Below are 72,089 nucleotides of genomic sequence, written 5' to 3'. Positions count from 1 at the left end.
TGGATGTCAAGACAGCATTCCTTAATGGAAGTCTTGAAGAAAGCATCCATATAAAGCAACCAGAAGGGTTCATTGCAAAGGGCTAAGAGCATCTTGTGTAAAGCTCAATCAGTCTATGGACTGAGGCAAAGCTTCAAGGTCTTGGAACATCCGGTTTATCAAAGTAATTCAGACCTATGGATTTATTTAATAACCGGATAAGTCTTGTGTATACAAAAGGTGTGATGGAAGCGTGGTGGTATTTCTTGTACTATACGTAGATAACATTTTTGGTAGTTGGAAACAATATCAAAAAGTTGTTAGAAGTAAGGGTATGGTTGTCCAAACAATTAGATATAAAGGACTTGGGAGAATGTATATATTCTTGAGATCAAAGTAATAAGGGATCACAAGAAAAAATATATTTATTCCAAGCTTGATACATCGAAAAAATCCTTGCTCGTTTTAAGCATGCAAAACTCCTCAAAAGGATTCTTACCTTTTAAGCATGGAGTGTCTTTATCTAAAGAGATGTCTCCGATGACATTAAAGGAGATTGAGGACATGTAGGCAGTTCTTTATGCTTCGGCAGTTAGACAACCTAATGTATGACTATGCACGAGATCAGAAATCTGTTTTGCTAAGAGCATAGTTAGCAGATATCAAAGTAACCCTAGACAAGGACATTGGACTGCAGTAAAGTATATATTAAAGTACCTTAGAGGCACTAAAGATTATATACAAGGCAGTTAATTTGGTTCCTATGGGTTGTATGGATTTTGACCTCCAATCGGATAGGGACAATAATAAGTCAACCTCAGGGTTTTTGTGTTTATTTTAGGAGGTAAAGTCATAACTATGGAAGAGTGATAAGCATAGGTGTTTTTCTGGACTTCACCATAGAAGCTTAGTATATGGCAAGCCTCTGAGGTAGCCATTAAAAGCTGTATGACTCAATAACCTCAAGATAGACTTAGATATGATTTCTGGTTTGTCCAAAGATTATTACAATTTATTGTAATAATGTTGGTGCAGTAGCAAACTCGAAGAAACCATAAGTCTATAAGGCAAGTAAACACAATAGAGCGCAAGTACCACCCAATACGAGAAATCGTATAAACGAGGAGAAGTTGTTGCCGCCTAGATTGCATCAGGTGATGACCTATTGATCCTTCCACTGAGGTCCTTAAGGCAAGAGCTTTTGATGGGCATGTTGAAGGGTTAGGAATCAGATGTATGGCAGAATATAGCAGCTTAGTCTTTTAGTATAAGTGGGAGATTGTTGGAGTGCATACTAAAAGCCTAGCTTTTGGTATAAACATTTATCTAGAAAAAAGAATCACATTGGTCGAATGTCTACATTTATGATAAATGTAGTTGTTCAATTAATTTATATTGTAGATGACATGGTGTGTGGTGTCACACACAGAAGATCATGTTATCAGTAGCTTATAAATTATAAACAGTAGCTCACGACCATGATGGAAAGGAACAAACCATTGGAAGGTCGTAGTGTAATTAGGTATTAGTTTATCTTGACTATATAATTACACTAGTACACTCAGAGTGTATTGAGTAGGACCATTTGAGGTCGTTTCTTTTATATTGACTTTATAAAGAAACAAAGTTATTATGGAAGTGTGTGCTCTTAATCCTAATGTAATAACAAGCACATATATTTGATATTTATTTCTTTAATTTATCAATGGGTGAGATTTAGTTCGTTGAATCAATAAACCCGATAAGTTGGGAAATGATATCACTTATAGTGTGTGTTGTTGATTATAGAAGGAAGCTGTGTCCTAGAGATACTAGGTTGATAATGTCCTCAAGAGGAGCTCATAAAGATTGTCATGTTAAACCCTGCAGTGGACTTAGTCCGACATGATAATAAGGTTGAGTGGTACTACTCTTGGACTTAGATATTAATTAAATGAGTTGTCGATAATTCACTTAATTAGTGGACATTTGATATCTTAAACACAGGAGACTAACACACCATAATAAGAAGGAGCCCAAAATGTAATTTGGGATTGGTGCGGTAGTTCAATGATAATTCTCTAGTGGAATGAATTATCATTGATAAATTAAGTTGTGTGTTCGGGGCGAACACGGGATGCTTAATTTTATCGGGAGACCAAACCAATTCCTCCTCTCGGTCCCTATCGTAGCCTCTTATTTGTAGAAGTTTTATACCCACCTATACCCACCTTCTATACCCACTAATAAGGGGTCGGCCAAGCTAGCTTGGGAACCAAGCTAGGGCCGGCCTAGGAATATTATTGGCCGGCCCTAGCTTGAACCCAAGCTAGTGGGGTCGGCCAAATTAAATTAAAAAGGGATTTTAATTTTAGTTTTTATTATGTGGAAGAAATAATTTTTTAAAGAGAATTAAAATTAAAATATCTCTCTTGTAAAAGATCTACAAAAGATTAAAGAAAGAGATTAGATCTCTTTCCTTATTTGTAGATTGATGAGTTATTTTATTTTATCTTTAAAAATTATCCACATGTTGATAAAATTAAAATTATAGAAATTTCCTTTATCAACCATGAAGAGATTTTTAAAGAGAAATTTTATTTTTAAAATTTCCGGAAACAAATTAGGAAGTTTTAATTTGTTGATTAAAACTTGTCTAATTTATTTCCTCTAGAAGTGGCCGGCCATTAGAGATTAAATTGGGAAATTTTATTTAATTTTTCTCAATTAAATCATGTCAAGGAAATTAAGGAAATTTTATTGTAATTAAATTTCCTAATTTGCCTAGGCCAAGGAATATAAAAGAATGGGTGAGGGTGCCTTCACAAGATACAACATCTATTATTCCTCTCCCTCTTTTGTTCCTTGGTGTGGCCGGCCATCATCTCCTTCTCTTCCTCTTGTGGTGGCCGAACCTCTCCCTCTCCCTTGGAGTTCTTGTGGTGGCCGGATACTACTCGGAGAAGAAGAAGAAGAAGGAGAGAAAGCTAGCATCTCTTGGAGCTTGGTTAGTATTTTGGTTTTTCTCCTTGGTGAAGCTTTTCTTTTGTGGCCGAACCTTGCTTGGAGGAGAAGAAGGTGGTTGGTGGTTTTTCATCTTGGAAGATCGTTGCCCACACAACGTCCGAGGTTAGAAGAGGAATACGGTAGAAGATCAAGAGGTTTTTTCTACAAGGTATAACTAGTAATTTCTATTTCCGCATCATGCTAGTTATTTATGGAAATAATACCAAATACAAGAGGCTTACGTTCTAGTATTTCGAATATGTTTTTTCGAAGTTGTGTTCTTTTGTTTCTTTCTTTTCCTTGTGATTTGATTGTTCTCTTTGGTTAACCTAAAGTTATTTTAGGAAATTAAATATTAGCTTTCTATTAAAGGTTTTGTCTAGTCGGTGGTGGTTGCTCCCATATCCAAGAAGGTCATGTGCCTCGCCACGTCAGTACTGGGAACCTTTTATGGAAATTAATATTTAATGGAATTAATAACTTAAGGAGACTTGGGTCGAACGTGTTAAGTTCCGCAGGAGATCCAAGTCAAAACCTAAAAGAACAAATAGATTAAGTTTTGGATCAAACGTGTTAAGTTCCGCAGGCGATCCAAAATTTAATTTAAAAGAACACATGGTAGCTAGGAAAAGGTTCAGACCTTTGTACAAAATTTTTGTACAGTGGAACCTATAGGCTTTCCGAGTAGCAACCAACACCGGAAACATGAGGCCTTCCATCCGGTCAACGTGTGCCACCAAAGATACTTGTTCAATTGGCCTCGGTACAATGACCGGCGTTATAGAACTTGCTAGTTTGGCCAACTCATCGGCGGCTTGGTTCTCCGTTCGGGGAATCTTCCGAATAAGAACCTCTCGGAAAGTAGCTTTGAGTTTTTCAAAGGCCTCAGCATAGAGTCTAAGCCGAACGCTGTTGATTTCAAAGGTGCCAGAAAGTTGCTGAGCGGCCAACTGTGAATCCGAATAAAGCGTCACCCGATCGGCTCCTACATGCCGTGCTGCCTGCAATCCAGCTATGAGGGCCTCATACTCCGCTTCATTGTTGGTTGCTTTGTAATCCAGTCGGACGGATAGGTGCATCTTTTCTTCTTGAGGTGAGAACAGCAATATTCCAATCCCACTTCCGAGCCGAGTGGAAGACCCATCCACATATATTCTCCACATAGCTTCCGGCTCTGGCCTTTGCACTTCGGTCACAAAATCAGCCAAGGATTGCGTTTTGATCGCCAAGCGGGGCTGGTATTGGATGTCAAATTCACTTAGTTCTGTCGTCCACTTGATGAGCCGTCCGGACGCTTCTGGATTCAACAGTACTCTTCCTAGTGGACTGTTCGTCCGGACAATGATGGTGTGAGCCAAGAAATATGGTCGAAGGCGCCGAGCGGCTAGAACCAAAGCAAAGGCCAACTTCTCGAGCCCGATGTAACGAGATTCAACATCTTTTAAAATGTGGCTCAGAAAATACACCGGCTGCTCTTCGCCGCTCGCCCTCACAAGTGCTGAGCCTACAGCATGGTCAGTTGACGACAGATAAATATAAAGTGACTCACCCCCGATCGGCTTGGCAAGTACAGGCAAAGAGTTAAGATATGTTTTCAATTCTCCGAATGCTCGGTCACATTCTTCATCCCACTGGAACTTAGTAGCCTTGCGCAGGATCTTGAAGAATGGTAGGCTTCGATCGGCGGTTTTGGAGATGAATCTGGACAAAGCAGTTATCCGACCGGTCAACCGCTGCACTTCCCTTGTATTTCTGGGAGGCGGCATGTCTTGTAGAGCTTTCACCTTGCTGGGATTTGCCTCGATTCCCCGCTTGGTCACTATGTACCCCAAGAAACGCCCTCCTTTTGCTCCGAACAGGCACTTCTGGGGATTTAGCTTGACTCCATATTTGCGTAGCGTTCGGAAGGTTTCTTCCATGTCCTTGAAGAGATCGGCCGCTCGGACGGATTTGATAAGAATGTCGTCCACATAGACTTCCAAATTCCGCCCGATCTGCTCCCTGAACACCTTGTTCATCAAGCGTTGATAGGTGGCCCCGACATTCTTCAATCCGAACGGCATCACATTATAGCAATATGTGCCGTCGGCAGTCACGAAGCTGACTTTTTCTTGATCTTCACGGGCGAGCGGCACTTGATGATAGCCTTGGTAGGCGTCGAGCATACATATTAACTCGCAGCCGGCCGTAGAGTCCACCAGCTGATCTATCCGGGGCAGGGGATAAAAATCTTTGGGGCATGCTTTGTTTAAGTCCCTAAAGTCGATGCAGACTCTCCACTTGCCGCCCGGCTTGGAGACTAATACTACGTTAGCCAGCCAGCTCGGGAACTGCACCTCGCGTATGTGGCCGGCCTCCAGAAGTTTCTCTACTTCCGCCCGGATGATGGCATTCTGCTCGGCACTGAAATCTCTTTTTCTCTGCTTTATCGGCCGAGCGTCCGATCGGACATGCAACTCATGCTGCGCTATGCTCGGCGAGATTCCGGGCAACTCATGTGTCGACCAGACGAAGACATCATGATTTCGTTGGAGGCATTGGATCAGCTCTGCCTTCTGCTCCTCCTCCAGATCAGAGGCGATAAAAGTCGTGGCCTCCGATCGGGTTGGATGGATCTGAACCTCCTCCTTTTCATCATAAATTAAAGCAGGAGGTTTCTCGGTTATGGCGTGTACCTCGATCCGGGGCGCCTTCCGAGCGGAACAGGCTTCTGCTCGGATCATCTCTATATAGCACCGCCGAGCTGCTAGCTGATCTCCCCGTACTTCTCCCACTTTGTCCTCCACGGGGAACTTGATCTTCTGATGGAAGGTTGAGACGACTGCTCGGAATTCGCTGAGCGCCGGTCGTCCCAAAATGACGTTGTAGGACGAAGGAGAGTCGACCACCACGAAGTTTATTGTCCTAGTCCTCCTGAGCGGCTCTTCTCCCAGCGAGGTAGCCAATCGGATCTGTCCGACCGGCTGCACTTCGTTACCCGTAAACCCGTAGAGCGGCGTTGTCATGGGCAGCAGCTCGGCTCGATCAATTTACAGCTGATCGAACGCCTTCTTTGTTGGTGCAACATCCCTCAGGTCAAGGTTGACCTGGTTGACCAAGCTGAGTCTTGGTTTGAGTTTAGATGTTTGACAATAAGAAATTGATTGAAGAAGAGTCAAGTAGGTCAAGGTTGACCGGATACTTGACTGGGAAGTCCTAACTGGGATGTTATGTAGAATGGAAGTCCTGGTGAGTGAAGCCAGGCAGATTGGAAAACCCTAGTGAGTGAAGCTAGGTGAAAGTCCTGGTGAGTGAAGCCAGGCAAGGGAAAATCCAGATGGATCAAGGACGATCGGACATCTGGTGTTGGGAAGTCCAAGTAGGTCAAAGGATTGACTGGATACTTGGCACGAGGAAATACGGATAGGTCAAAGGGATTGACCGGACATCTGGTAAAAGTCCAAGTGGGTCAAAGGGATTGACCAGACACTTGGTGGGAAGTCCTAGCAGGTCAAAGGAGTGACCAGATGCTAGGCATGATTTACCAACAGGTCAAGGTTGACCGGATGTTGGTTTGAGAGGCTTGGAACTTGGTTTTGGGCAAAAACCAAGTGTTGGATCGATCGATGAGATCGATCCTGGATCGATCGGTGGATCGATCCGAGCCTTCTAGCGAGCAGAGCCTGCGGATCGATCCGTGGATCGATCCGGATGTCCCAATCGATCGGAGATCGGGACGATGGCTTCGCGCGATAAGCGCCGGATCGATCCGTGGATCGATCCAGCGTTATCTGAGCAGAGGCGCTCTGGATCGATCCGTGGATCGATCCAAAGCCTCCCCGATTGATTGGGAACATTCGAATCGATCGGGATCCGACCGTTAGCGTCGATAAAGGCCGCAGGCGCACGATTCCTTCGACATCTCTTCACCGATTCACTCCAGATCTCTCGCCAGCTCCTCCACAACATTCACAAAGCTCAGATCGCCAGTTCTTGAAGGATCTTGGAAGTTCTCCAAGTCAAGAGGCGGATCAAAGCCAAGAAGAGAAGCTAGGGTTAGGGTTTATACTCATTGTAAGCTTGTATTTCTTGTATCCTTTCCCTCTCTTCTTGTATTGAGTTGTGTAGGGCTTCTCCGCCCTTGGTAGTTACCATAAAGGAGAGTTTTACTTAGTGGAGGGTGTGTGTGTTGGTGTGGATCATTGGATTAGTCACCTCTTGTGAGGTGGATACCAAGTAAACCAACCGTGTTAGCATTGCATGATTGTTTCTTTGTATTTCCGCTGCACATCTTTGAAGAAACAAGCAACGCCGAGCAACGAGCGAAAGCGACGAGCTATTCACCCCCCCCCCCCCTAGCTACTTTTGGTCCTAACAAGTGGTATCAGAGCGAGGCCGCTCTTCACCGGAATCATCGCCGGAAGGGTCAAGCATAACAAGAAAAGCTAGAGGGTGAAGAAGTTGGAGCAAATTCTTCAAGTTCAAGACTTTATCAAGCTCAACTTCAAGATGCAATTCCAAGATGGACTTGGATTTGACACAAGGGTGGCTCCACCATACACTTCCACGAGCTTCGATTCTTGGAAATCAAGAATCGAAAACTTTCTTATGATGGAGATAGAGCAATGGTTTGCTCTAATGGAAGGATTTGAAGCTCCAACAAACTCGAAGGGCAAGCTTCTCAAGAAAAGCAAATGGAGCTCGGAGCAAGTCCAAAGGTGCGATGCAAATGACAAAATGACCAAGCTTTTGGTCAATTTATTGCCAAGCACCATCCTTTGCAAAATTGGAGAATTTGAAGATGCAAAGGAATTATGGAGCAAATTGGCCAAGCTTCATGAAGAGATCCCCTCCACTGTACAAGAGCAAGAAGTATCCAGAAAGGGTGACTCTTTGGAGCAAGACCAAGAGGAGGACTCCGAGGTTGAGAGATGCTCAACCTCCGAAGAAGAGGAAATCCAAGAAGCTTCATCCTCAAGGGAATGCAACGAAGGGAACAAGGAGGGAGCATACTCCTTGTTTCATATTCAAGATGATGAAGCCTCCACCTCTAGGATTGAGGGGGAGCAATCCTTGGTGACGCCGGATCAAGAAGAAGGAGAAGCTTCTACATCCGGGTCAAGAGACAAAGAGGAGGAAGAAGATTCTACCTCCACAAGTCAAGAAAAATCAAATGGAGGAGAATCAAGGTCCGATCAAGAGGAAGCTTCTACCTCCGGATCCAAAGAAAATGCCACCCCTACAAGCAAAGGTATAAATATTTCAATTAATAATAAAAATCATATTATATGCTTTGAGTGTAGGGAACATGGGCACTACAAGAGCAAGTGCCCTAAATTGGCCAAGAAGAAGGGCCAAGTGGCACAAAAAGGCAAGGTGAAGCCCAAGGAGATCATCCCCAACACAAAGAAGAGCAAGGAGCATATTATATGCTTCTCTTGCAATCAAAAGGGGCATTACCGAAGTTAATGCCCCAAGGGGAAGAAGGTGATCAAGGCTCAAGGAGGCACTAGTCAAGGGGGAGCCTCCAAGGTAAAGAAGAAGGTATCTTTTATTGAGCCTACCCCTTTACATTATGGTAAAAAACATGATAGTTCTAATTTTTATCATTTTAATGCGATTTACCATAAGAATAGGAAGCATGAGGGATTTAAGGAAAAGCATGTGGCCCTACATGCCAAAACTACCCAACCTAAGGTTAGGAAGGTAGATAGACACTTGGGCGGGAACACTAAGGAAAATAGATACATGCCCAAGATCAAAAAGGCTCATGGACCAAAACCTAAGGATTTAATGATAGAAAATCAAGTCTTGAGGTCAAGACTTGATAAAATGGAAAAGACCCTAAAAAGGATGGAAAATATCCTAAAAGGGCAAAATGAGCAATACCTAGGGCTAGGAGCACAAAGGTCATCAAATGGCCATAGAGGTTTGGGATACAAACCAAAGGCTAAGAAGGATGCTCCCTCTTACCATAGAGTTCCATACAGTTATGGAACAAACCCTAGGTCTAGTGGTCAAGTCAAAAATACTAGGGAGGTCATCCCTAAGAGTGTTTTTGCAATAAAAATGACTAAGGCTTCTAAGAAGTCTAAGAAAGTCACCAACAAGGTCACAAGGGAGGATATCCCTAGAAATGACCTAGAAAATGTGACCAAGGCTTTTAAGAAGCCCAACAAAGTCACTAGGAAGGTATCTAGGGAAGTAATCCCTAGTGAATACCTAGAGTATCCAAGGAGCACCAATAGGTGTTGGGTTCCTAGGAGCATTTTCTCTACCCCATAGATGGGTTAGAGAGTGTCAACTCCGATTAGAAGGGTAGTTAACCCAACTTTGAGGAAATTGACACTCAAGGAGCATTTTCAAGGTTTTGTTAACCTTTGAAAATGAAATGGAATTATTATTTACTCCTTGAAAGAGTAAAATGTGCCTAATAGTGGAAGAATTGATTTTAATCTTAAATGGCACATATTGGGAAATTCATAAGAACTACCAAGTTGGGATTTTAGTATGTTCTTAGAAAATTTAAGGCAATCCGGGCCTTAATTTAAAAGTGCTACTTTTGTGAAAAATGAAATATGCCAACATTTGAGGATATGCTTAATTTCGACTGGCATAAATTAATCAAGGGAATTAGAAATGCCAATTTAGGCTTTGGCATTTTCTTGAAGCACTTTAGGGCAATCTAGGTTTAAGTTGTAAGTTTAGCTAAGGTTTTAAGGATACTTAGATAGTTAATCTAGATATATTTTATTTATGCTAAATCTTGCCATGATTGTTTGCCCATCATATGCCATGACATCATGTCTATTTTTGCATTCGTGTTTTATTATGAAAAATCCAAAAATACCATGTCATGACATTCATACATCATGTAGTTATAGGATATTTTCTTTTGAAAAATTATTTCTTTTTGATGTATGCCATAACATTATCATGCATTAAGTTTAATTCCTTGTAATTAAGGACAAAAAGCATTTAACAACACTTATTAATAAGTGACATCCTAGGTGGGTGTCTAATATCTCCAAAATGCCTAGATAGATATGCATGATCCCTAGATTAAGGGCAAAACCAAAATCTACATCTCACAAAGACCTATAAGATGACTTGTATGTGTTTTTAGTACACATTAGATACAAGTGAGATGTTAGGATGATGAATAAAGCTCAAGATGTTGATTTAGTGCACTCTTTTGAGTTTTAGGTTCATCAAAACACATAGTTATGTGTTTTCCCATCATTGGGAAAGCTAATGTACAAGTCATGTGCATTATGCCCAAGGAACATGATGGGATATTGATTTTGAAAATGTTTTTAAAATGCTTTTGGAAAACCATGGTGAAGGCTATCTTTTGATAGTAATCACCATTGAATAGTTAGACACAAACTTGAAGAAAACGCTAAAGTTTTAGCAAGTTTTCAAGCTTGTGTCAATCTTTGAAAATATGATGTATTTTCATAGAAAACTATTTTTCCATGATTAAGTATGCCCTAAATAATGTCTACACGAAATTTTATGATTTTTGGATTTTTGTAGAATTTTCTAGGGGTTTCTGAAGTTGACTGAAATGGAATTTCAGCAACTATCAGAGCTTCGATCGATCCATGGATCGATTGGAGTGCCTGAATCGATCCGTGGATCGATTCAGAAGGAAAGTCTCCCGCGAGCAGAAGCTCGCTGGATCGATCAGCCGATCGATCCAGGTAGTCTGAATCGATCAGTGGATCGATTCAGAAAGGTTCAATCGATTGGAACCCAACTCCAATCGATCCAAATTGCTGATTTTGGCTGGGAAGACCTGATTTCAGCATCTTTGAACCTCTTTGAGTCTAGGTAACCAAATTCAAAACCCCAAAATACATTTGTATACATACAAAGGGTGTTTTCATGAGAAAACAAGGATGGATTGGTTAAGGAAGGCTTTATTGAAGTTTAGGTTGAGGTTTGTTTCAAATTTTGAGTATTTGAACCTCAAAACTTCTAAATCTGGGTTTCCTAAAGGTTTAGGGATTCCAAGTCATTGTTGGTGCAATGACAGAAGTTTACCACCATGTCTTTAGGGGGAGGGACTCTTTAAAGACATGAAAAATTTATTTTTCATGAACCTTGGAAGGTGGTTAACATTCTTTAAAGAAAATGCTCATGTATGAGCTTTTGACCTTGAAATGGGGAGTGGATATCCTCATTATTTCAAGTGGGAACTCAAGTGGTTAGAAAATACTCAAGGTTGGGTATTTGTCTACATTGAGGGAGAAGTTAAGGATAAATGAAGGGTATGAGACCTTCATTATCATGTTGATCACAACGAGTGATGTTGTGAACAACGATGAGCAACTCTTCAGGGGGAGAGTCGTCAACAAATGGATTTGTTGATGCGTACCCAAAATTGGGGAAAGGGTTGATGTGTGCCCAAAGATGGGTTGATGTGTGCCAATAGGGGGAGAATGAAAGGACCTATGAATGGGTGTAAGTTAGGCTTTCATTACCTAGAGGGAGTGTGCCCTCTTAGGGGGAAAATGAAGAGCTTAATTTATGTGTTCATTACCTGGTGGCATGAAGATTGAGGCTATAGGATTAGCCTAACTTACATGTGGTATTGTACGTGTTATTGTGGTATTATCAAACATCAAAAAGGGGGAGATTGTTGGTGCAACATCCCTCAGGTCAAGGTTGACCTGGTTGACCAAGCTGAGTCTTGGTTTGAGTTTAGATGTTTGACAATAAGAAATTGATTGAAGAAGAGTCAAGTAGGTCAAGGTTGACCGGATACTTGACTGGGAAGTCCTAACTGGGATGTTAGGTAGAATGGAAGTCCTGGTGAGTGAAGCCAGGCAGATTGGAAAACCCTAGTGAGTGAAGCTAGGTGAAAGTCCTGGTGAGTGAAGCCAGGCAAGGGAAAATCCAGATGGATCAAGGACGATCGGACATCTGGTGTTGGGAAGTCCAAGTAGGTCAAAGGATTGACTGGATACTTGGCACGAGGAAATACGGATAGGTCAAAGGGATTGACCGGACATCTGGTATAAGCCCAAGTGGGTCAAAGGGATTGACCAGACACTTGGTGGGAAGTCCTAGCAGGTCAAAGGAGTGACCATATGCTAGGCATGATTTACCAACAGGTCAAGATTGACCGGATGTTGGTTTGAGAGGCTTGGAACTTGGTTTTGGGCAAAAACCAAGTGTTGGATCGATCAGTAGATCGATCCAGGAGCTGGATCGATCAGTGGATCGATCCAGGCCTTTTCTAGTGAACAGAGAGCCTCTGGATCGATCCGTGGATCGATCCAGATGTCCCAATCGATCAGTGAATCGATCGGGACGATGCTGCTTCGCGCGATAAGCGCTGGATCGATCCGTGGATCGATCCAGGCGTTACTCCAGAGCACAGAGGCGCTCTGGATCGATCCGTGGATCGATCCAAAGCCTCCCCGATCGATTGGGAATATTCGAATCGATCGGGATCCGACCGTTAGCGTCGATAAAGGCCGCAGGCGCACGATTCCTTCGGCATCTCTTCACCGATTCACTCCAGATCTCTCGCCAGCTCCTCCACAGCATTCACAAAGCTCAAATCGCCAGTTCTTGAAGGATCTTGGAAGTTCTCCAAGTCAAGAGGCGGATCAAAGCCAAGAAGAGAAGCTAGGGTTAGGGTTTATACTCATTGTAAGCTTGTAAGCTTGTATTTCTTGTATCCTTTCCCTCTCTTCTTGTATTGAGTTGTGTAGAGCTTCTCCGCCCTTGGTAGTTACCATAAAGGAGAGTTTTACTTAGTGGAGGGTGTGTGTGTTGGTGTGGATCCTTGGATTAGTCACCTCTTGTGAGGTGGATACCAAGTAAACCAACCGTGTTAGCATTGCATGATTGTTTCTTTGTATTTCCGCTGCACATCTTTGAAGAAACAAGCAACGCCGAGCAACGAGCGAAAGCGACGAGCTATTCACCCCCCCCCCCTCTAGCTACTTTTGGTCCTAACATTCTTGAATATAATGTTGACCGAGCTCCCTGTGTCAACAAATATGCGGTGAATAGTGTAATTTGCTATTACCGCTTTAACGAGCAGAGCGTCGTCGTGGGGCACTTCAACTCCTTCTAAGTCCCCAGGCCCGAAAGTGATTTCCGGTCCACTTGCCCGCTCTTGGCTGCAACCGACTGCGTGGATCTGGAGCTGCCGGACACCTGCCTTTCTGGCTCGGTTGGAGTCTCCGCCGGTCGGCCCACCAGCAATAACGTTGATCTCGTCCCGAGAAGTATTGCTCCTATTTTTCTCTTCCCGAGTGGACGGTCGGGACCGTTCTCTGGACGCTCGACGACTCTCCTGTCTTGGAGAGCGGTGCCGATCGAGCGTCTGCTGATGTCGTCTCTCGGTGCGGGTCCGGTCGGCTTCATGGGTCCTTTGTCTCCTGTCGATGGAAGGAGACCGTCGTTCGGCATTCCTGGGAACGGGATTAGCCACGAAGGGAAGACTTCGACAATCCCTAGTGTTGTGCGTATCCGTCCGGTGGAAGGAGCAGAACATAGGGGTCCATTTCTTCTTGGGCTTGCTCCGAGCGACAGCTACTTCTTGCACTTGGGACCTCATACGAGGGGAGCGGATTGCTTCAGCTCTTGGTCCTTTCGGCGGTTGATGAGCGGCGAAGGGTCTCCGCTCGGCAGGAGGAGCCCGTTCGGTTGGTATTTCTTTTTTCCTGGCCGCTTGCGCTTCCTCCACGTTGATGTATTCATTGGCTCGGTATAGCATATGATCGTAATCTCGGGGCGGTTTCCGAATGAGTGATCGGAAAAAATCCCCATCCACTAGACCCTGTGTGAAGGCATTCATCATGGTCTCCGAGGTGGCTGTTGGAATGTCCATGGCCACAGTGTTGAATCGCTGAATGTAGGCTCGGAGAGATTCGCGGGCTTCCTGTTTGATGGCGAACAAGCTGACACTTGTCTTCTGATAACGCCGACTGCTGGCGAAGTGGTGGAGGAATGCCGTTCGGAAGTCCTTGAAGCTTGTGATGTATCCGTCCGGCAGCCTCCGAAACCACCGTTGAGCCGATCCAGAAAGAGTGGTAAGAAAGACTCGGCACTTTACGCCATCTGTATATTGATGGAGCGTAGCTGTGTTATCAAATTTACCCAGATGATCATCCGGGTCCGTTGTTCCGTTGTACTCGCCGATCGTCGGGGGCACGTAGTGCTTGGGTAGAGGGTCTCGTAGAATAGCCTCCGAGAATTGGCGATTGATCCGCTCGGGAAGCTTTCCCTTTTCTGTCATCTCGCCTTGGCATTTCGTCTGAAGAAGATCCTCTATCTCTTCGAGCTGGTACAGCTTCAGGGGTGCGAAATAAGGCCCGATGGAATGCAACGGTGGCTTGAGGTGCTTCTGCTCGGCCACTCGACGCAGATGTTGCTTGTTGCTCTGGCCGCTCGGCTGCTGCTTTCTGTTTTTGCTCCACAAGTTTGGCGGCCCTTATCTCGACCAGAGCCTCGAGTTCTTCCGTAGAAAGCGTCACCGTGTGTTGTCGTCCGACCTCATCCATTGTTTCCAGTCGGATGCAGGAGCGTTCCCACAGACGACGCCAAATTGATCCTGTCCGAACCAGGAGTCAACGGAAGCTGGGGGTGTGGCGCTTCTTGCTGGATCCTCGAGTGCTCCGGTGAACCTGCAACAAAACCGAGCCGGGGGGGGTGTCCCGGCGACGGCCCTCCGACGCTTAAGTTAGGCAAGGGAATAGAGGAAGAAGGTGGCTGCAGAATGAAGACTCGCGTACCTCCGGTGAAGAAATGGAGACCTTATATAGACCTCTCGAAGGAGCCTGGGCGCGCCAATCAAAGCAATCACCTGCTTTCGACCATGCCCAGGTATGGGTCTGTCAGAAGGACCATGCTCAGGTATGGGGCTGTCAGAAAGACGTCCATAAGGCCATACCGCTACTATGTCAACCTCTCCAGGATGTGACGGCGAGATCCTCCCTCGTGCAAACTTGTGTACGGCCTAATCATCAGACACGCCTTTGCTGACATCCCATATCCCGAGCCGAACGAATAGGTCGCTCGGCTAATCTTCGTACCCTCGCCCTTATCCTGGCCGAACGGACCACCCGCTCGGCCCTTCGGTCCCAGCCGGGAAGACGCCCCGCTCGGCCATTCGGTTCTCTCGCCTTGGCGTCGGAAACCCAAGCCCATGGCTGGGTTATCTTTGGTTCCGCTCGGACCTACTCAGCTGCTCGGCGCGGCCATTAACCGCTTAGTCAGCCCTCCATCTGTCCTCAAGCTGAGACCCTTCAGGAAGTGGATCCCCCATTCTTACCGCCGGATCAAGAACTAATCTAATTGAACAGAGATTTTTGCACCTATTTTCTGTTACCGTTTAATGTAAGTCAATTTATACCAATTTCAGATTTATTGATAAAACTCAAGTCCGTTTGATCAAGCCGATATCCATTGGTTTAAGTCTGATCGATTAGAATAAATCTAATCATTTGATCAAATCTAACCTAATAGAATAAATCTAATTATTTGATCATATTTAATTAAGTCCAATTAATCAATCCAAATTTAAACTTTTTTACTTAAAACTAGACCAATTAACAGAAGGATAAAATTTCCTTTATGTTCATTCACGTGAAGCTAAATGCTCAGGTTTTACCCTTTTTTATATCTATATATAAAAACTTTACATGCAAAGAAAAAAAACGTTATTTTGTTTTTTTATTAAACCTACTATTTTGCAAATAATTAAATATTTGTATGCATGGAACGTGAGAACTTATCTGTTCACGTTTTTTTTTCTGCCGCTTGTTTCTCCACCACAAACCCACGCCACACACAGCCTCACAGCAATGAACGCTGGTCACCGCCCATCGCCTCCCCTCTGCAGCCAGCCTCACAGCAACGAACGCTGTGTAAAAACTACAAGAGACCACCTCGAGCACGTTGCCGACCAACATAAATGTCATCGTCGACCATGGATCGTTGCCACCAACGTCTTCTAATGATGCAAGGCCTATGCAGGAGGCGGCCATGAACACAGTCACCGCCCAAAATCGGATACAAATTCTATGGGTGTTCTTTGAGGCCTATGGTGTCGGCAATTGAAGTAGATCGCGACATGGACACGATTTTGCCATCGTGTTAACGGCAGACAACAAAATAAATCGGAGTGATAGCAAATAAGAGGACATCAATTTTAAACGGGAGATCGTACATGCATTTAGAACTAACTTGGACTCTGATACCATTGTTGATTATTCTAAATGTATGGATATGAATTAAATTGATAAACAGTAAATGCTTACATTGATCTCCCGCAGATCTGCAATCGGAGTCGGCAAGACTCACTGTCGGAAGAGCGATCACAGGATCAGAAAGTCTTCCTCAATTCCACGAACCAATCCCACCTCAGATATTCTCCTTCCTCTCTCTACGTTGCACCCCTCATGATCCTTGGACGTACTATTTATAAAGGGAAATGACCTAGGGGTATGATGGTCTTTTTTCATCAAGAGTAATGAGGAACATGGACATGTTCCCACGTCCCCACTTCCTCCATTTCCTACTATCACTGCATTTTTTTAATTTGAGATACATTTTTCTTTCACCAAGTGATTCTATACAATTGCAAACACCACCAAAATTGAGGAATAAGAATCATAAAGGATTTTCCAACAAATTATTAAGCCTGCCTCATTTTTCTGATTCACATTCTAAGGGATCTGTGTTGTCCACAAACTGCACCCACAGTAACCATTTGATTTTCTTTTAGTATCATATAATTTTTCTATTATTTGTCCTTGCAATATTCTCTCTATAGATACCATCATTTTGTTATCTTAAAGTTTCCAAACGTCTAATATATCATCACATTGAGTAAACTAGAAATAACAACACTTACATCATCAGATAACTTCATGTTCATAGTATCTAGATCAATTTAAATAAAATACAACATTTAAATATATTAATGATTATTATGTCACCGGTGTGGTAAGAAGATGAGTCCATTATAATGTTTCAGATTTCTGATAAAAATATATAAGTTAAATAAATAAAATTTATAATTATAAATAAAAATCTAATTATATTTTTTAAAAGAGGAAAATTTACCGTTTTCAAGTTTTTGCATATCCTCTAAAATTCTTTAATGTTGAGTGATTTCAAACTTAAGCGAAGCCAATCTTGAGTACAAATAAGACTTTCTACAACCTTAAGAGTCAATGAATTCCTAAAACAATCAAGTATCCAACCACCAGTACTAAAAGCAGATTCTGAAGTAATTGTTGATATCGAAATAGCTAATACATCACGAACAATAGGAGTAAGTATAGAAAATCTGTGACAATTTTGCTTTCACCATCCCAAAATATCAAAAGTATCAAAATACTCTTCAACTATTTCATTAAGATAATTATCTAATTCTAATATATTACCATCACTAAAAACTTGTGTCTTTTATTTCTTATACTTAGTTACGATTGATTGAGTTTTCAAATCACTCATATTTGTTGAAGTATTATCATTGTCAATTGATTTTAAAATAGATGGAACTATTGAAGTATTACATTGAGACTCCATTTTTTCCTTATAATTCTTGTACAAAGCAAATAAAGTGTCCTTTATTATTTTTTCCTACTCTTGCACCATTCTCATCTCCATATAATTCAATCGACATAAATTCTACAAAATCCAATTTATATCTCGGATCAAGTACCACCGCAATAGGAACCAATTTATTCATTTTCTCGGGATCTCCCCAATATTTGTCATTTTTTTCATTCTAATTCCCATCAAATACTCATCAATATCATCACTTTCTTGCCACTCCTTCAAGCTAGCATGGATATAACTAATTTCGTGTGCAAAAGTATTGGATGCGACATACAAAAATCCTGATTCTTTTAATGTTAGCTCATAAAAAACTTGCAGTAGATATACAAAAAGTCTAACATTATTCCAATCTACACTTGTTGGCTTCCCATCAAAAGTCTTCAATTCTCTTTTAGGTTTATCATCTGATTCAAGTATCATCTCTTCATTCTCATTCAAAACATGGTATTCTGTATATTGAAAATCTAATTTAAAACATGAATCTTGTTCATTAAACCTATCAAAAGCTCTTTCAAATTTTTGAGTTGTATTCAACATCAAGAAAGTTGAGTTCCATCTAGTTGGTACCTCTAAACATAATGAGTTCTTACTTTCAATTTTTTTCAATCTCTACACATTCTTTGAACTTGCTTAATCTAGAGGGGAATTGCTTAGTATATTTGATTGCATTACTGACCTATCTCATATGAACATATTCTCCCTTCAAAATAGTGAAATCCCAATTAGTCATCTTTTTTCTACAACTATTGATAGCAACATCATTTGAACTTGCATTATCAACTGAAATAATGAAAATTTTGTTAATTCCCCAACCCCTCGAGCAATATTCAATAGCTAAACTAATAGCCTCGCCTTTATGACTTGTAATTGGACAAAAATTAATAATTCTTTTCTACAAATTCTAATTTGTATCAATAAAATGAGTTGTAGACACATATAGTTAATTTTCTGAATCGATATCCATGTATCAATGGTTAAATAATCTCTTTGTTCTGAGTCATGCAACAATTTTTTTAATTTTTCCCTTTCAATTGTATATAATTTAATATAATCACGTGCAACCGTCTATCTTGAAGGAATTCAAAACTTTGGACATACCATAGCCATCAATGTTTTAAATCCTTCTCTTTCTACAAATTTGAAAGGGAGTTCATCCATTATGATCATTCTAGCTAATGCTTTTTTAGATGCATCTTGATTAAATTTCCAAGTTAGACACATCTCACCCTCTTTTAAACTTTGTTGTAAACTTAACTGTATTTGAGTTGTTTCAATAACATTAGTGTATTTTTTACATGAGGTAATATGAGATCTCAAGCTTATTGTCTCATTCCTATATGGATCACAAATCACAATATTTGAATTTGGCTTTCATATCTAATGCATCATTAGTAAACTTTATGAAATGACCCCATACTTCATTTCTTGGTTTCATTGCTTTTCTCTTGGTTACCTTTCCTTTAAAATCTATAATAGTTTTTGTTCCCACTGAAGGGTCAATTTCATATTCTGATCTCAAACAATTATTATTAATATCCATATTTGATAAATCTCCTTGCATTAATCTCAAACAAATACTGATCACAGATCACAAACACTGTTCAAAATTACAAGGTGTGATAACATTGTTTAAAATATAATTAACTAAACTAAAAGACAAATATGAAACTTAACTATAACTAGGCATGATAATACTTATCAGGATATCTAGACACTGTTGTCTACTTGAGTTTAATAAAAAATGCATGTCATAACAAGATCAATGCAAAAATTACTAACTAAAGTTGCCAATATGTGGTTGGGAATGAAAAAGAAAAGAGAAGAATTAAAACTAATATTTTGTGTATTGTGAAAAACAAGAAGAAAAAATAGGAAGCTAAAATCTAGGAACGAAAGCCCTTAAAATATAGTAACTATCCAATCAATAGAACACAAACTAATTGCGCCTTAATGAATTTCCTGCAAATACCTCCAATTTATCCATAGAGGCAGTCCTAGCACGAGGACAAGGGGGCTCCCTTCGGGAGCAATGAGCTTGCTCGAGGAACAAGGAGGATCAGATTCGACGGAGATGCTGAGTCACAGCCTCACAGGTGCTCAACGATGGGAGGACCAACAGAGAGATGCGAAGACATGACGAAAGGAGAGAGGGTTGAGCAAGGTTGACCGGCGGAGTCACAACCTCGCAGGTGATCAACGGCGAGAGTCGGAGAGGAGTCAGAGGGGATCGAGCAACGGGGTGGGAAGGGGATACGCGAGTGGTGAGCGAATGAAATGAGGAGATTTAGGGATTTAGGATTTAAAACTTTAAAACCCTAGCCGAACAACCCCCACATTGAAGTTACATCATTATCCCAAGTTTTAAATCCGGTTCAAGTTAAAATTTAATTTTTTCGATTTAACCGAATAGATAATTTTTAAACTGGACCCAAACTGAGAAAATCCAAAATAATCGGTTTATTTAACCGAATTAACCAAAATTCTGAAATAATCAAACCAAATTTTAAAAAATCCATCGATTCAGACGATTTAATCGAAATTTTACTCACCCCTATACAGAACTCAAAAACATATATAATTTGCATATGATTAATGATGAAACAAATATTCACAAAATTTACAAACTGTAGTGTGTATCCTTATCCTTAACAAGCAAATGAACTATTTCTACCATTACACTTGTAGGGCATAGCAATATCTAAATTTGACAAATTACAAGAATATTGTCCCTTGTACTGCTTAATTGATCTATAGAGTCAATCACATCAAATAGAGGCAAGATCAAAATGATGCAAAGCAGAAGTATCTTTTCCCTATCTTTGTGATCTTCCTAACTGAATTCGAGCCACCCCCATTTGAAATATGAATGCCCTTTGAAGTCCTGCGACTATGTGAGGTATCAGCAGTTTGATCGTCCTCTTTGCCACTATATTTGCTAGATGTAGAAGCATTGACATTTTGTTGTTGGTCACTTGGTGAGGGTAATGGCTGGTTTGAAGTCAGTTCATTTCTATCCAGACAACTGGATGGACTGTTCTCTTCAATAACAAGATCACCAACTGTCAATACAAAATAATAGCTTAAATCTGTATATGTCAGCCTTAGCATACATAAAGATAGATCTAGATGGATAAAATGTAAACTTAGGTTCCAACATATGAAAAAAAAAAAGATGAAAACCATAACTTGAGATGTAGGTAACAAAGGTATGGAGTTGAGACGTAGAATGTAGATCTACTTCAGACAACCGTCTAATATATAGGGAGAATAAATTTTAAATCCTATTTTAAATTGCTGAACTGTCTAAATCAATTAAACTTTTGTAATTTATTATATTTTTATACAGAGAAATTTGAGATTGTTTAAATTTTTTTGGTCTATAAAAGGTGAGTCTATGAAAAGGATTAGAATCCCTTGTATTTTATCATCTTTCAATTAATAATATTTTCCTTCGGCATTCTCTGTTACCTTGCCATTGTACAACAACCTCTAATTCACGGAGTTATTATTTCCCTGCACCAAATCCCTCCACAAGTAATTTTCCCCAGGCACTTCTCACCTGTGTTGCTCACAAACTTGCTCTCCATCTTCTTTCTTGTCTTGCTACACCACCAAGCCTAAAAGGGTACCAATGTCGGGCACAAACCTTGGTCACCTCCACCAAAACCCACCTCTATTGATTAGAATACTTTGTATTGATCTTTTAGTTAATAATATTTTTTACTTATTCAAGTTTTTTTTCCTGTAATTTTTCATGTAGGATTAGGAATCCTAAAAGTTCACACGAAGTTGATTGCTAAGACTTCAAATATGTTTGATCCGATATAATAGTAATTGGTACTTAAGCATACGTCAGACATGACACTTACAGCTCAAATGATAAACATGTAACAATGTAAATCATGATCCTAGTAAAAATAAAACTAATAATTATTTGAATAAAGAACTCACACAAAGTCCATCAAACCAATAATGATGCAACATAAAATATTGTGAAATCATGTTTAATATCCAGTAGGAAGTGAACAAGAATAGAACTGTTCAATGAAAAAAATACGATGCGATCATGATAAGTTTTGCTGAATAAGCACCTGAAAACAAAGTGCTAATGCTAACCTAAAAGTGAACATGAAAGCTGGGATTAGCTTTTCTATTGAAGCATATGTGAACAAGGTTATGCAGAAATTTGCTATCAGTAAACATGAAATGTAGAAAAACTGATCCTTAGGATGCCATAACATCCTATTAATAAAGTTGAAATGTAGAAAAACTGATCCTTAGGATTACTAAAGATGGAATGTAGCAAAACTGATCTTTAGGCTGTGATATCAACTAAAAGTTGTCAGAAATAAATGATAAAGGTTGACAGGGGCTGAAACAATAGTTGGTATTGCTAGATTATATATATCTCAAAGAAGATGTACAAGCAAATATAAGCAAGTTCCTTGCAGATTACAGGACCAATACCAAGACCCATGAATGCCATGGATTTTCTCTTAAAAATAATAGATAATTAACCACATAAAATTGATATACCTGGTGGAGATGGCTCGATGAACACCTGATGGGATCTGACTGGTACAGAAATATCAAAGCCATATTTTGTGCGTTCTGTTTGTTTTCCTAATCCATGATCATTCTCAATATCTATTAAAAATGCAACAGGATCGAAGAATTCATCAGAATTTTCTGACATAATGCTGGAATCATCTGAACTAGCATGTGTGTCTGAACTATAGAAATCATTCAGTTCCAAGTATTCTCCATTTGAAAAATCACAAATATCAAGCATATTTTCAGAAAAAATCACGGATGCAAGTTCATTAGGCCTTCTTCTAGACGGCGCTGATTCCCCTTGATCTTTATCAGCGACAATCTGCATCAGGACAAATGGAAGAAAGTAAGTATTCACATCAAGTTAAAAATAAATCTCTCACAATTTTGTAATAATGTCTTCCGTTTTGTGGCAAGCTTGGATCATGGTATGCTAGCACAACATACAGGCAGGCATCACCATTAAGATTGAATAACTAGTTATCTTCATTGAAATACAGGAACAAAGCTACTGGTGGTGGATATTAGGATCCAACACACTAAGCTGCTTAACCAGCCCATCGAGCCTGGAAGAGCAAGAAAAGGAAACCATTAATTATACTAAAAAAATCTACATTTGTACTAAATGTTTAAAACCAGATCAAGCCCAAATGCATAAAATCCTTTCTGATTCAACTGCTATCAGGCAATTCATACACCATATTTGTCTTTTCCTTCTCCTGTCTTATTGAATAATCTCTCTTAGAGGCCGATCTATGTCAGTATTTGACATCTTCAGACACAATTTATGATGTGGTAAGCATACAATGGGTGAAGAGACAATCTGGATGTGGAATATTTCTTGTCCAAGTTGTTTCTCTCACTTGTTCAATCTAACATCTCTAAATCTCATTTTTCTCAGTCCTGACATACATATGATATTTGTAATGTTTTTTATGATTCATCCTTCTTTCTAAACATAAGAAGTCTATCTTGAGGTTCAAAAAGCTGGATACAGTAGTCATTCATGTAAGTGCACTGATCGTATGCTAAAGTGGTGATTGCACTGATCCTTCCCTGTCATCTTGTGTGTTAAGATATTAAATAAAGACATAGGCAAGGATCAATTGTAATTGTCATTGTTATTGTATAGACCGGACTCAGTAACAATGACCTGGTCTATACAATAACAATGACAAGTCCTTGCGAAGTTGCGAGGTTAGGTCTATGCAACAAAAATGATTGTATCCTTGAACATATAACGATCTATCAAAGTTACAATTATTATTCTTAGCTTTGATACCCATACTCATGGGTTGCCCCTTCCCCTACCTATGTTGACACAACACAACATGAGATTAATATTTATCTTTAGATTTTTAAGATTAATTGTGTCTCCATACTTGTACCCTAAATTAAACCATTTTTTGAGTTCCCATGTCTTCATTTTTGTAAATTCATATGCACAATTAACTAGACTATTTGACATGGGTATGAATACTAGTAACATAAATTCTTGGATAGTAAAATTTAAAATTATCTTTATTGAAAACGCCAAAACCTTGTTAATCATGTTGATTTGTTTAACTACAAATCTATTGGCCCTCCATGAAGTTGAATATGTTCATCATTTTAATATCATAATGTATCTTCTTTCATTTTATCATTTATTAAAGCAATTATATTATTCCTGGATGGTATTACTTTTTTCAAATTATATTATCTAGTAATCATGCACAACTTAGTACTGTCATCTAGTACACTATTTTTTTGTGTTGTTTAGTAACTCGCAATCGTATAGTTGGTTGAGTTTTATAGAACTTATATTTTAGCCTAAGGAGGATTGATAATTACGCAAGACAAAATAGAAGCTCTCTTCAATTTAATCATTGTTTCTTTATTTTCTCAATATCTTCTAGTTGAATAACAAATCTAAAATATTTAAAATTCTTATTTGTAAGAATTCTCTCTCCCTTCATCTTTAATTATTTGCTTGCTTCTTCAACAAAAACATTAGGCTTATACAATCAAGGTCCAAAACACTTTTAAAAATTGTTTGGATTAGATAGACAAAGTATGAAAACTAATTGAATTAGAGTTTCCAAACTATGATCAGACCCCTAGGTCAGAGAGAAAAGGAATTGTTACCGAGTGCCATTTAGAAAGGAAATCAATGAAAACTAACAAGGCACTTACAGCTCTGTTACTAAGAAAGAAAGCATAACTAGGGGAATGTAATCAACCCTACCTGAGAATTGTGGGGCAAATCCTCGAAGTCAATTCTCTCTCTTCTTGTTCTAAAAGGTGATATGTAGTCTACATCCTCACGAACTAACTTATCTGCATATGCAGAATACTTTTCTTTGCAGTCAATTGCACATTTAGCACTTTGACGGAAGACTCTATACAAGGAACTATGATCCTGAAAAATATAATTTGGAATGATAAATTCTAAAATATTAATGAGGTTATTCAGATTAAATTTTTAGGAAAAGGGTGGTATGGGTATGACTTCTTGAGTACCTTTGAGCAATTATGCACGTTCAATGAATTTGATTCTACATGATATTCATGCATCACCCACCCAGTTCTTTCTCCAATGGGTGATTTACCTTTATAAAATTCCAATGTTCTTTTCCAACTAAAATTGCATCCACTTGTGAATATCCTGCAATCACCTGTTTGCCTCCAATATCCAGATCTAGTTGCCTTTGATTCACAGTTCCCTTTGGGAGATATTCTGCCTCCTGGATTGTACAAGAACCATATGTTTTCTGCATATCATATCAACCATACAGTTCTTTAGTCCAGTTAAATATCTAGAGAGGATAAAGTAAAGGAAAGCAGAGGGAAATTTAGATACAGAAGATGCTTGTTGTTCAGGCATAACCTTGACTCAGAAAATAACAATATATGGTTCTTTGGTAAATTCAACAACTCACTTTTAAATTTCAATTGATGTAACAATTTGACTTCAAGGATGCCTTTTCTAACAAATACCAAAAACATTTTTATTATACTTTAGTATGTACGCTTTGAGAAATTTTGTAAACTTGGATCCACAAACTGCCACTTGGTTTCTCTCTAATCTCTATTGGTATGAAAATTGATGAACCACATTAAAAAAACCCAGTAAAGTCAATTTCTGATTAAGTCATGATAATTTTGCTTTCTTATCATTCCTTTCAAACTTATAAATTCTTGCCACATGATCTTTCTGGATAAATTTCCATTGCACTAGCAAAATCATCTATGGAAGATGTATGCATTGCCCGAGAAACACCAACTTAGGATGCAGTCTCAAGCAAGTAAACCCCAACTACATCATTCTTCTTATATGAGTGATCGAGCAAGGGGAAAAAAATATTGTTTTATTAGATAAAGACAATGATATTTGATACCTAAAACCTCTTAAGAACAAAAATTAGGAATCATCTAAACAAGCTAATATATGCCACCTACTTATTTTGCCCAACTTTGAACTAAAAGTTGAGTCATTATTTTTCAAGTTTTACGACATGGACGACTAACATAAGTTTGCATTGCCTAAAAAGCAATCCTCAAGTTCCTTGGCAGTTGGTCATTTTTTTATTCCCAAATATTCATAGCTGAGAAAACTGTGAATTTTAAAAGCTAGTCTAATATTTCTAACATTGGTTATATGGGGCAAAAAAGTTATCTTATTAACCCAAACACACTAATTCCCATGACCTCCAAGATATCATCCAAGTCACTAACTCTTGCATGATATTTAGATTTGAAGGAAAAATTAAATGCTATGTGGGAATCTGAAATTGAAAACAAAGAAGACAAACCATTTCATAAGACAAATTTTACAAATTTAAGGAAAATTCGTACGGTTACTGAATATTTTTCTTTAGTTTAGATCATAGAGGAGCTTGACATCTGATGTGAACAAGATTTGCTAACCACAGTCTACATAATCATTGTATAGAAGATAATTTGGAGCATTCCTAAGTCACTGCAACCAGCGATCATCTACGACTATTTTAATTGATAGTTGAAACAAGTAACTCATCTCATATAAAACACAGAGAACAAGCAATCGATAGCCCCAATTGGCAAGAAAATATCCACGTGCAACAGCATTAGATAACAAATATTAGATCTAATATATTCTTTATCACGTTAGAGTTTTGCAGAAGAATATATATTCGGTAACCTAAAATCTCCACACCAAGTAGTTATAGAAGGCTATATAAATATACATATTCTAATTATTAAACAACCAAATTTATAACCATGAAATAAGAGCCATTGAGAGTCTTAATTTCTAGTGCAAGAAAGACTGGCTTTTTGCAGACCAAAATTTATAATTTGATACCTTGACTGTAAAAGCAACTATGACAATGATATAAAATAGGTAGCTCAGGGATAATCCAAAGCTAACCAGGAAAATTCCATGGTTCATCATTGAATGGATTAACATCAGCGATGACATTTTCCAGAGTGGGATCTCCAGCTCGCCTTCCTAGCAAGAATCGTATGACTTCTTCGTCCATTGAATTGATGTTAGTGCCCACTAGAACAGAGCCGGGCACTAAAGGACCCAAGTTAGCCCTGATTCAGCAAAGGTAAGATCGAGTAAGGCTATATGTAGAATGAAATAAATCCTTTGCTCAAGGAAACAAATAAGTGCAATGGAAACAAATTTCAGGACGCTGATTGACTGACAAGCAAATGATCTACAGATAACACAATAATGAACGTCGATGACAACACATAAATATCAACGTCTAGTCTTCTCCTACTTGCCAGGCATAACAGAGTATCAATAGAGACCAAAATAGAGGAAACAAGAGAACGCCATCAATACTTGTTTGCGAAATCTGGGCAGTAATTGAAGAAGAAAGCTAAATATTTGGGTTAAGTTTGTTCGCCTTTATCCTTTTTCTAAAGAAAAAGTAAATGACGGAGTTGGCATGATCCACTGTACAAAATTCATTCAAAAACAAAGAGCGATACAGAATCACGGAACCACAACGCACCCATCCTCGCACCCACAACCCCACAGATACACCCAGACACGGACGCGCGCGCGCAGATATGTTTGTTGGGGAAAAAAACATAATCTGTTGAAAATACGATGAACGAGCCGCTTCGTTCAGCGATGTCTGGAGTATGAAATAAAACTCCAACAGATTTTTTTTTTTTTTGGAAAATTGCGCCCAAACCACAAATATCAACACTTCCCTATTAATTTCGATTCCGAACCAAGATCCACAATTAAACAAAGCTCACAAAACCAGCTGCAGGATTCTGTGGAATTGCTTCATTCTCATGAACCTCTACGAACGATTCGGTGAACAACGCTGTCGAACCAAAAACTACCAAAATCCCAAAGTCCTAATGAGTGACAAAGGATTTGGTCGAAATAAGAGCGAATAAATTCCCGTCAAGGTGACACGACAGTAAAGAAAAGACATAATTTTTACACCAAGGCAAGAGGATAGCTGAAAGAGGGGAAGAAGACATTGAAAGATGAGCAGAACCGCAAGGAATCGCGAAATCTAACCTGGCAGAGCCCCGCATCGCTCGATCCAAATTCCAATCGACGAAACGAACGAAAAGCGAGAAGGCGCAGGGGGATATTTATAGGCGGAGGGTGAGAGGTGATGAACTACTACTACTACTAACCCCAAGGTTAATTAAATCTCACTCAGGTTGCAGTAGTCCCTTGTCATCGACGTGGCGTGCGGCTTTTGCCCTTCAAAAATGGTGACGTCGCCAGAGATACGTTGCCGTTATTGTGTCACGGAAACTTAACGCCGTTATAGAGGCCGCCCATCAGGTCAATTTGTTTGAGGTTTTATTTTCTGATTTATCTCCCCCAAAACATTTTTTTGATTTAAGCAACATTTTTTTGATTTAAGCAACATTTTTTTTTCTCTCAGTAAAAGAATAACTAAAAAAAGCTTTAAAAACCTTTCGACCATTTATTATTTACAAAATCAATTATACGTAAAAATATTTTATACATTCGTTAAATACAAATATCCTTTGTGAAAATCTAGAATGTTTCATTTATCTCGACAATAATAATTTCTGCCAAAAGAAAATAATCTCAGTCCGGCTAAATTGTATTATTTATTTATTTATTTGAAGGGCGAAAATACAGCAGGTAAGAATTAAGATCGTTTTCACAGAAAACCGTGGGCGGCGTCAAAACCATGGGAAAGCTTGAGAAAAACGGTACACGCCCACCATGGGGCTCGAACCCACGACCACAAGGTTAAGAGCCTTGCGCTCTACCAACTGAGCTAGACGGGCTTATACTGTACTTGATCTTTTAAATTATACATAACTCTGTTCCTAATCTTTACTGTCCCAGCTCCACGCCTTCACTCTACGCTTCCAGTGGGCAGACTGCGACGTCATATGACAATTTTAGCCTCGTAAGTCAATAAACTTCTGGTGGTCCCGTCTCGAGCAAGTGGGGCCTCCGCCTCTCTGGGCGGTGGAATCGGCATGGGCCTTGCCCACTGTGTCGGACACAAAGTCAAAAGTTCGCTTTTAAACCATTAAAAAAAAAAATGCTTGCTAGTTTGCTTGATTTTGATATTTGGAATCAACAAGTCATTATATTTATACCTCTACGATAAATTTGGATTCTTTCTAATTTTACAGCATTTTGATATAATAAGACGTGGCCGTTGCTTCGCCACTGAACAGGGGTACAAGACCATGCATTTGACTTTGACTAAATCAAATCATATAATATTAATATTTTACCAATTCATACTTTATCGATCGTATTTCCACGCGAGTGCGTCACGCATGGCACTAGAACAGAGTATATATACTTCTTTTATGATAACCAACATATTGCTTACCATATAAGAAACCAACAGAGTGGATTATTATTCTCACTTGCTCGGTGACTGATTTCTTAATCTCTTCACGTGTTTGCTGGATTAGTTCTCTATATATCGACCTTGTTTTTCTTTCATTTTTTTCACTTTGAGTTGGTCGTATCCTCATAAATTTCCAGTCTCATTCTTGTCATCATTTGATTAATTATTGAACTAATCTTCTGATAATGCCCGCGGTGAGGGCGTGGTCAAAATGCATGCCATTTGTTTATGAACAGCGGTAGTGAATTTGATTGGCAATGAAATCGATGGGACTTGTTGAAATGGAAGGGAGGGGCATACATGCATGCACTTTGCAGTCCGTTGTACTTTCTTGCCTCATCAATCAGCTGTTTTCCAGTCAAATGCTTGGATCAATTCAAGTGTAGAGATCTCTATCTAGCTAATTAGAGTATTAACTTGCAACTTGATAGTCATTTATCAATTTAATTTAATACAGTTGGACAAACTGGAGATGTGCTTCAAGGTTGGAGACAGTTTGTTGATTTGTCACTAAGCAAAAATAAGTTCATGGAGATCGATTAAATGGGCGTTAAGGTAAAGTACCACGAAGTTTCCTGTCAGAATAATTATAATGCTTTAATTGCACTGAGACACGTTTCTTGTTTGAATAGCAGAACTAGAAATTGCAGTACTTGTGGGGTCGAACACACTGTTCTATAACAATGGAAATTCTCGTACGTCTGAAAAAAAAAAAGAGGGTCGAATTGCATGTAAAGGAATGAAAGGAAACAAAGAAAGGACTCAACTTATATTTAGTCAACATTCTTCACTTTCCATTATATTATCGATTGTTGATTGATAATGATATTTTGTTCTCCGTTTCATCAGTTAACACCTCTGTGTGTTCATGAACTGTTTACGAAATAAAAAAGATACGAAACAAGGAATAGGACCTTGGCTTTCTTGTTTAAAAGGCATGATCGAATTAGTTCAAGCTAGAAAATGACCCATGCCGACGAGGACTAAAAACATCACAAACAGATGACATATATACAAAATGATCGATCGTCTGCCTTGTCGTTATATCGAGTGGCATAATTTTTTTCTTGCTTTTCCATTGCATACGCAGAATTGCCAAGCAATATATATATAGGCGATAGTGGTAGACCATGCCAATTCGGTTTGTACTTTCTAGCACAGTAGGTTCGTAGCATCTAAGCTTAACTTGCCATACGCCAAGAGTTGAGCACGCTAACCAAGGCTCGACATTTGGCAATGTCTGTATGATTTTCTTAAGTTGGAAAGTACGAAATTGATGTCAATATTAGGGGATGTCCCTAACGTGGAGAAAATTGTTGAATTTTGAGTTTAATTCAAAATATTTTTTTTTGTTTTAATTGTTATGGTTATGCATATGTGTATGTATTTAGTCCGTTAAGTTAAGAAGGTTGGAAGAGCTTATATATGTAGTCATTCCATCCTTGCTTAGTAATGTTAAGGGGATCTGCACGCATGCGCGGGCCGAACCCAAATCAGGTGGTTTCGGGGGGGTTCGAGCCGGAAATCTATAAACCGAGCACGACACACATGATCATCCCCAGCTCATGGGCCTCACGCTCAGAGGCAGCCTAGTTTGTTTTTGCCAGTCTTTTCGCTGGCGAAAGCAGTAGCATTGGTTCCTGTCCCACGAGTGAGGAGGGAACCGACGCATTGGTTCTGTCCCGACGCTTTGGTTCGCTCGCGAAGCGTTGGTTCTGCCCGACGTTTTGGTTCGCTCACGAAGCAGTGCTACTGCTTCAGGGTGAATAAATACTTGCGCACTCAAGCAGTATTTTTCATTCTCTCTCGAGCAATCTGCTCTCTCCTCCTTCCCTCTCTGCGTGCTCTAGTTTTCCTTGTCCTGAGACTTGGTGTTTCGCGATCTGAGGTTGAGTCCGAGTGCGCCGTTCGTCTTGGAGTGCACCTACGGACGACACAAGTAGTTGTCGGATCTTGGGAGGATTTTGCCGGAGAGCCTTTGCACCGTGGGCGGCAATAAATTCTCTAAAGATAGTCGGCACGCCGACACTTCAACCTGAAGATATCAATTTCTGAATCTTACTTTTTTATTTATCTGTTTATTGCATGCTTGCTATTTTGGTGCAATTTATTATTGTTTATTACTCTCGTACAACAACAAAGATGTTTCAAAAGATTGAGACATGTTTTTCGATTTTTGGGTGTCTAATATGTATACCCTCACTTGATTCATTATACACTTTATCTTCATTAAAAAAAAAAAAGCCTAACTTGCTAGTAAGAATAATAATAGATGAGACAATTGCCCTTTAGGCATAGACAGATTTAGCCACGGATAATCTTGAGCTATAACCCAGTCCAATTTATTATTTGTACATCAACGATTGAAGAATACATGAACACTGCGTACTTTGCTCCAACAACGCCTGCTGACAATCATAGTAGGAACGCACTTCATCGCTTCCTTCACCGTAGGTCTCACTGTCTATCTTACAGCAAATCGATGATCAAATTTTTATCTTGTGTAGTTGGTTGAATAGAGAGCAGCATGCAAGATAAAGCGTAGTATTTCAGATATGAAGGTGAAGACGTGAAGTTGGTCAAATATGAAGGAGGAGACGTGGAGTTGGGATTATCGACAGTGGTAAAGATGTAAAGACATATCGGGTGCTAGAGGGGGGTGATTAACTCCAATCACTTTATTAATAATGATTTACAGTGAAAAATTTAAAGTAATGTTAACATCATTTTGTTTAGTATATTTTTTTCTTAAGGTGACTAATCCAAGAATCCACTCTTCTCACTCACAATACACTATGAAAATCTCCTTCTAGGAGACGGAGAAGCCTCGTACAAGGAAATATGATCAGAAATATAATATAAAATGTAACAAGAACAAGAAAATAAATACAATAATGAAGGACCTTTGATCTCGATCTCTTATTGTTGTGAATTATCTCTTGATGCTTGGAAAGTGAAGTAACACTTGTCTTTAAAACATTTTAAGAACTAGCAGAGGATAGTGGAGAAGAAGAAGTTCATTTGAATCTGTGTGAATGCCTTTATATCCAGGGATTAGGGTTCCTAATTGATTGACCTTATCCCCAATCGATTGTCATGTCGGATCTAAGCAAATCCAACCGTCCAAAGCTTGCAACAACTTTTTTTTGCTTCTCCCAATTAATTACATAATAGATTACTAGACTTTAATCGATTATTTGATCGATTCAAAAGGTCACTGTCGGCTTGCAAACTTCTTCCAATCGATCAACTAATCGATTCACTGTGTATCATGAACTTCTCCTAATCGATTATCTAATTAATTGAGTGACTTTAATCGATCACCTGATTGACTCAGAAACTATCGCTTTTGTAAGGAACCTCTCAATCAATCAACTAATTGATTTGGTTGACTTTAATCGATTAACGCACCTTATATACTATGCTATGTGAACCAATCGATTACTTCATCGATTGACCCTTCAAATCAATTACCTAATTGATTGGTAAGTAGTGAAAAGTATAGAGCTCTAAATAATCTTCGTTTCTCATCTGAGATCTGTTAGGATCCTTGGCGGTCGGCTAGAGGGGGGTGAATAGCCTCTGCATAAAAACAAACAAAAATACCTTTCTCAAACTTATAACTTAATATAACACTTACATAAAAGAATAATAAAAAAATTAAAAAGAAAGAGGCACCGAGAAATTACTTGGTTACAACTGGGAATGTTGTTAATCTAAGGAAGTTAAAGTGCACTAAAAAAGATCTCTTTCAGGCGAAGAAACCTCTTTATAACAATAAACACACAACAAGACAAAGCTAAAACAAAAAAAGAAAAGCGCACAAGTGTTGTTTGGATATTTTTGGTTGTTTTTAGCTTCTAGGAGCATCGCTGCTTATATAGTTCTGCTCGGGGCGCCTGGAAGGGTTTCAGACGCCTGGAGGGGGATAAAACTTTATCCCCTTCGCAACAGATCATGGTCAAACGCGATCTGGATAAAATCCTATTCCGGGTGCCCGGACCAAGAAAGTCAACCAAGTTGACTTGTTCCAGTCCGAGCCTTTCACTCCGGTTTCGCTCGTCTCGGTCCAGGTCTTCCGCTCCGGTTTCGCTTGTCTCGGTCCGGGTCTTCCGCTCCGATTCCTCTTGCTTGAGTGATCTCGGGCCATCCGAAATAGGGCTCACCTGAACCCAACTTACGACATTCTCAAGCAAGCTTCCGCTCCTAGCTTCTCATCCCTCGAAAACGTCGCACGCCTCCTTCTCATCCGCCCGCATACTTTTCCCCAGCACCTCGTCTCTCAGATACATCGAGCCTGTCAGCTCTCTCCCGTGTTGTCCTTCTCGCTAGCTGCGTCTTTTGTTCAACATCCTGTGCTCCTAAGTTCCTGCACACTTAGACACAGGATTAAACACAACAGGACCTAACCTAACTTGTTTAATCACATCAAAACAATCTTGGGATACCAACAAGATCATGTCATTTCGATATCCAAGTCAAAAGTTATGACATTCGGAAGTTTGTTATGTTGAAACTTCCTCGTTTCATGCCAACTCCTTGTTGGATTTATGACCGCTAAGTGTTCAGCTAACTTTTGACCCACTTGAAATTTCTCTTTGTCAACTTTCCGTTGGACTTTTGATCACTAAGTATGGTCTTGCTTGATCCACTTGGATTTTCTTCTTACCTAATTGCCATTAGGGATTTCTCTTTGACAAAGTACGGTCTTCCTTGATTCACTTGGACTTTCTTTTGCCTAATTGGAATTAGGACTTTCCTTTGCTAACGTGCAATCCTCTTTGACCCACTTGGAATTTCCTTTACCTATAACCACAGTTAGTACTATTCTTTGCTAACATGTAATCCTTCTTGATCCACTTGAACTTTTCTTTACCTAACCGTAGTTAGGATTTTCCCAATCAAGCATCTGGTCCTTTATGACCTACTTGACTTCTCTCTCACATATTGTCAAGTATCCGGTCAACCTTGACCTACTTGACCTCTTCTCACATATTATCCAAACATCTAAATTCATGCTCGAATCCCCTCGAGCTTAGTCAACCTGGTCAACCTTGACCTGAGGACAATTGCACCAACAATCTCTTCGTAAGCTCTCTTGTTTTGATGTTTGAAAATATATTTAAGTTAGGCTAACTCATTAGCCTAACTTCATCTCATGTTTGAGCATGAATGAGGGTTTCTAACTTAAATCCTATATTTTTCTCCCATTTGACACACATCAAAAACTCTTTCTAAGAGTCAATTTGTTCAAAAGGAATCTAATGAAAGTCTCATACCTTTTATTGTGCCCTATGCTCACCCTTGAGCATATACCATATGTTGGAACCCCAAGGTTGTTTTGGTGTGATCGACAAGCTAAGTTAGGTCCTGTGTTATTTTAACCTTGTGTCTAAGTGTGCAGGAGCTTAGGAGCACAAGTACTCGAGCGGAAGACGCAACTAGCGAGAAGGACAGCACGCGGTGCGTCCGAGGGACGAGGTGCTGCGGAAGAGTACATCGGCGGACGAGAAGGAAGCGTGCGGTGGTTCCGAGGGACGAAAGTTGGATCGGAAGATTGCTCGGGGAGCAAGAGACGCAGCTAGCGAGAAGGTCGGCATGGGGTGCGACCGAGGGATGAAGACTGCGGATGAGTACGCTGGTGGACGAGAAGGAAACACGCGGCGATTCCGAGGGACTAGAAGCCGGAGGGAAGCTTGCTCAAGAAGACCGGAAGTTGGGTTCGGGTGAGCCATTTTCCGGATGGCAGAGATCACCCAAGTGAGTGGATCCGAAGTAGAAGATCCGGACCGAGGCGGACCGAACCGCAGCAAAGGTCCTGACAGAGAAAAGTCAACATCTGTTGACTTGGGGGTCTAGGGCGCCCGGAACAGTCTGGGGCGCCCGGACCAGCCCGGGGCGGCCGAAACCCCTTCGGGCGCTCGGATTAGGATGTTTGACCAGAACGTGTCTAACGCGTTCTGAACGTTGGGGGATGAAGTTTTATCCCCCCAGGGCGCCCAGAACCCTTCGGGGCGCCCCGACCAAGGTTATAAATATAACCTTGGTCAAGAAACTTTTCAACGAACTCCAAGTAATCATTTCCAATGCTTGTGTGCTTTAGAGTTGTATTTAAGCTTCTGTTTTCTGCGCTTCAACATTGTAAGAGGCTTCTCCGCCTGAAGGAGTATTCTAGTGCGCTTAACCTTCCTTGGATTAACAACCACATCGGTTGTAACCAAGTAAATTTTGTGCCTCGTCTTTTTAATGTTTTATTTATCTGCTTTGTTTATTTTACAAGTGTTAGCTTAAAGAGTTCGAGGAAGGGTTGTTCATTTTTGTGTTTACAGGACTATCCAACAACCCCCTCCTAGCCGGCCGCAACGGTCCTACAAGTGGTATCAGAGCCGAGACGCCTCAGAAGGACTAACCGCCGTCTGAAGCAACAAAACGATGGCCGGAGCTAGCGACTACCCACTAGCATTCGAGGGGGAATTCCCTTTATGGAAGCAACAAATGGAGGTATATCTAAACTCTGATTCTGGTATCTTTTCGATAATGAAATTTGGCTATGAAGCACCGAAGAACACGAACGGAGAAAAACTCGATCTACGCCTTTGGAACAAGAAACAACGTGACGAGTCAATGGCAAACGGTCGGGCAGAATTTCATCTTCTAACCGTAATACCAAATGAAGATCTCGATAGAGTTGGCGAATACAAAAGCGCAAAAGAACTTTGGGAAAAGTTCTTGAAGATTCATGAAGAATCAGAAGAAACCGAATCCGAGACTAAAGAAATTGCCGAAACAAAAATCATAGCAGAAGACTCACCTAAAGATGAAGAAAGCTCAACCGAGATAAACATCGATGAAGGGGGAGAGTCTTCGGAAGAAAGTAATTCAACAGGGGGAGAACCAATGATCGACGAGGTAAGTAAGGTATTGACTCTACCCTCTGAACAACTGGTTCAATTAATCAAAAAATTAACTGAAGATTTTTGCGAATTAAAAATTGAATCATCAAAAGAGTTTTTCGGATTAAAAAATCAACTGCCGAACACTTCTTGCAAATTAAGAATATTATCGAAATTTTTTTTCGAATTACAAAATGTTTTGACGAAAGATTCTTGCGAATTACAAATTATTTTGTCAAAAGAATTTTTCAAATCAGAAATATTGCCAAAAGATTCTTGCAAGCTACAAAATATTTTGTCGAATGAATCTTGCAAATTAGAAAAATTGTCAAATAAATTTTTACCAATTATTTTGTCAATACAATTTCTTGCATGTTTAATATTTGTTGCTTTAAAGCTGAAAGAAATAGCCTGTCGATTAAAGTATCTCGACAAACTATTAACAGATATTAATATGATACAATTCTTCGCATGTTCAAATTTTCTTACTTCAAATTTGAGAAATTGTAATAAGTTAAAATGGAAATTTAAAACTTTCTGATAAAAGCAAAAAAATAAAATAATTAAAAATAAATGCATAGAAATTTTTTTTAATTATTTCTACATGTTTCAAAAAAAATTTTATGCATAAAGTTTTCTACTGACAAAACTCTTAATTTTCATGACGAAAACTTAGAAATTTTCCAAAAGTGATTTTTAACTTAGAAATTTTCTCTGATATTTTGAGATTACTTTTTTGAAAATTATTGCAAAATTTTCAAAGTTCTCAAAATTTTCTAAAAATTCTTAATAACTTAGAAATTTTTCTTGACTTAGAAATTTTCTTTGACTTAGAAATATTTTCCAGAAAATCATTGAAATAGACTTCTATAATTTTTCTAAGTATCAACCCTTAGATTTTTCTTGCAATCCCAATTTTTTATGTGATCAAAGGGGGAGAAGAAAAAGTATAAGTCTAGGGGGAGGTAGAAAATTGAAAATTGGAAATTGAATTTTTTTTAAAAAAATTTAATGTTTCTATCTTGTTGCACGTTATTGCAATATAAGTTGTTTCATTTTCATGTCTATTTTTGACCCTATCTTAACTTGGGTTGATCACATCAAAAAGGGGGAGATTGTTGGAACCCCAAGGTTGTTTTGGTGTGATCAACAGGTTAAGTTAGGTCCTGTGTTGTTTTAACCTTATGTCTAAGTGTGCAGGAGCTTAGGAACACAGGTACTCGAGCGGAAGACGCAACTAGCGAGAAGGACAGCACGCGGTGCGTCCGAGGGACGAGGTGCTACGGAAGAGTACATCGGCGGACGAGAAGGAAGCGTGCGGTGGTTCTGAGGGACGAAAGCCGGATCGGAAGATTGCTCGGGGAGCAAGAGACGCAGCTAGCGAGAAGGTCGGCACAGGGTGCGACCGAGGGACGAAGACTACGGATGAGTACGCTGGTGGACGAAAAGGAAACACGCGGCGATTCCGAGGGACGAGAAGCCGGAGGGAAGCCTGCTCGAGAAGACCGGAAGTTGGGTTCGGGTGAGCCCTTTTCCGGATGGCAGAGATCACCCAAGTGAGCGGATCCGGAGTAGAAGACCCGGACCGAGGCGGACTGAACCGGAGCAAAGGTCCTGATGGAGAAAAGTCAACATCTATTGACTTGGGGGTTCGGGGCGCCCGGAACAGTCCGGGGCGCCCGGACTAGCCCGGGGCCCCCGGAACCCCTCCAGGCGCCCAGACCAGGATGTTTAACCAAAATGCGTCTAACGCGTTCTGAACGTTGGGGGATGAAGTTTTATCCCCTCCAAGGCACCCAGAACCCTTCGGGGCGCCCCGACCAAGGCTATAAATATAGCCTTGGTCTAGAAGATTTTCAACGAACTCCAAGTAATCATTTCCAACGCTTGTGTGCTTTAGAGTTGTATTTAAGCTTCTGTTTTTTGCGCTTCAACGTTGTAAGAGGCTTCTCCGCATGAAGGAGTATTCTAGTGCGCTTAACCTTCCTTGGATTAACAACCACATCAGTTGTAACCAAGTAAATCTTGTGCCTCATCTTTTTAATGTTTTATTTATCTGCTTTGTTTATTTTACAAGTGTTAGCTTAAAGAGTTCGAATAAGGGTTGTTCATTTTTGTGTTTACAGGACTATCCAACAACCCCCTCCTAGCCGACCGCAACGGTCCTACACCATATGCTCATCCTTGAGCATATATCATATGCTCACCCTTGAGCATATATCGTATGCTCACCCTTGAGCATATATCGTATGCTCATCCTTGAGCATATATCGTATGCTCATCCTTGAGCATTTATCGTATACTCATCCTATCCTTGAGCATATATCATATGCTCACCCTTGAGCATATATCGTATGCTCACCCTTGAGCATATATCGTATGCTCATCCTTGAGCATTTATCGTATACTCATCCTTGATCATTTATCTATCAAATGAAAATTTTTAATCTTCCATTGTATCCAATGCTCATTCTCAAGCATTCATAACAATGAAGGTTCCCAACCTTTTATTGTCTCCTTATCCTTAAAAAAAATTTAAATCATGTCTTTAAGGAAGACCTCCCCCTTAAACATACACCAAACTTCTATCATTACACCAATAATGATTTAGAATTTCTAAACCTTTAGGAAATGTAAAATTAAAGTTTTAAGGTTAAAAATTCAATATTGAATTCAAATCTCATTCTAAACTTCAAATTAGTCTCCTTTAACCATTCCTTTATTGTTTTCATCCAGGAAAAGTTACTCTTAAATACTTATCGATGCATTTCTTTGGATTAGGAATGGTTAACACTACTAAATGCGACTTAATAGATTGAAATTTGACCACTTAAACCAAAAACAACCTTCCTAATTGATTGGTTTCAGCTACCAATCGATTCCGACATGTCTTAATCGATTGAAGTTGAGTTTCAATCAATTAACGTCACCTTAATAGATTGATCCAATCGATTACATGGGTTTAATCGATCAATTGATCGATTCCACAAGCCTCTGTGCCCATGAAAATGTCCTTTAATTAACTGACCAATCAATTCACTACTAGGTGAATCGATTGCCTGATCGATTAGCATTTCTGAATTTTTTTTTATTTCAATTTCAGTCCAAAATTCAGAATTCCCTAAATAATTCTATGATTTTCTAAAAATTATGAAATTTTATGTAGACATTATTTATATCATATACTATCATGAAAAAATAGTTTTATATGAAAATAGCCCTCATTTTTAATGATTGACATAAAATTGGAAGCCATTGAAAACTTTAATGTTTCACTCTATTTTTTGTCCAACTAATCAATGGTGATTTCTATCAAAAGATAGGCTTTACCAGGATTTTCTAAAATAATTTTGAAATATTTTTCAAAACTAAATTTCCAACCATGATCTTTAGGCTAAATGCATATGACTTGTACATTTACTTTCCCCATGATTAGACTTTACATAATTCATTGTTTTGATAAACCTAAAACTTAAAATGATGTACTAAATCAATATCTTGAGTTTTATTCATCTTCCTAATATCTCACTTGTATCTAATATGTCTCAAAAGCACATACAAGTCAAAACTTATAGTTTTTGTGATATGTAACTTAAGTTTTTCTTAACTAAGGGCTCATGCATTTCTAACTAGGTATTTAAACTTTGATCATTCAACCTAAGATGTCAATTGATATCATTGTTCTTAATTACAAGAAATTAAAATTTATGCATGAGGATGATTATGACATATATCAACGCTTATTTTTAAAAAGAAATCTATTATATCTAAATGATGTATGTATGAAATGACATATGATATTTTCATAAGAATACGAATGCAAAAGTAATGATGTCATGATATATGATAGGGCACATAATCATGACAATTTTAGCATGAAAAAAATACCTGGATTATCTATCTAAGTATCACTAACTAATTGTTAAATTTAAAAATAACCAAAGTTTGCCCTTTTATCCCAGAAAAATATCAAAATCCCAACTTGACATTTCTTTAACTTCTATCCTAATCATGTCAATTTAATTAAGCTCAAATCTTCAAATTTTTATTGGCACATTATTACTCTTTCAAGAGTAAAATTCAACTTTCCATTTTCATGGTGTAACAATGCCATGAAAATACCCCAAAATGTCAACTTCACCATGGTTGGGTTACCTACCATTCCAATTAGAGTTGAGACATTTTAAATCCATCTAGAGTGTAGAGAACACACTCTTATGCATCTAAAATCTATTGGTATTCCTTGGGTGTTCTAGGTATTCACTAGGGATAACTTCCTTTGATACCTTCTTAATGACTTTTCTAGACTTCTTAGAAGTCTTAGTCACCTCTAGGTCAACTCTAGGAATAACATCCTTTGTGACCTTCTTAATAACTTTCTTAGGCTTCCCAAAAGCCTTAGTCGTACTAGTCTTTTCAAGGTTACCTCTAGGGATAACTTCCCTAATTACCTTGACTTGACTCCTACACCTATGATTAGTTCCATGGCTATATGAAACTCTATGGTATGAGGATCATTTTCCTTGGTTTTTGGTTTGTATTTCAAACCTCTCTTGTCATTGAATGACTCTTACCTATATATCCCTAGGTTATGTTCATTTGATCCCTTAAAGACGTTTTTTATTCTTTTAAGGGTCTTTTCCAATTTATCAAGTCTTGATCTCAAGACTTGATTTTCTATCTTTAAATCTTCAAATTTAGATTTTTTATTATTTCCTTGGATACTTTTCCTTTCGAGCACATATTTAACTTATTTCAGTTTCTTTCCTAAACCATTTTCTACCTTTCTATCCTTCCTTGGATAAGGTAGTCCTAACATTAAACGATTTATGATTTTTTTAATCTTTTTTTTTTCATGTTTCCTATTTTCATGATAAATTATATTAAAATAATAGAAATTATTTCTAGTATATTTTTTTATTGTTTTTAAATAAGTATCATTAACTAGTGGTACCTTGGTTTTACCCTCGGAAGTTCCCCCTTGACTCAAGCTTCCTCTTTTTTCTTAGTCAGATTTTTTTTTTCCTTTTAGACATTGGTTCCGATAATGTCTCTTTTATTTGTATAAGAAGCACACAATGTACTCCTTACCCTTTCATATCATAGGACCAACTTCTTTTAATTTTTTCTTTGACCTTAGATGTCACTTGACCCTTCTTCTTGGTCAACTTTGGACGCTTGCTCATATAGTGTCCATTTTGCCTAGACTTAAAGAAATGATATGATTTTAATTTTTACAAATTAAAATTGTTTGTAGGGGTGACACATGACTCTTCTTCATTTTACCTGGAAGTGTAAACTTCTTCTTGCTCTTGTATCAATGATTCATGCTCCCCCTTAATGTTTGAGATGGATGCCTCTTCAACTTCATCCTCGGATGTTGAGCACCTTTCAACCTCCGAATCCTCATGCACATGAAACAAAGAGTTTTCCTCTTTGTCTTTATTGTTGCATTCGGTTGAGGATGAGTCTTCATGAAACTTTGCCAATTTTCTCCATAGCTCCTTGACATCTTGATACTCTCCAATTTTGCACAATAGGGTGCTTGGCAATAAATTAACCAATAATTTAGTTATCTTATCATTTACCTCACACCTCTTGATTTACTAATTGATCCATTTTCTTTTTGAACCTCTTAGAACTTCAAAGTCCTCCATTAGAGCAAACCATTGTTCTAGCTTCATCATGAAGTAGTTTCGACCTTTGATTTCCAATAATTGGATCTTTCCAATCTGAATGGTGGAGGTGCCCGAGTGTCATATCCAAATCCATCTCAAAAATCCATTTGAAGTTGAGCTCCTTAATGATGAGTCTTTGACCGTTGAAATTAGGACTTCATTTCAACTCCTTCTTCCTTTAGCTCGTTGCTTTTTCGACAATTAGTCTAAGAAGAGTAACTTCACTATGATAGCACTTGTTAGGACACTTTAGGATCTAGAGAAGGGAGTGATTAGCTCCAATTTCTTTGTTGATGATGATTTACGGCAAAAAATTTAAAGTAATGCTAACACCTTTGATTTTAGTTGGTATCCACCTCTTTAAGGTGATTAATCCAAGAGTCAACTCTCCTCACTTACAGTACATTATGAAAATCTCATTCTAGGAGGTGGAGAAGCCTTGTACAAATAAATACGAGAAATACAACAAGAAATAATGCAACAAGAACAAGGAAATAAATACAACAAATGAATGACCTTTGCTCTTAATCTTTTGTTGCTGTGGATTGCCTCTTGATACTTGGAAAGTACAGCAAAACTTGTCTTCAAGAAGCTTCAAGAACTGACGATGAAGAGCGGAGAAGAAGATGTTGTTTGAATCATTCAAAGAAATGCCTTTTTCTCATAAATTAGGGCTCCCAATTGATTGACCTTATCCTCAAACAATTGCATGTCAGATCTGAACAAATCTAGCCATTCAAATCTTGCAACGACTCTTTTCTACTTCTCCCAATTGATTATCTAATCGATTAACCGGCTTCAATCGATCACCTGATCGATTACAAAGCCCACTGTGAGTTCACGAATTTCTTCCAATCGATTATCTAATCGATTAAACTCCTCGGGAGGAAGATACTATGCTTCACGAAAAAACTTCTCTTAATCGATCAGCTGATCGATCAAGCGTGCTCCCAATCAATTACCAAATCGATTAAGACACTTATTGTTTCGTGAAGAAAATCTCCCACCTGATCAATTGGCGTAGCTCTTAATCGATTATCTAATTGATCCAGAACTTTTATGTTTCATGAAGAAAGGCTTCCAATCGATCACTTGATCGATTGGCTTTGACCCAATCAATTACCTAACCCTAACTTGCTTAAGTCTAGGGTTCCCTTGCCCAACTTTCAGTCAACAATGACCTGTTGGGTTTCCCCACTAAGTGTCCGGTCAATCTTTGACTCACTTAGATTTTGCCAACTTTTTGTTGGACTTATGATCACCAAGTGTGGTCTTCTTTGACTCACTTAGATTTTCCTCTTGCCTAACCACAGTCAAGACTTTCTTCTTGCCAACATGCGGTCCTCTTTAACCCACTTGGATTTTTCTTTGCCTAGCCGCAGTTAGAACTTCCCTTTGCCAAGGCGCAATCTTCCTTGAGCCACTTAGATTTTTCTTTACCTAACCATAATTAGGACTTTCCTTTGCTAATGTGCGGTCCTCCTTGATCCACTTGGACTTTCCTTTGCATAACTGCAGTTATGACTTCCCTTACCAACGTACACCCTCCTTGACCCACTTGAACTTCCTTTTGTCTAACCATAGTTAGGACTTTTCTTTGTCAACATGCGGTCCTCCTTGATCCACTTGGACTTTACCTAGTCAAGTATCCGGTCCTCCATGACCTACTTAACTTCTCTCTGTCACATTATCCAAAACGTATTATCCTGCATATTGTCCAAATATCAAAACTCAAATTTGAACCCACTTGACTTAGTCAAACAGGTCAACCTTGACCTGAGAATGATTACACCAACAATCTCCCAATAAAGGGGTAATTAGCTCCAATTATTTAGTTGATGATGATTTACAGCGGAAAACTCAAAACAATGCTAACACTCTTGATTTTACTTAATATCCACATCCTTAAAGTGTCTAATCCAACCGTCCACTCTCATCACTCATAGTATATATACTATGAAAACCTCCTTCTAGGAGTTGGAGAAGCCTCGTATAAGTAAATACGAGAAATACAATAGGAAATGTAACAAAAACAAGGAAATAAAAATAACAATGAAGGACATTTGCTCTTGATCTCTTGTTACTGTGAATTACCTCTTGATGCTTGGAAAGTGAAACAACACTTGTCTCCAAAAACTTCAAGAATTGATGGAGGGTAGTGATGAAGAAGAAGTTTATTTGAATCCTTGTGGGCGCCTTTATATCCACGGATTAGGGCTCTCAATCGATTGACCTTACCCTCAATTGATTGTCACTTCAGATCTGAGTAAATCCAACCGCCCAAAGCTCGCAACAACTCTTTTTTGCTTCTCTTAATCAATTACCTAATAGATTATGAGCTTTAATTGATTATTTAATTGATTCAGAAGCGCAGTATTGGCTCATAAACTTCTCCCAATCGATCAACCAATCAATTCACTGTGTGTCGTGAACTTCTTCTCCCAATTGATTACCTAATTGATTGAGTGACTTTAATCGATCACCTGATCGACTCATATGCCACCGCTTGTTAGACAAACATCTCAATCAATCAACCAATCGATTAAATTGACCTTAATCGATTATCCAAATCGATTAACACACCTTATGTACTATACTGCGTGAACCAATCGATTACTTCATCGATTGACTCTTCTAATCAATTACCTAATTGATTGATAAGTAGTGAAAAGTGTAGAGCTCTAAATCATCTTCATTTCTCATTTGAGATCACCTCGTTCCGATATCTGAGTCAAATTCCTTTGGAAGTTTGTTACGTCGGGACTTCCTCGTTTCATGCCAACTCCTTGTTGGATTTATGACTGCCAAGTGTCTAGTCAACCTTTGACCCACTTGGAATTTCTCTTTGCCAACTTCTCGTTAGACTTTTAATCACCAAGTGTGGTCTTACTTGATCCACTTGGATTTTCTTCTTGTCTAACCACCGTTAGGGATTTCCTTTGACAACGTGTGATCTTCCTTAACCTACTTGGACTTTCCTTTGTCTAATTACAATTAGGACTTTCCTTTGCCAACATACAATCCTGCTTGACTCACTTGGAATTTCCTTTATCTAATCATAGTTAGTACTTTTCTTTGCCAACGTGCAGTCCTTCTTGAACCACTTATACTTTCTTTTTCCTAATCATAGTTAGGACTTTCCCAATAAAGCATTTGGTCCTCGATGACGTACTTAACTTTTCTCTCACATTTTATTAAGTATCTGGTCAACCTTGACTTACTTGACCTCTTCTCACATATTATCCAAATATCGAAACTCAAGCTCGAATCCCCTCGAGCTTAGTTAACCTGGTCAACATTGAACTGAGGATGATTGCGTTGGTGCTGAAAACACTAGCTAATAAAACTTGTATTTTGATATTGGCAAAGGTTCAAAGTTTAGCTGTGTTATGTTCTAACAAATTGAACTAAGTGTACAGAAAGTCCTAAGTGATCTTAGGCAAGGTGAAAGTCTTAGTTGAGACCATACAAAGAAATCATAGTGGATACTAGGCAGGTGAAAGTCATAACTGTGGTTAGGCAACAAAATCTTAGTCTATGGGATTAGGTAAAGATTTGACAGATTGAGGACATCGGGTGAAATCCTAGGGTCGAGGACGCTAGGTGAAAGTCCTGGGGTCACGGACACCAGGTGAAAAGTTAGACAGGTTGAGGTTCGGATGTCCAACAGAAAGTCTTGAGGTCTCGGATGCTTAGTAAAAGTCCAGACAGTCTAGAGGACCGATCTGACAAAGGTAAACTTTCCTAAGAAGAGTAGTGAGGATGCGTTCACCGTAGAGGAAACAGTAGGCGTCGGTCCGAAGTAGAGTTTCAACAAAACTCAAAGTCAAGATCAGACAGTCATAAAACTATAAATAAGTTGCTATTTTAATTTCCATATATGCTCTTTGTGCTAACACTTTTGTAGGAAAGAAGATGCTGGAAAAGGACTATCCAAGCGCCTAGACCTCCTGGTGCTTGGAGTTTCTCCAAGCGCCTGGGGTAGTGGGTATGAGGGTGCATAGAGGGTGACCAACCCTTGTCACCGGGCCACCTGGATGATCTGGGCGCCTGGACCAATAAAAATCCATCTTCTTCCTACGGTGGCACGCTTAGACTAACCAATCCACGTCATTGGTCCAGGTGCCTGGATCAGTCCCAGCGCCCGGAGATGAATGAGTTTTGCCGGATGAAGTTTCGATGAGGTGTTGCCACATCAGCCTTGTGGGGTGCATGGGGCCCCTAGGCCCCGAAGTGGGATATAAAAAGAGGGTTCGACCAACAGCTTGGGTACATCAATTAGAACAACTTCCACTCTTGCATGCTGCTCCGGAATCGACTCTACGATGCCCAAACGCTGCTCCGACGACGACTACACTAAAGATCTCTTCCTCTAAGTCGTCAGTATTTCTTTTATTATTAAAGTTACTTTACTCAAATTGTAATTGTTTTTGTAACTTTCTGATTAATTAGTGATTGACTAACGAAAGTACTTTTACATGCGAGCCTTAGAGTAGGAGTTGCCATAGGCTCCAAAACAAGTAAAAACTTGGCAGTGTTAGCATTGTTTGTTTTTCTTTATTCCGCTGCGTTTTACTTTCCGAGTTTTAAACGAACGTGAAAAACCACTAGTACTATTTACCCTCTCTAGCGCAACAATTCTACAGATTGCACCAATAATCTCCCAACAAGAGAGAGTCCCGTCGTGGTCTATGAACATCATGATTTGCTTACCCTTGACCACATTCATGAGCTATTCGAACTTGCTCAAAGAGGATGGATGCTAAATTTACTCCATATTAATCTGATTAACGGTGCTCGCAAGCATAGCTAGCTCTTCTCACCATCCAAGCAGAGTTAAAGTCTCTCTCGTATCCGATGGCGGGGATGGTCGTGGCTAGAGCGATCGCTGCCTTGTAGCATGTGGGTGTCACTGTGTCTTGATAGAGGGTAGAGTATCATGGGCATTGTCATCACAGGTGCCATCGTAATTGGAAGCAGTGCCTCAGGCATCACCACATTTACGTTCACTATTTAAGCCAAAGATTGAGGCAAAAGCTCAAACAAGAAGAAGAAAAAGAAAAAAGAAAGATCGAATTTTCCTTGGAGCTTAAAAACAAGTTTTTAGTATTTCGGCGGTTGGTAAAGTGGCACGTGGTTGAGATTGGGGAGTAGGCGAGGGAGTGGGTCGTGGGGGCGGATGATTTATTACATTAAGTTTAAGCTACGTCCCTATAGTTGTGGATTTAGATCATGTCCAAGGTGTTCAAGCACGACCTCGGTTGTTTTTGTTGACTGATCGTCTCCATCTCACCATAGGTGTTATATTTTTTAACGCCGATGTTAGAGCATCCACAGTTGTTGGAGCTCTCGGAGAACTTTGTTGCAACATCCGTGCCATGTCAAAAGTAAAAAATCTCACACAGGGCCGACCTTGACTTTTGGGGGCCCTTGGGCGAAAAGAGTAAAGTGGCCTCTATAAGAAAAAAATTTATACTAACGTACCGTTTGAATATAATTTAATAGAAAATTTTTAAAATCAATATATTTTATTTAAAATATGATAAACTCTATACAAAATTTATTTATCAAGATTCTTCATATATACAAAATATGTTTCCTAAGTTCTCAAAAAAGTGTAATACCTACAAATAAAAAAAATAAGTATGAAATAATCATTGAAAAAATCTATATCTTGTAGCATTTTGAGAAGCAAAATAATCAATAATGTCTTCAAAATCAAGTTTTTCTAACACCTCATTTTCGATACATAAAATTATCAAGCCATTTACATTCAAATCATTATCATCATTTTCTCTCAATTCTTCTTGCTCATTCATTGCATGATTATAATCATCATTTTATCTCAATTCTTCCCGCTCATTGATTGCATAATTATTTAATTATTTTTTATTACTCGATTGTTGCTCATTTGTTGCATGATTATTTAGTTCTTCTTGACTTTCTTCTTGCAATTCATCAACTAAATCTTCAATTGAAGAGCTAGCTTTAAAAAATTTACGAAGAACACCTTTGTGAGTTTTAATAATCTATGCCACTATTTTTCTTTTGTTTCTTTTCTAACTCTAAGATTGATATTTTTTTGGAAACATGTTTGTATTACAAATTTTAGGTGTAAAAATAAAACACACAAAACCAGCAACAAAGCTAATAATGAAACAAACTCAAGCAGTGAAAATAATAGTCAAAGAACAATAAAGTTTGGTTTGTGCTTGAAGTAATCGATATAATTAATTTATTATATGATGATTAAAATTGGGATGATTTATTTATACTCTTTCAAATCTATAAGAAAAATCATAAAATATTGACTTCAATACAATATTAAAAATCAATATTGAATATTGGTAATAAGAAAAAATATAGATAAATAGATAACTTATGTTGTAAGTTTATATATTGATGAATAATGATATTGATGAAACTAAAATTAATAAACTTTTCTAATTTAATTAGAAGAGATTCAAAGGAGAAGAAGGGAGGAAATTAGCATTCAAGATTCATACTTTACTATTTAGAGTTTTATGACTTCTGTAAACAAATTGATGAAGAAAGAATTGTACAAGAAATAAAATCTAATTGGAAAGAGAAAAGAGGATCGTTTACTTTTCTTTTTTTTTCTTTTTTAGATTTTTTTCTTAAATTTTAATAGAAAATATATTTATGATCTTTATTAAAATAATTCAACAATATATATATATTTTTGGACCTTTATTAAAATAATTCAATCAAATATATTTTTTAGGTTTTATTAAAACAATCTAAGTATATATAATATATATTATATATGCATGTCAAAATCGGAGCCCCTAAAAATCGGGGCCCCTTGGTCATCGCCCTTGGTGACATGCTTCAGGGTCAGCCTTGATCTCACACATCTCTCTACTATAAAAAAAATCTCTCAATAATTTTTTTATGAATCCCATATTTTTTAAACCTTCACATCATATATCTCTCTCCTAATTTAAAAAACACCTATAGTATTATATTTAAATTAAAAAATTTATATTAATTAAAAAAAAAAAGGTGAAGAAGCCATTGTTTGTTTTTTTAATAAATATGAGAAGAATATTTTAATATAAAAATAAAAATAAAAAAATAAAAAGGTGAAGAAGCAGCTCCGTAACTTCGATTAAATGAAAAACCTCGCTCCCTATGGAGGGAGGTTTTTCAAAGCTGCCAACTCACAGTGGAAGTTCCGAGATACTCTTAGTAGGCAAGCCTTCGCCATGATCTTCAAAATTTTAAGTGGACTCGACCAAGCTCAGTCCACCTCTAATTCTTAGATTTATTCCTTCCTTTAAGGTCGCAAGATTTGAATATCTCGAAACAATAGGATGGTAGCATCACACCTTAGTTTTTCCATACATTTAAGAATTAAATCATATCTTTAACGAATTAATGGATATTTTTTTAATAAATGATTGATCTAAAATACTGTACTAATGAGTTATCCCTGCTTTTTAATTTATCTTTGCAATCGATAGTTAATTTATATAGGACTGAATCTCTCACTTTCAAAATTAATGAATGTAAACCCGATTGCAATTAAAAAAAACGAGAACGGTGGAACGGACTAACTCGCAAAAGTACTGAAAACAACTCTTTCGTTTCGTGGACCTGAGCCCAACGTAATTTGGGCCAAGCAGGAAATCCGAGATTCTCCTCAAATTAAATCGCCTGCAACACCTTAATTAAAGCACCCGCCTGGTCAGTGATTTTTTTTTTCTAGGAATTAGGAAATATAGATGCAATATCAAATCCTTCATAAAAGAAAATCTCAGATTTGCTCAAGATCTTGCTCATCATCCCTCAGCCTGTGCATTCATTTTGGTCTCAATCCCCAACTGCCTGAAAATTGACACGTGTCCCATTACTGAATGGATGCCGACTTGGTGAATGAAATTGATGGGACCTAAAATAAAAACACTTAATTAAACTCACTATCGACACTTAATTGAGCTAGAGATCGGATCCACGCCGTCCAAATCATTACCCCAACGTGGCGCAAAAATGTCAACGACCGGATCACGTTTAACTAATGCGTGACTGATTCTATAAAATCTTAATTTGATTCGAAACTAAACAGCTAATGGCCCTATAAAATCTTAATATTTTATTAGATTATTAATTTGATATATAAATTCGTATCACTGTCCCTTGATGGGTGTGTGGATTTTTTTTTTTTTTTAAACTTAGCTGTTATTTGCTTTCCGAAATTATGACTCATCAATTTAAGTGCCATTGGCTTATATATTGTTACATAAATACATGCATAAGTCGTCACGATTCTTCTTTAATCCACTAGATAATGGGAATCCAATCCTCTCGATAATTCTTCGCACATTGCAAATTGACAATTTGACGAGATCTGCTCATAGATTTGGACGCTTATCTACCAACAATCCGAGCATTCAATCTCCTCGTTGACTTGTAGCATTAAAAGTCTTAGCAGGTCAATTAGTCTCGATTGAAGAAAAAAGAAAACGACAAAAAAAAATAAAAATATTTTTAAAATGCATATTTTCAAACTGGATTAGTTCTCTATCGACCTTGTTTTTCTTTCATTTTTTCACTTTGAGTTGGTCGTATCCTCATGAATTTCCAGTCTCATTCATGTCGTCATTTATTTCATTATGTGAACTAATCTTCTAATAATGCCCGCGGTGAGTGCGTGGTCAAACTGCATGCCATTTGTTTATGAACACTTAGCTCGTGCTGGAAACCATCAATTACGGTAATGAATTTGATTGACAATGAAATCGATTGTTGAAATACGTACGTTGTAAGAGGATGGAAGAGATCTACATGCGTGGACTTTGCAGTCCGTTGTACTTTCTTGCTTCATCAACCAGTCGTTTTCAAGTCAAATCGTTGGATCAATTCAAAGATAGGTCTCTAGATAACTACAGTACGAACTTCAACTTGACAGTCATTTATCAATTTTAATACGATTGTAAAAATTGGATGCAGAAGAAACCCTAATTAAGACACAGTTTTGGTGACAAGAGCTAGCCAATAAATAAGAGAAAAGATAACACTATAAAAGTAGACAAGATTACCGATCCAAAATTTCATGATAATTTTATCGATGTAGACATTTAATAATGAAGGTATGATAGAAAATAATTTAATAATAGATAATTTGTTGAATAAGGATTTACCGGCGGAATTATATTTTTTTTGTTGATGATTTCTAACGAAATTAATTTATGTAAATTTTATTTTCCGACGGAAAATGAATTTTTATAGTAAATAATACTGATGGAATCATCGATTCTATTGGTAATTACTGATGAAATAACCGATTTTGTCAGTATTCCACAATAGAATTTATTGACGGAATCGATGATTCTGTTGGTAATCCGTTTTGATATTTATTGATGGAATAATTAATTTTGTGGGTGTTTAAAAAGAAAATGCAAAAAACAATTTATATTTAAACTCAAACATGTTTACAATTTTCATATATAAAAGAAATCATCACAACGACAACATTTCGTATGTACAAACAATTTAAAGTGTTTCACACGTAGGGATGTAAACGAGTCGAACCGAGTCGAACAATATTAAGCTCAAGTTCGGCTCGTTTAAGTTATATTTGGGCTCGAGCTCGGCTCGAGCTCGAATCGAGCTTTTATCTCAAGGCTCGAGCTCGGCTCGTTTTAGAATTATTAAGCTCGCGAACAGTTTGAGCTCGGCTCTTATTAGCTCGATTATCAAAGTTAACGAACTTAACTCGTTAAACGAGCTCGGGCTCATTTTCGGACTCATTTAGAGCTCGTTTTTGGCTCGTTTTATAGCTCATTTTTTGGCTCGTTTTAAAGCTCATTTTTTGGCTCGTTTTAGAGCTCGTTTTTTTGGCTCAATTTAAGGCTTGTTTTTTGGCACGCGAGTCTATAAACGAACATGTTCGCGAGCTCACGAGCCGAATATCCTTAAGCTCGAGTTTAGCTCGATAAAATTGTCGAGCTCGAAATCGAGCTCGAGCTCGGCTCGATAAGATAAACGTACGAACTCGAACGAGCTTTTTACCGAATCGAGCTCCGAATAGCTCGCGAACCGTTTGGTTCATTTACATCCTTATTCACACGTCACAATCCACACAATTATATTTCACATTTATCCATACATCCATACAATCACATTTAACAATCGACACATACAAACACATTTTCATATATCTTAACAAATATATTTTATATTGATCCGGTGGTAAGGGCAGAGGACCCTCGTTGGAAGAAGGTCAACGACACATGGAGGTCAAAGGTCAAGAGATTCAACCCTGAGACCCGGCCGACCGGGCGAAGCAGGCCGACCGACCGGATGAATCGAGCCAACTGGCTGTGAATCCCCCCGAGCCGAATAAAAGACAACCCGACTAGGGGTCGGGTTTCCGATGCTCAAGGTAAAAAGGTTTCAAGGGCCGAGCGGGCTGTCCGTTCGGGCGGTGCACAAGGCAACACAGGCAGGGGCAGTCTCATCCGAGCATATGAACGATGCAGAAATGATATGCTTGCCGAGCGGCCGACCCGCTCGGTCCTGGAACAGACAGGGAACGCAAGAGGACAAAGGAGACAGGGGATAACATCATCCTCGAGACACATGCGGCCGACAAGCAGCAGAGTTGGCGGTCGAGCCGTACACAGGATCATACGGTGGAAGCTTCCACCATCACATCCGGGATATGCTCGGACGATTGCGGAATGACGCCAGAGGTACTTTTCTGACACAGGCTCGTTAAGGTATGTTTGGGGAAGCGTGCACGCATCGGGAAGCGTGCACGCATCGGGAAGCGTGTCTGCGCTTCCCCGGGGTCCTATATAAGGACCCCCAGACGTCGACGAAGGTATGCGCAACTCTTTACTGTAGCCACATTACGCTGCCTCTCTCGTTGTCTGACTTGAGCGTCGGAGGGCCGTCGCTGGGAAATCCCTCTCGGCTCAGCTTCTTTGCAGGTTCGCCGGAGAGCTACATCACCAGTCGGAGATAGCGGAGCGTGCCACGTCCTCAGCGTCCGTTGACTCAGCGCTCGGACAGGATCAAATTGGCACCGTCTGTGGGAACACACCTGAATCCGAGCCTAAAAGATGGAAGAAGCTGGACGTCAACTTCTGGTAACGCTCTCTCCCGAGGAGCTCGAAGCACTCGTCCAAGCGCGAGCAGCAAAAATCGTGGAGCAGCAGCAGAAAGCTCAGGCCGAGCGGGCAGCGCAGCAGGCGACATCAGCCTCGGGGGGCCGAGCCCCACCCGAAGACAGGCAGGAGCAGCTCTCAATATGGGGGCAAAATAAGGGGCCGGCCGGCACTCAGATGGGGGCGCCGCCCGCCCCGATACCTTTTCATCGGGCTCTGTTCCAGACGCCCTCGGAGGTAGCGCAAGCCAATCAAGACAAGGGATCTTCATCGGACGAAGCACCCGTCCGGGACGTCAGAAAAGGAAAGGCGCCCCGAACAGACTCGTCACCCGAGCGGATCAACCGGCAGTTTTCAGACGCCATTCTTCGTGATCCGCTGCCGAAGCATTATGCGCCCCTCGCGATCGGGGAGTACAACGGGACAACCGACCCAGACGACCACCTGGGTAAGTTCGACAGCACCGCCACTCTGCATCAATACACAGATGGTGTGAAGTGCCGAGTGTTCCTCACCACGCTTTCGGGATCGGTACATCGGTGGTTTCGGAGATTGCCGGACGGATCCATCACAAGTTTCAAGGAATTCCGAACGGCGTTCCTCCATCATTTTACGAGCAGCAGGCGCCACCAGAAGACAAGCGTCAACCTGTTTGCCATCAAGTAAGGCGCGAGGGAGCCACTCCGAGTGTACATTCAGCGCTTCAACTAGGTGGCCATGGACATTCCAACGGTCACCTCGGAAACAATGATGAACGTGCTTCTAAAACAAATAAAATCTAAACATTCATACAAACAAATTGATAGAAAAAAACTACACTATCCATCCATATCCATAATCCAAATAGTAGATTTATATATAAAATAGTAATACAAAATACTGCATAAAGTTAAATTTGATAGATTTATATCATATTATGTAAAAAATAAAATTGTTGCATATATATATATAATCAATTTTGTTACCGAGATAGAAGAAATGAATAAATGATGATCATCAATGCCAAAAGGCTTGGACTCCTGAAACATATAGTAATACAATATTTAGAAATTAACATATTAGATTATAAAAATAGAATAAATATATTTTATATGATTTATATATGATAAAAAAGATTAAGTTTTAGTTGAATAAACCTCAGAAAAAGTTAATCATTAGGATCTGATTGATCTTGAGTTTCCTATGAATCAAAATGAAATGGAACTGGTAGTGGAGGCAAATTAACTATGAACGCTCGCATATGAGCCATGAGAGTATCATGATCCTCGGCTCGTTTCTAATCCTCATCAACTTGCTTCTGATCCTCATCGACTCGCCTCCGATCCTCCTCGTCTTGCCTATGATGATCCTCTTTTCGGCTTCGATCTTCCTTGGCTTGCCTCTGTTCCTCAACGGTAATCCACTGATCCATCCTTTGATCCATTAAGGCAATTTGAGTGTGCAGTTCTTGATTTTCTTATCTTAAAGACTACACCTTAGTAGAATAAGAGGAAGAAGAACCATCACGAGTTCTAAGAGTCCTCAAACGATCAAATGTGACTTTGGTCTCAGAGCCAAAGCCGTAGAGTGTGGAATTTTTTATTTGTCCACTACAACATCATAATATATCTCATTTAGTGTCTCAATGGATAGAGTTTGTGACTTACTCCTTTGCTGGTGACTGAGATGCCTAAGTCGATCACTCCATCTATCATTTGATCCTGAAAAAATATAATATGAATATTATTCAATTTGAGCATAATTACTAAAGTTAATCAAGATAGAAACAATTAAATATAATAAAGTAACTAATCTTACATGTATGACCTTCAATCTAGTATTGACAAATGTGTCATCATTCTTCTATGGGTCTTAAGAAAGACCTCCATACAAATATGTCTGCGAACTAGTTCACGTTCTTGTATACATAAATAATTTGGGATAAAATTATACAAATTTAATAATAAATACAAAATTTGCTTATTTAACTTTAAATTAAACTTACCCGATCAACAACACACTCAATAATAAGATATGAATCCTGATACATGCCGAGCTGTTCTAGTGCTTGGGCCACCTAACTCTGTATTTTTATTTGCTCTAGCCTTTTCAACATTGGCTTGATATATTTCTATAGCCCAAATGACCGTCCATGGACTCCATATCTCGGGTGACACATATGCCAGTCCAATGCCCTTCTTCCTCATATAATAAAGAAGGTCTCTATAAAGTTTGGAACAATAACTATTTCAAATATCTTTAAATTGTTGCTCGTAACCTTCGGTCTGGGTTTTTCTATTCGGTTGGGTGATTTCGGCCATCTGGAATAGGGCTCACCCGACCAACTTCCGGCCTTCTCGAGTAACCTTCCGCTTTGGCTTCTTGTCCCTCAAAAACGTCGCACGCCTCCTTCTCGTCCACGTGCATACTCTTCCGCAGCACCTCGTGCCTCAAACGTACCGAACCCGTCGGCTCTCTCTCGTGCCATCCTTCTCACTAGTTGCGTCTTTTGCTCTACTCTCTGTGTCATGCTTAACATTAGATCATGATAATACCTAACTTAACTCACTTATTATTTATCAAAATCTGAGTTAGATCGTTAATACAAATTGCATCAACAGAAAGAACATGTTACATGTGTGAGAGAGAAAGGTAACCTGAGGACTTTTGATAAGCCTGGATACTATATATAAAATTCCTGAATCGACTATTGCCCATGACAAACATAAATTGTCAAGAAATATATAGACAATAGTGATAGACAATTAATTTGCTAGGAAGAATAATAATAGATGAGATACGTGTTAGTTTTTTAGATTGTTCATCATAACTACTTTTTGATTTATCTTGACGATCAATAAATTTTTTTTTTTTAGGATCAAATCAATCCTTCTAAATTTAATATTATCTGATTTAACATGAAAAACAATTCTTTCGTTACATGGACTTGAGCCCAACGTTAGTCGGGCTGGCAAACTAGAAAAAAACGAGTTTCTCCTCAAATTAAATATTCACCTGGATCACCTTAATTAAAGAACCAACCCGATGAATGATTTTAATTATTTCTAGGAATTAGGAAATATAGATGCAATATCAAATCCTTCGTTAAAGAAAATCTAAAATTTGCCCATGGTCTGGTTGATCATCCCTCAGCCTCATATTTTAGCTATATATATATATATATATATATTTTCTTCTATATTTTAGCTGGCAAACTAAGTTTAAGTCAACCATTTTTTTAAAAGAAAAAAGAATGATAGATTGAAAAAAAATGGTATTAAAAAGCATTTATTAGGCTTTCCTTATCATGATTAATGGTTGTTAGTGCTGAGCATTCGGATAGAATTTGGGGTCTTCTATTAAATCGAGAGATAAATTTGATTGTATATTTTTGTTATATATACATATATATAGAGATTAGTAAAAATACTTTAACACTTTACCTTTAACATATATCTTTGTCATATATTCCATATATCATATTAGATAGATAATCGAACTATCCAAAATCAAACAATTATCAATCAAACTGATAAAATTTGCCACTAAAATCAAATGATTCAAATATATAAAAATGATTAATTCAATCAGTAACTAAATTAATCATTTTAAAAAATTATTTTTTTTTAATAAAAACTTAGCCGATTGATAAAAATTTTTTAATAATTATTTAATTATTTAATAAAAAATCAATTTAATTGATTTTCAAAATTCAAATTTGAAAACCGAACTGGTTTATCCCAAATAATTGGCAATTAAAAAAACATCAAATTGAATTTTTGAATTAGTACAGTTCGCTAACTCATTTTGATTTAATCGACTCCTAATAGTTGTTGGCATATGGCTAATTAAGGATGTTTCATTTTCATAATTCATGAAAATTATATTGATGAAGGGTTTTAACAGTAGATTTTCAAAATAGAATAATATTAGTTGTTAATAAAAATTATATTGATTAGTGGATTTAATTTAAATATTTTAAAATGTGAGACGAATAATATTTTTTTAAAAATAATTTAAGTCAAGAAGAAACCTAACAACACACTAACAAAAATTATTAGAAAAAATTCTTTATATCTTTTATTCACTTATTTTTATTTTTTTCTTGCTAGAAGGATTACTGCCGCTACTTAATTATCACGCAGTAGATATTTGCTTTTCGAAATTATTACTAGTCAATTTAAGAGCTATCGGTTTATGTATTAATGTTTCATAAATACATAAGTAGTCCGCGACTCTTCCCCATCCTCTAGCTAATTCTTGACCCAACAATTTGACCAATACAAAAGTTTTTAGATCGTTAAAATAAATATCATGATAAAAGATGAATACGTTCGTCTCTAACATCCTCTTCAATCTATTCCAGATTTACATGGAGAAAATAAATTACGAATAATTACTATTCTTTAAAATCATGATTAATTAACACATAAGACTATTAGAATAAATATGTAAATATTCGGGATGAACGATTCAAAAGTCCAGTATCTTATAATTATACGTTCCGTTTGATTTTTTTTTTTTATATAAATATGCCATAATTACAAATAGAACTGCATATAACTTGATACCTTTTGTTGTACCATAGTGCGGGGCTATTTCCCTTTAAAAACGGAGGCATTGAAAATTGACAATTTGGAAAGATCTGCGCATAGATTTAGACACTTATCTACCGATAAGTGAGAATTAAATCTTCTGGTTGACTTGGAGCATTAAACCACCTAACCGGTCATGGTCCAAGAATCTTCGATGGAAGGAAAAAGGAGAACGACAACAATCACAAGAGTATTTTTATTTCTAAAACTTGAAAAGAGCTCCATCCGATTCTTAATTGCTGAACTTTTATAGTTTAAAAAAAAAATGTCAGTGTAAAACACGATAGTAAAAGGATAAATTTTTTAAAAATATAACAGAGAGCAAAGTAAAATAATTATCTGTTGCATACCCATTTTATGCTAAAATTTCAAATCTCATAAATAAATGTGCTCTAAACGATTTTGTTCTTGATAATTTTTAACCAAAATAAATAAATTTACTTTCCGCTTGGACAGTAAATTGCTATATGACAATTTTTTTTATCTAAAATTATTTACTTTTTTAATTTATATTTCATATCTTCTAAACAAATAATTTGTTAATCTCTATTATTTTTAAACAAATTATTATATAATATTTTTAAATTTTATTTTTTTAATAAAAACATATTTTTATTTTCTAAATTTATAACTATAAATATATTTTAAAAAATCACTAGAGATTGATATATCTAAGCACTAAACCTTTTTCGCTGCTCATTCGCTCCTCTCTTCCCTAAAACAAAAGTCCTAAATTCTCTTCATCGTTCATCCACTCCTCTCTTCCCTAAAGCGAAAGCCTTAAATCCTCTTCACCACTCGTCTTCTCCTCTCTTCCTCCGCTTCCAACGTAGATACAGATCATCTTGTTCAACTCTCAACTCGCACCAAGTGAGTTAGGATTTTCGCTCACACCTATACTGGTTATCTCTCTCCCCTTTTTCTACTCATGTTTCAGAATGGCGTAAAATGGTGTTGTGAAGATACGTTGAGTGTTTGTCTTTTACCTATTATAGTTTCTAAGAATCGGCTATTTAAAACCCACTCCGGGAACACTTTGGTGCTTGATTTCAAAGAACATGATAGTGCTGATTTTCAAAAATTACAACATAAGTACTGAATTTCAAAAACTAACACCAATGTTGGTGCTGGTTTTTAAAAACTTATTGACTTCACGTTGATGTTGGTTTTGAAAAACCCATTGACTACACGTTGATGTTGATTTTTGCAAACCAGCACCAACGTTGGTGTTGTTTTTTTAAAGACCAGCACCAATGTTAATGTTGGTTTACAAAGGCTACCACCAACTTTAGTGCTGATATTGTAACATCATCTTTGTTATTTGTATTTTTCAACATGCTTACGAGTAAAATGCTTCATTGACTAAATTATAACTTGAAAATGGTGAAGTGACTACTTTGAATTTTTCTCTAGATGAATTGGAGTTCATATATTGTAAAGAATTAGAATACTGATGAGAATGAGGACCTCTAGTTACTTGTTATTATATCTTGTCTGCCAGTCACAGTGTTAGATTTCAATCCTATTCTTAAACTATTTTACATTTCATTTAATAGTCAAAAGTTATTGCTAGTTACATTTCAAAAATTAAAATATATTACGATTTTTCTATATGTTATTTATCCTGAATCTAGGTTAGTTTCGATTAAATACGATTGCTAACTTATTATGTTCATATAAAAATAGAACATTCTTATTTTTTTATGATTACAATGGAAAACTAAGTTTTTTACTAGTTAAAAAGTAAATTGGTTTAAGCATTTTATGACTCTATTTTAGTATATCCGAATGCAAATATTTCCAGACTCACAAAGGATATAGACCGTGAAAATTCATTCTGATATGAAGAATGAATTCAAAAATTCATTCTGTATAAACCATGTATTATTTAATGGTTATTACAATTTGCTTACATTTATTTGCATCACACACAGGTTTATATACGAGGACTGGATATGCCCCATACCCCAACCAAGTTAAAGTTCCCTTAGTATTGGGATGAGGAATACTTCCTGTATGACTGAAAAGACGTTAGAAGGTGGGGGTGAATAGCATTCATTGCTTTTTCTAAACTCACAAGAATACGCAGCGAAAAAGAGAAGAGCTCCAGGAGCCTAGAACAACCTATATAAGTAGCGGTGGATTAGGACCTATCTGGGTATCCACCTCCAAACGCCCGGACAGGTCCGGGATCCCAGACCATCACGTGTGTGCCAGCCAAACAGCGGTCGCCACCTCAGCTAGTCACCTCCTAGCACACCCACCTTGTCTTGGCGCACACCTGGAGAAACTTCAAGTGCTTAGACCTCCGGGCGCCTGGACAACCTTCTTCCAGCTTTTTCACTACATCAAAGTGTTAGTAAATTTACCCTGCAACATAAAGTTAGGATAGTATAAAATAAACAAAATGATTATTAATTAGATCATGCCTTCCCAAGATCAGGATTTAGTCATGGTCTCAGCTTAGACTTCCAAAATAGCTCTAAAATTGACTGACACTTATAGCCCCTAATTAGGACTCACCCTCACTGGAACTCTCTTCTCTAGTTCTTACCTTACTTACCATTGCAGACCTACTTGACTCTTCGACTCACCAGGTCTTCCTACTGGATTCTCATCTGGACTTCAGTCAATTGTCAGGTCCGGCAGACCCAACTGGACTTTTTGCTAAATATTAGGTCACTTCTTGATCTATTTGGACTTCATGCTAATTATTAGATCCTCTAGACCTAACTAGGCTTCAGCCTGGTGTGAGGTCCCTATCTTTCCGTCCTGCATACTTGGTAAAAGGTTAGACAAATAACACATATAACTTTAATCTATTTGTCATATATCAAAATCTGATTATTAGTGCAACTTGCACCAACAAGTGGTGAGTGCATAGAATGTATATATACCCTCCAACCATGGTTCTGAGACTCACATAAGAAGTTATGATCGAGTGTTAAGTGACATGGACGTTGGTACTAATCTTGTAAAAGTAGCACCACGTTGGTGCTGCTCTTGCAAAAGCAGCACCAACTTAGCCTTGGCTTCTGATCACCAAGTTCTTTTCATACCAGCATCATAATGTACATAAAGATTTAAATTATTTGAAACAATGCTAGGAAGGTCTAAAAAGAGTAAATGATGTCATATTCAGACTCCTGTGATCCATATGCATAAACCCATAGGACTTGAAATAAGTCCGATCAAAAATCCTTTTGGTCTATCAATGGATTTTGAGTGAAATCCATTGATTGACCTAAGGGTCTTTGATTTCTGATATTTTGATATGGGATGGAACGGGTGAGTGTATAGAATGTATATATGCCCTCCAACCATGATTCTGAGATTCACACAAGAATTTATGGTTGCATGCCAAGTGGCATTGACGTTAGTGTTGATCTTACAAAACCAACACCACGTTGGTGCTAGTCTTTCAAAACTAGCAACAACATTGCCTTTTGGGTTCTTCAAACTCAATATCCTATTTTAATTGCTGCATCACATTTTATGAAAGACAACATCAATGCCTTCTATCCAATGGTATCATTTCACTGTCAATTTTGGTAGAATTCACATGCAGAACTGAGTTTTATAAAAAATTGTAAACTTTTGTTAAAAATATGAGTGATATAAAATATTATCGAAGAATTAAAAATTCCAATTTTACAAATTCTAGTTCTTATGAGGAAAATTGTGTACACGTAAGCCAAACAAGGCAAATGCGATGATTCATACAGTTGCAAATTAAGAAAGCACTCCTAATCCCAATACTAAGGGAACTTCAACTTGGCTGGGGAATGGGGCATGTCCAGTCCTCATATATAAATCTGTGTGTGATACAAATCAATGTAATTAAATTACAATAACCATAAAATAATGCATGGTTTATATAGAATGAATTTTCAAATTCATTCTTCATGTCAGAATGAATTTTCAAAGTCTATATCCTTTGTGAGCCTAGAAATATTTGGATTCAGATACAATAAAATAGAATTATATAAATCTTAAACAAATCTACTTCTTAACTAGTAAAATACTTAGTTTTCTATGTGTAATCATAAAAAATAAGAATGTTCTATTTTTACATGAACATAATAAGTTAACAATCCTATCTAACTAAAACAAACCCAAATTCAGGATAGATAACATATAAGAAAATCATAATATATTTTAATTTATGAAATATAACTAGCAATAGCTTGTAACTATTAAATGAAATATAAAATAGTTTAAGTACAGTATTAAAATCTAACACTGTGACTGACTGACAAGATATAGATAAGATATAACAAGTAACTGCAGGTCCTTATTCTCATCAATATTCCAATTTTTTTTTACAAGATATGAACTCTAATTTATCTAGAGAAAAATTCAAAGTTGTTATTTCACCATTCTCAAGCTATAATTTAGTTAATGAAACCTTTTACTAGTAAGCATGTTGAAGAATACAAATAACAGAGATGATGTTGCAATATCAGTACCAAAGTTGGTGTTGGTCTTTGCAAACTAACACCAACATGTAGTCTAATGGATTTTTGAAGATCAGAACCAATGTGTAGTCAATGGGTTTTTTAAAACTAACACCAATGTTGATGCTATTTTTGAAGACCAACACTAATGTTACAATTTTTGAAAACCGGCATCATCATTTTCTTCGAAATCAATCACCAAAGTATTCTTGCAGTGAGTTTTAAATAGCTGGTTCTTAGAAACTATGATGGGTAAAAGACAAACACTCAATATACCTTCGCAACACCTTTTTGCTCGAGTAGAGGTGTGAGCGAAAACCCTAACTCACTTAGCACGAGTTGAGAGTTGAACAAGATAACCTGTATCTAAGGTTGGAAGCGAAGTAAGAGAGGAGCGGATGAGTGGCGAAGAGGACTTAGGGATTTCATTTTAAGGAAGAGAGGAGCGGATGAGCAACGAAGAGGGTTTAGCGTTTTTGTTTTAGGGAAGAGAGGGAAGCGAAGGAAGAGAAAGAGCAAAAATAAATCCGCGTGAAGGAAGAGAGAGATTAAAAAATTTAAGTTTATGTCGCGTCACTAGCCCACATAGGGTGTATATATATATTATGATGCACACCTATCTATGAGCCCCTCGTGTTAATTTTTTTTTTAAATTTAAGGCTTAGTATTTAGATTAAAAGAAGTGAAAAAAATAACACTAGGTGTTCACGGGATACTCACGGATGGCTATGTAGTGTATCATCCCTCTATAAACATTTTCTATATACAAAAATGTTATACTGCACACCTATCCTCACATAGTGTTAATTTTTTTTAGAGTTTAGGATATAGTATTTAGGGTAAAGAAGTGAAAATAAAAATAAAAATATTAGATACTCGCGGGGTATTCACAGATTAGTGTGTAGTGTGTATATAGATATATACACTGCATACTGCATGAGCACCTAAAATTCTTTTCCATTTTGAACATTTTTTTGTGATTAATACTATAACTCAACCCCTAAATTCTAAAGGTAAAATCTGACTGATATAACCGAGAGCTCAAAAAAATAAAAAATAAAAAATCTAAAGACCTGAGATTTGATATGCCACACTCCTTATGTCTCACACTCTGTGAGCATATAAAATATATGGGATTTATATATATATATATATATATATATATATATATATATATATATATATATATATATATATATATATATACATAGGCATTTTTAGCCTGTACACCTACGGTGGCTGACCATCCAAGTGCCTTTCACGCACAGAGGCACCTATGATCATTGGAGGCACCCTACATAACTTATCCTACACAACGGTGAATGACATCCAACGTGGATGCTCTGACATGTCTAAGAATGATTTTTTTTTATTTCTCCCTCTAATCTGCATGTAATTCTTTTCTCTCTCCTACATGTAAGGTGGTGTTGATTTGTATAAACTAATACTAAAGTGGTGCTAGTTTCTACAAATCAACACCGATGCTGGTTTCAAACAAGCACTAGTTAGCATCATGTTGGTGTTGGTCTTAAAGACTAGCACCACATTGGTGTTGGTCTTAAAGACTAGCACCACATTGGTGTTGGTCTTAAAGACCAGTACCACGTTGGTGCTAGTGCTAGTTTCAAACCAGCACTAGCCAACAACAACGCTGGTGCTGGTCTTTCAAGTCCAGCACCAACAGTGGTTCTAATCAGTACCATGTTGGTGCTGATTTGAATAGATCAGCACCGCATTGGTACTGCTTTGTACAAACCATCACCAACAGTTGGCGCTGGTTTGTGCAAATCATCACCAACATGTGTAAATTAGCATCATGTTGGTGTTGCTTTGTGCAAACCAATACCACGTTATGTTGGATCATTACACGCATGAGATGGGGTTGAATCATGTAGTTTTAAAAATATTTCTTTTTCATTTTACAAAATAAGTACGCAGCAGAAAACTAAACACTCAAATAAAACAAGCAAGAACTTGATCGGTTACTTGGTTCGGAGCCTTCAATGACTCCTACTCTAAGACCCACAATCCTGTGGACTGTACTGATGGGAAATTCACTATAATCCTCTTCTAGAACTATCTGAAGAGGGAAACGAGTATAATATAAAAGATAGGATAAGTGTAACAAGCTACACTTTCCTTTTAAGCAATAATTCAGGACACAAAGAAAACTTCGTTACCCAACACTTGTAGATGATTGGATCAGGCTCGATGTTGGATGACTTCTCAGCAATAGTCGGGTGCAGTAACATCATAGCAGAGCAACAACATGAAGTTGGAGTGATCGGAGCATCGAACGGATGTGCAACGACTTGTAGAAGAGTTGTGTACGACGAGTTGTTTAGAATCCTTTGAAGAGACCCTCTTTTATTGAGTGTTGAAGGCACTTTCCATAGCACTGGAGGAGTCTTCCATAGGCAACTCTTATCCCAAATAGCCCGCCTCTTATCATTGATGAAGTATGATTTTATCCAACTGAAGGTGCCTTCCAAGCTCTCGAAGGTGCCTTCCATCGCTAGCTCAAGGCGCCTTCCATCGGCTGAAGGCGCCTGGGGTACTATTCAACCGAGATATTTTTGTGCTCCTTTTGTCCTGTAAAATATGTTAGTCCAACATAAAATATCTGACCTATAAAATAAAATTAGCACAATAAAAATAAATAGTTTAGTATTAGATCCTATCTTATCGAGACTAGGATCTAGTCAGAGTCTCAATTTAGGTTTTCAAAATGGACCTAAATTGGACATGCACCTAAGGTACCAAATTGAGACTTGTCCTCATTGAATCACTCTTCTCTAGTGACTTACCTTACTTACCTTGCAGAATCGCTTGACTCTACCTCAGTCCACCAGGTCTTCTCACTAATTATCAGGTCTGCAGATCCAACTAGATTTCGGCCAGCTGTCAGGTCCCGCGGACCCAGCTGAACTTTCCGCCAGATATTGAGTCACTCTTTAACCTATCTATACTTCTACACCATCTATTAGGTCCTCTATACCTAGCCAGATTTCATCCTGATGTCACACCAGTCAAGTCCTGCATACTTGGTAAAATGATTAAATCACACAACACATTTAACTTTAATCAACTTGTCATTCATCAAAACTCAAGTTTGATCATTGGTGTCAACTGTACCAATAATCTCCCTCTTTTTGATGCAATGATAATCTGTGTTAAAGTTAGAAAAAATATGCAAACATATATAGTAAAAAAAATGACTTTAAGAGAAATCTAAAATGAGATAGGTAAATTTCATTATCTTGATCATTTTAGGGTTAAATTTTTTAGCTCTTCTTTGGTTTTTCTTACTTAAACCTTAACCCTTCCCCTTTGACATTCATAAAAAAATATGCATATAAGTATGAAATATGTAAATCCACAAGTAAGCATATCAAGTAATACATTTCCGAAAGTAAAGTTTTTTTTGCAAAAAAACTTGCAGGTTTATTGTAGGGAGGAGTAAATGAATTCAAGAAAATTTTGCAAGGTATTTCCAAATATTTTTCAAAACATATTTTTCAAAATGCTTTTTAAAGTAAGTTTTGAAAGAATTTTGCAAAAACTTTTCAAAAAGAATTAAGCTAGTTTTTTTTTTAAAACATTGTTAAAATATTTTTTAAAAAACAAACATTTAGCAAAGCATTTTTCAAGAATATTTTGTAAGAAAATTTTTCAAGCATAAAACTTTTGCAAAACATTTTTTAAAGTGTTTTCAAAGAAGTCTTTAAGAAGTCAATAAAGTATTTTCAAAAACATCTTTCAAAATCTTTTTCAAAACATTTTCCAAAGTAATTTTTAAACATTTATAAAATAATTTTCACAATATTTTCATTTTATTTTTAAAATAGATATTTGAAAAAGTATAAGAATGTTTTTCAAAGCAAGTTTTGAAAGTTAATTTTTTAAAGCAAATTTTGAAAAGAATTTTTCAAACAAATTAAGCAAATTAGTTTTGGAAACATTTTTGAAAATATTTTTTCAGAAGAAAGTGAAAAATTTTAAAGGCTTTTTCAAAGCAATTTCGAATTATCTATTACTTTTTAAAATATTTTTCAAACAAACAAATCAAGATATTCCACCAGTTTGCAAAAAGTAGCAAGAAGAAGGATTTTTATTGAAATATGATACTTTGAAAGAAGTTTTCAAATACCCTCCCCTTAAACCTGATATTACTTTAAAAATATTCATCTAAAAATTATCCTTAAATGTCTAACCTTTAGTTTTTAACTAACTATCAGAAGATAATAGTGTTCACTTGGTTAGTCATGTTAAAGTACTAATGTTCTGTTAGAAAATTACTAAAAAAGGATTGCTTAACTTGATCAATGTGTTATTGTTATATTTTTCACTCAGATTTATGTTGATGTACTGATATAAGCATCAAAAGTTTAGACAAAAAGCCTATACATCTCACATCATTTTAAGTTTTTTGAATACACAATCAAGGTAGATCTAGTGTGTTTGTGAGATGCCCATTACCTAGATCTATAGGATCATGCTTTATAGCAGTGTGTCCTAGACTAAGGCTAAAATAAATTTTAAAACTCTAGAGAAAAGGGAATTTTTTTTAAAGAAATACAAGTAAGAGTAGCCTAGCTAGTATTTGCAAATCTTTTGAAAATTTAGTTGATAATAAGAGTCCTAATCTATTATGTGCATTCCCAGTCTTCTTCATAAGTTACTAAATTAATTCAGATTGTGATAGTGGTTTAGTGAAGATGTTAGCCACATTTGACTTGGACTCAACATAGTTTAGTTCAATGTCTCCTTTGGTGACGTGATCTCTAATAAAGTGATGTTTGATTTTAATAGTTTGGTTCTTGAATGATGTACTAGATTCTTAATAATTTTTTTTACATTTTTATATTTTAAATTAAAGTCTTTTAATGTGTGCATCATCCATAATAATTGTGCTACACACTCACCCATTGCTATGTACTAGGTTTCAGTAGTAAATAAAGTAACATAATGTTATTTTCTACTAAATCAGCTTACAAGTGATGGTCCAAGTAATTAACATCTACCACTTGTACTTTTACTATCTAGTTTACAACCAGCATAATCTGAGTCAAAGTAACCTATTAGTTCAAAATTAGGTGATCTAGGGTACAAAATTCCCACATTTGTTATGCCTTTTAAATATCTAAAAATTCTTTTAACATTTGTTAGGTGAAACTCCTTAGCACAGGTTTGATATTTAGCACACATACTAACTACAAATAAGATATTAGGTCGACTTGTAGTTAAGTATAAAAGGTTGTCTATGACACTCCTATAATATTTTAGATTTACTAATTTTTCGTTTAGATCACTATCTAAAGTTGTGTCAGTTGCCATTGATTTTTTATTTCTTTAGTATTTTCTATTTCAAATTTTTTAAGTAATTCTTTTATGTATTTTTTTTTATAAATATAATTTTTTTCATTTGTTTGTTTGATTTGTAAACCTAAGAAATATGTTAGTTTAACCACTAAAATCATTTCAAATTCTTGTTCCATTAAGGTTATAAATTCTTGTAAAAATTTTGAGTTAGTTGAACCAAAAATTATATCATCTACATAAACTTTGGTTATAAAAATATTTTGTTTAAGTGATTTTACAAATAAAGTTGGATCAATTTGACCTTAATTGAATCCTTTGGAAATTAAATAGGAGGTTAACCTTTCATACCAAGCCCTAGGTGCTTGTTTAAGACCATACAATATTTTATTTAGTTTAAAGACATGGTTAGGATAATCTGTAGGATCGAAAAAAATTTAGATATCTCCACAATGGTATGATATTGTCCACTTTAGATCTAAGCCCTCATGATTTTACTCTTGGGCTCTATCCAAAAGGCATCATACCAATAGAGATATTTTTTTATAAATCCATGATCTTTCCCATGTATTTTTAATGTGGGACTATGTTTGTAACCTTGCAACTCCAACAATCCCCCCCCCCCAAAAAAAAAATAATAAAGGACCACAGGATCCCCTCAAGTATTGGGTCACTCTTGACCTCCTCAGGGCCTCCCCTCGAGCATTGGGCCATTCTTGACCTGCTAAGGGTCTCCCCTTAAGTATTAGGTCACTCTTGACCTGCTCAAGATCTCCCCTACTTCGTTCAAGGTTTCATCCACATGGTTCAATCTTAGATCATGGCTCTGCTAGTGCTTCTTCTGGCGGTTAGTCTGGTGAAGAGCAACCTGACTCTAATACCAATTGTAGAATCGAAAAAAAATTTAGATATCTCCACAATGATATGATATTGTCCACTTTGGGCATAAGCCCTCATGGTTTTACTCTTGGGCTCTACCCTAAAGGCCTCATACCAATGGAGATATCTTTTTCTTATAAACTCATGATCTTTCCCATATATTTTTAATGTGAGACTATGTTTGCAACCTTACAACCCTAACATAATCTAGGCCCTCAAACCTTGGTGGTTGACCTACATAGACCTTTTCTTTATTAGCTCATTTAAGAAGGTAGATTTAACATCCATTTGATAAATTTTAAATCCTTTATGGTCTCCATAACTTAGTAATATTCTAATAGACTCAAGTCTGGTTATTGAGGCATAGGTTTCATCAAAGTCAAGTCTCTCTACTTGACTAAACCCTTTAGCAACTAGTCTAGCTTTGTTTCTGACAATTTCCTCATTTTCACTTAGTTTATTTCTAAACATCCATTTTATTTCTATAACCTTTTTATGATTAGGTAATGATGCTAAATCCCAGACTTCATTTCTTTCAAATTAGGTCAATTTTTCCTGCATGACTATAATCTAGTATGGGTCAAGTAGAGATTCTTCTATCATTTTAGGTTTAATTTTAGAAATTAAGGATATTTGACTTAGGTTTCTAAATGATAATCTAATTTGAATCTTTAAGTCTGGGTCACCTATTATTTGTTCAACTGGATGGTCTGTGCTAACTCTTATTATTCTAGATTCAATTTATATTTGTTCATTTTCTTATAGTTGATTTTGTTCATCTTCATGTTCATCTATTTGATTTAGGTTTTCACATGCTCCCTCTAGATCAATGCTAGCTCTAATAAAGTCAATTGGTTGAGGTTGAGTTTGATTTGAGTTAGTTTCTTTAGAATTAGATTCATCAAATTTTATATTTGTTGTTTTTTCAATTCTTAGGATATTTTTATTATAAACTCTATACCCTCTACTATTATTGAGTATCCAACAAAAATTTTATTTTTCTTTTGAGGTAAATTTTCCTAAACATTCTCTTGTATTTAATATGTAAACTGAACATCTAAATACTTTAAAATATTTGATATTAGGTATTTTATCATAGTAAATTTCAAATGGGGTTTTATTATTTTTCTTATTTATTGTTGTTCTATTTTATACATAACAAGTTGTACTAACAACTTCTACCTAGAAATATTTTGGTAGTTGGTATTCATTAAACATTATCCTAGTGGCTTATTGGAGGGTTCTATTTTTTCTTTCAACTATTCTATTTTGTTGAGGTATATTAGGACATGAGAATTCTTGGTGATAGCCATTTTCTAAGTATAATTTTGTAAACCTATGGTTTTTAAATTTTCCACCATTATCACTCCAAATTCTTTTGATTATAAAGTCTTTTTCATTTTCAGTTTGTTTACAAAAGTCACTAAATATTTCAAATATTTTATCTTTATTTTTTAAAAAATTTATCCAAGTGAATCTTGAGTAATCATCAATTATTACTAGATAGTATAAGCTTCCATTAATACATTTAATCTCATGCGAGCCAAATAAATCTAAGTGTAATAATTCAAGTGGTGAATTGGTTTGAATTTGCTTAGTTGGTTTGTGGACTGATTTGGTCTATTTTTCTTGTTGACAAGTATTACAAATTGTTGAGTCTAAGTTGGGTAGTTTTGGTAGTCCTCTAACTAAACATTTAGTTTGGTGAAGTTTTTAAAGTGAGTGTGGGAGATAATCTTCTATGCTATAGCTAGGTTTCCTCCTTTTATGTCAAATAACAACTTAAGTGAGGTTGTGGAGCTAGTTAGGTTAATTGCATAGATATTGTCTCTTCTAAACCCTTTAAATCTTATGTTAGGCTTGTCCGTATGCTTGATCAAGCATTCAGAGGATAAGAACTTAATCTTATAACCAGAATCACATAATTGACTAATGCTAAGTAAATTAAATTTAAAATAATCAACAAGTAATACTTTATAAATAGTAAAATTTGATTTAAGTTCTATGTTACCTATTCCAATTACCTTAAATTTACTGTTATTTCCAAAGATAATAGTTATTAGTCTTTTAAATGTCGATTTTATTAACATTATTTGATCCCCGGTCATTATTGGGAGCAATCACTATCTAATATCCATTTAGTTTCCTACAAAAAGTAGGAGTGATTATTTAATTATGAAGACATTAAGTCAATTTTGTTTAGGTTAGTTTTACCCAAGAAAATTCAAGTTAAAAGAAAACCCTTTAATTTAAGTTTTAATTTTAATTTAAGTTTTTAATTTTTAAATTTAAATCATAGTTTAAGTTTTTAATTTAAGTTTTAATTTTAAGTTTAAATTTTTCTTTAATTTAAGTTTAATTTTAAGTTTTAATTTAAGTTTAAGTTAAGTTTAATTTAAGTTTTAATTTAATTTAATTTAATTTAGAATTTAAGTCAATGTTTTGGTTTTAGGTTAAATTTAAATTTTATTAATCTAATCATCTAGGTATCCTATCATTTTGTGAGATGAGTTAAGTTAGATTTTTAGGGGTTGGTTTAACTTGGGTTAGATTCAAGTTTAGCTTTGGGTTAATCAAGTAGCATTCTTTGAATAAATTTCTAGGTTGTGGTAAGTCACATGGACATCATTATAGTAACTGTGTGCTTCAAGATTTTTCAAATAGCCCTTCCCAAAGAACTTAATACAAAACTTTGGTCTAACCAGTTTAGATTGATAAGACGTAGCTTCAGTTAGTTCTACTAAGCCAAATGCATCAGGCCAAACACATAGGATTCTTCCTAAACATACATAGATAGAGCTTCCCTAACATACTATCATCCCAAACTTCTCTAGTACCGTTTGTCAAGTTAAATTAGTCCCTAATTTATCTAGGCCTAATTATCCAACTGGGTAAACTATTATTTTGGAGGTGTCAACTAGTTTGGTGCCTCCCCCTGAATTCTTGAAGTTGGGTTTATTTTAAGTTTTAGGTTTATATCGATATATTTTATAGTTATAATAAACTTGATTATAGTTTAAGTTTAAGTTGAATTTGTAGTTCTTTGATTTAGTTTTTTATTTTATTTTATTTTATATTTTAGGTTTGGATTTGAATTAGTAGTTTTGATTTTTATTTTTGAGTTTAAATTATTTGGTTTATTTTGATTTGGTTTTAGGTAATGATTTTTTTTTGGATACATAGTATTAATTGAGTCCTACTTGCTTGGTTAGATAAGCTTTTGGAACTCATGCTTTGGTTAGTTTATTGTTTTGGGTTACGAGTGATATAAATATTTTATTCGAGATGTTTTTATATCTGAGTCCGGATTTGTTATAGACAACTCTTTGTAATCCAAGAATAAAGTTAAGATTTTTGGATCTTGTTGTAAATTTTTCAAGTAGGCTTTTAAAATTTAATATTTCAGATTTTAATTTGGAATTTTCTTCTTCAAGTTTGGTATTCTGAATTGAATTTTCAAGATGACTTGATTTAGGGTTTGATTCAAGTTGTTCTTTTAGCTCCTTTTTTCTTTACTAAGTGCTTCGGTTATTCTTCTTTAAGTTGTTCTTCTTCAAGTTTGGTATTCTGAATTGACTTTCAACAGTAGATAATTTCTTATGTAGACATGAAATAATTTTGAAAATTATAGAGCTTAGAACAGAGTTTACCTTAGTGGAATCTTCGGAAACGAGAATGGACTCGTGGCTCAACTCGTATTCTGACTCTTCATCTTATTCCGATTCGCTTTTTGATTATGGTCTGGTTGACATCAGTGCCAGATAGTTGTTGTGCTTCGGTTCGTCATTATCAATTCCTCCGAAGATGACTCGTCCCAAGTCGCTTGAGTGCCTTCTTTTCATTGAGTTTCTTGAGTTTATCTTCCTTGATGTTCGAACACTCGTGCTTGTAGTGGCCCTTTTTGTTGCATCCAAAACAGGTAATGCTTGATTTGCTGATGTTGTGCTTGATTATCTTTTAAAGGTCCTTTGTGCTAAAGTCATTCTTTTTTATGATGAACATTCTCCTTATCATGTTCACCAATTGCTCTTCTGTATCTAAGTCTGGGTCAAACTCATATTCTGTCTCTAGTTTAGAGTTTTTCTGTCTGCTTTGTAAAATCTACAAGGAAAGCTACACCTTTCTCAGTCTTTTTGGTGTTAGTTTGTTCATGCAGCTCAAGTTCACAGAATAATTCATCTACTTTAAATTTTTTAGGTTTTTCAAAA

At 37.1% G+C, this 72,089-nt stretch overlaps 1 protein-coding gene and 1 non-coding gene across 4 annotated transcripts; both read right to left on the bottom strand.

Moving 5' to 3' along the window:
* Window positions 1-20,188: 20,188 nt before the first annotated feature.
* On the bottom strand, window positions 20,189-27,751 carry LOC122027867 (NAC domain-containing protein 18-like). 3 transcript variants are annotated; one of them, XM_042586883.1, is made up of 6 exons: window positions 27,608-27,751; window positions 26,483-26,652; window positions 24,595-24,845; window positions 24,320-24,493; window positions 22,075-22,414; window positions 20,189-20,597 (listed from the first exon to the last, which is right to left on the bottom strand). In XM_042586883.1, the coding sequence occupies exons 1-6, from the start codon at window positions 27,622-27,624 to the stop codon at window positions 20,320-20,322; spliced, it is 1,230 nt and encodes a 409-aa protein (XP_042442817.1). In that variant the 5' UTR covers window positions 27,625-27,751; the 3' UTR covers window positions 20,189-20,319. The 3 variants fall into 3 exon arrangements, with proteins under 3 accessions (XP_042442817.1, XP_042442818.1, XP_042442819.1); XM_042586884.1 differs by having other exon boundaries at window positions 20,189-20,576; XM_042586885.1 differs by lacking the exon at window positions 27,608-27,751 and adding an exon at window positions 27,081-27,378.
* Window positions 27,752-28,289: 538 nt separating this feature from the next.
* TRNAK-CUU lies at window positions 28,290-28,362 on the bottom strand. Its single transcript has one exon. It is a non-coding gene; the product is annotated as a tRNA-Lys (tRNA).
* Between the last annotated feature and the right edge of the window lie 43,727 nt (window positions 28,363-72,089).

The sequence above is a fragment of the Zingiber officinale genome, chromosome 10A (assembly GCF_018446385.1).
Source record: "Zingiber officinale cultivar Zhangliang chromosome 10A, Zo_v1.1, whole genome shotgun sequence".
NCBI lineage: Eukaryota > Viridiplantae > Streptophyta > Magnoliopsida > Zingiberales > Zingiberaceae > Zingiber > Zingiber officinale.
Note: the sequence above shows the minus strand (reverse complement) of the source record. Positions and strands in the feature narration are given on the sequence as shown.

Excerpts from the sequence above, each read along its gene's own strand:
- LOC122027867 (XM_042586883.1), bottom strand. Across the intron at positions 24,846-26,482 it reads TGAACCATGGAATTTTCCTG|AAAACATATGGTTCTTGTAC; the intron begins GTTAGCTTTGGA and ends TATGATATGCAG. Across the intron at positions 24,494-24,594 it reads ACGTGCATAATTGCTCAAAG|GATCATAGTTCCTTGTATAG; the intron begins GTACTCAAGAAG and ends TATATTTTTCAG.